Consider the following 72,089-nt stretch of genomic DNA (forward strand, 5'->3'; position numbering starts at 1 on the left):
GAAATTCTTTTTTCCCCATTACAGTGCAAGTTCCTTGAGATTATGAGATTGACTTATTCATGTGTTTATATAGCCTTTTTTATGCTTTATTCTTCAACATGTATTTTTCTACCTAGTGACATTGAACTCCTGAGTGTTCCACAAACAAGTCACTCCAGTTCTTAGTTCTGGGCATTTTCTCTGGCTACCAGCCAACTTGGAACACTCTCTTCCTCCACTCTATGTACTTCTCTGGTTTCATTAAAGTCATAACTAAAATCCCACATTCTATGGGAAGGCTTCCCTAACTCTTCTTAATTCCAATGCATTTCCTCTTTGAATTATTTCTTATTTTCTTATGTGTAGCTTGCTTTGTATAGATTTGTTTGCTGTTGTCTCCCCCCCCCCATTAGACTATTAAATTCCTAGAGCATAAGGATTATCTTTTCTCTCTTTTTATGTTGCCAGCACTTAGCATGGTGCCTGACACGGTATTAAGTGCTTAATAAATGTTTATTAATTGATTGATATACCAAGAGTAGTACAATGCCTAGAATATAACAGGTGATTAATAAACAAATATTGACTGAATAATATAAAAATGTTCTCAAGCAGAAATTATCAAAAAAATTTTTTTCAATAGAAACTAATTTAAATTGGCCTGAAAGGAAAATTACCAGGGGCTGATAATGGGGAAGTAACAGATAGTGAAGTGTGGGGAATGTAAAGCAAGATTATGCTAACCCATGTGCAGCTGGATTAAACTTTTAGAGCAATTGCTTAATGTTGATTATATTGTTGGGAGCTCCTGTTCTTGATAACAGGTGGGTTAATTTTACTCTATGACTGAGTCTTTGCTGGGGTGCACAGTGAGTGGACTTCCAACTTTGGTTGGATAGCTTGCTGAACTATTCCTTTAAGAGTACTTTCAAATGCTTTTCTTGTCTTGCCTGCAGAACACGGGGTCCTTTATCTGTAGGAATCATCCAAGATGGTTTTTCAGGTTGATGGTTGCTAAGCAGCACCACATTTGAGAGCAGTTAGACACTGGAGAAACCCTTACTTGAAAGGAAAAATAACCACGCATTTTTCTTTGGTTTGTGGCAAATAAGGGAGTAAGGAAGAGAGAAGAGAAGAGCTATTTCTCTCTCTATCTTATCTCCCTTAAGATAATGTTAACAAGGCCCACCATGGGCAATTTGGGCTCCCTTTGAAAGCAATGAATCTGTATATTCAACTGCCCACAGGAAGACATTGCATCCCTGGAAACCTGAAAAATCACAATTTCAGTGCCTCACAATATTATTCAAACTTTTCTTATGAAGCTATCCTATGCCCATTTGTAATATGTGTGCTATCTCCTCCACAAGCCCTTTTAAAATTCACCTTATTTGCTATTCAAAATGGATAAGGATTTCTGAAAAAATGAAGTGTATGTATTTCCAAAAGAGTTACTAGAAAAACTAATCTAATTAGAAACATGTCACTGTGTAAATAGAATCCACAGAAAGCTTCTGCTCCTTACACAAGAAAAGCCTTAGCAGCTCTTTGGATTATTTCACATTTGCTACCAAATATAAAGGTTGAAAAGCAGAAAGAATTTGTACCAAGAATGCTAAACAACTTCTGCAGTAACTCCATTCTTACTCAAAATATAACTCGTGTTTACAACACAAGAGTTTCCCAGATGGTCATGCAAATGAATGCTCAGGAATATATTACATGCCATATTATTGTTGTTTAGTATTTATTGGGCCCCCACAATGTGCAAGGTGCTGAGGAAAGCAGCAGAATGTCATCTGCTAGGCGATATGAAACATACTGCATAGGCAACCACATCATCAATGGTTCCCAGCGGGTTAATAACACTAACAATATTTGAAAGGTCTTCAAGACTCAATAGTATTAATATGTATGTTTGGGACTCATGTCCCTTGTTCAATTTCATCTAAGTTTCTTTTTTTTTCCTCCTGGAAATAGTTCCTGATATCAGACTACAATAGTACTGTGCCTACTATTTTTATTTCACATAATCTTCTTTCATACATGAAAATCCCAAGAAAAGAGATTTTGCTGTATACAACCTTATAAATGTGTAAGCAGATTTCTATTGAAGGAGGCCTTCTAGTTGAAGTTTCAAAAGCTAGATTTCACCCAGATATTTCCCTGCCAAAGACAGCATGGCTTACCCTCAGTGTAGTGAAACCAAAGAATGTAACTGTGACAAAATTGGGGTTCTTTTTCAGTCTTACTAGTTTTCTAACACTGTGTATGCATATATATATATATAATATATGTATATATTTGTATATATATATATATATATATATACATATATATATATATATATATTTCTTAATTTAACATGCATCCTATTTTTATTTCTTTCCCCCTACAACAACCAGAAACAGTTATGTAGCAAGTAAGACCCCATTGGAAGAAAGAACAAATCATGATTGATTTAAAGCATTTAAATTTGATTATATAATCATTTGATTATATTTGATTATATAATAAGAGAAGAATTATACACTCTGCCATCCATTGCATACAAAATATTCCTGGATACATTTACTAGAACTATTATTTCTTGGTGTTTGAGGCTATTTTAGATATAATGAAGTATAAGAAAAAGAATATGTAAACAAAACAGCTTTTTTGAGTTGATTACAAGTAGGTGAAGAATTTTAGCAGAGCTAACAAAATTATGAAATAAATGTGGTAAAATGCAAAATCTCCATAAATTCCTATTCTTAATGACTTATTTGACTTATTGTGGTACACAGATGATCCTAAGTTATCAAAGTATATGCTAACAGCTTGTAAGCTTTTGGCATGTTCTATCATGAAGGAATTGCTTGTAGTATGATGCAAGCAATAAACCAAGTTTGTTTACCTAAGACTAAGACTATTTTATTTACATAAAGGCTCATTACAGTAGACTTACACTTGATAATGAATTCTTTGGCTTTAGCAAATCATTGAAACAAAGAAAAATATAAAGTGACCCTCAGCTATAGAGTTTTTAAAAAGTAAGAGAAGGGTGCCAAGAATCACAGTTTTTAGACTATAGCGTTTAAAGGCAATAAGTAAACATAGAATTAGAAGAATTAAATTTTGGAAAACTTGTCTTTCTGCATTTTAAAGTGAAATTATATGAATGAAGGAAATTTCAGTTAAATGGAAGGATGAATTGTATGTGTGCTTTGGAGAAAAAAAAGATTTGGCAGAATTGGATTTATCGTTATGTCCAGATGCTATAGAAAATGTTTTGATGGGATATTTAGCCAACTAATATTTTAAAGTTGAGATTTTTTTTTAAAGAACATCAGGAAAATTGCTGTAGCTTATGTAGTAACAGGACAGCTGGGTGGCATAGTAGGACCTTTAGATACTTATTAGCTGTGTGGTGCTGGGTAAATCATTTAACCCTGTTTGCCCCAGTTTCCTCATCTATAAAATGAGCTAGAGAAAAAAAAATAGCAAACCACTCCAATATTTTTGCCAAGAAAATCTCTAAATGGAGTCCTGAAGAATCAGACATAACTGAAACTACTGAACAACAAAAATGTACCTATACTGTTACTTAAGAAGTATAGGTTAGATACTTGCTTAAGAATTCAATAGGATCCTGCAAGATAAATTAACATACATTTTGGTACTTGATAATTTCAATGCAAATATAAGAATAAATGAGGATGATAGAAGATATATTTAAAAGGCTTGAATCAGAAATAAGGACTAAGAAGGGCCAAAGATTTGTAGTTTAAATGCCTCACATCTCTACCTTATTGGATGCTATCTTTGAAAAAGAACTGTTAAACCCTAGACATAGTGAGCATCAAATAATATTAACTAAAATCTAAATTGCTATTTTTAATACATAGGAAATGACATAATGATATAGCATCTCTGAATCAACAGCTGATATATACAGTAAGACCCATGACTTATTAAAGCAAAAAACAATATTATTGTAAAGTTAGAAGAATAACTAGAGAAAGATATGGCATATAATTGAAACACTTTTATTCTGACTTATTTAAAGAAATTATTGATGATGAAAAAAGAAAATGAAAAGTCAAAATACATAAACTTTTCTTATAATAATGCAATACAGAAGTGTTGTTGTACAGTTATATATTTTGGGTTGATCACAAAATGAAGGATATAGAATTTTAGTGACTAAATCATAAGAAAACTATGGAAAAGTGAAAAATCTTCACAAATTCCTAGATGCTTCATTGTGATGTAATAGTAGCCTTCAGTTTTCAAAGGCCATGCCAAAATAGATACTTCATTGGAAAAGCAATCAACTTGGAAAATAGATTCAAGAGAAACAATCTAAGAATTAGACTACTTGGAAATCATGAACAAAATAGCACCAAGACAAAATCTTTCAAAAAATCATCAAGGAAAACCACCCTGATATCCTAAAACCAGAGGGTAAAGTAGTCTTTGAAAAAATCCACTAATCACTTCCTGAGACTCCAAAAAGAAAATTTGGAGAAATGTTGTTGATAAATTCCAGAATTATCAGATGAAGGAGAAAGTACTGCAAGCAGCTAGAAAGAAATAATTCAGATATTAAGAAGCCACAATGAAGATTGCCCAAGACCTAGCAATTTCCACATTAAAGGATAAAAGGGTGTAGAATATGATATTTGGGAAGGCAAAGGAACTTGGACTACAACTAATAATCAACTATCCAGGAAAATAAAACATTAAATTTCAGGGAAAATACGGACATTGAAGAAAATAGGGAATTTTTAGCCATTTCTTATGAAAAGGCTAGAGTTGAACAGAAAATTTGATCTTCGTAAACTCAAGAGAAGCATAAAAAGGTAAACAAGAAAAAAAAAGGGTTTTTTTGTTTGTTTGTTTGTTTTTTTAAAGCCACAGTGTTACCTCCCTACATGAGAAGATGATATTTGTGACTCCTGAGAATTTTATCTTTGTGTGAGGATGGCTAGAAGGGGTATAAATAGGCAGAAATTGTGGATATAAATTGATTTTAATGTGATAATATAAAGAAATTAAGGTGTGGAAAAAGTATTATACTGGGAGAAGAGGACAGGGAAAGTAAAATGGGATAAATTGTATCACACGAAGAGGCACAAAAGACCTATTATAGTGAAGAGAAAAAAGGGAATGGGATGAGTATTGTTTGAACTTTTATCTCATTGTATTTGGCTCAAAGGGGAAATAACACATATACTTAATTTAGTATGAAATTTGTCTCAGCCCATAGGAGGGGAGGAGAAAATAAGGGGAGAGGCTAATAAAAGGGAGGGCAGAAGTTGACGGAAAAAGGAATAAGAAAGGGAGGAGTGGTAAAAGAGAGGGTAAATTGAGGAAGGTGGGTGTCAGAAGCAAAATCCTAGTAAAGAAAGAAAGTGTGAAAGGAGAGAGAAAAGTATAAATGGGAAAAACTAGAATGGTGGCAAATAAAGATTTAGTAACTTTAACTGTGAATGTGGAAGAAAAGAACTCTTCCCATTAAAAAGAAGTAGATAGCAGAGTGGTTAAAAGTCAGAATCTCTCAATATGTTGTTTATAAGAAACACATTTGAAGCAGAGATTTACATACAGAGTAAAGGTAGAAGATTGGAGCATACTCTATTATGCTTGAGCTAAAATTTAAAAACAAAAAGGAGGAGTAGCTATCCTGGTCTCAGACCAAGCTAACGCAAACGTAGATCTAATTAATAGAGGTAAGGAAGAAAACTACATCTTGCTAAAAGGCATCATAGATAATGAAGTAATATCAAGACTAAACCTATATGCACCAAGTGGTATAGCATCCAAATTCTTGAAGAAGTTAAGTGAGTTGTAAGAAAAATTAGAAAAACTACATTAGTGAAGGATCTCAACCTCCCTTTCTCAGAATAACACAATAAATATAACTACAAAATAAGAAAAAAGTTAAGGCAATAAATAGAATTTAAGAAAAGTTAGCTATGGTAGACGCCTTAAAAAAATTGAATGGGGAGTAAAAAGAATATACCTTTTTTTCTGACCAATACATTGCTCCTGCACAAAAATTAACCATGTATTAGGGCATAAAAACTTCTCAGTGAAATGCAGAAAGATAGAAATATTAAATGTATCCTTTTAAGATTGTGATGCAATAAAAATTATGTGTAATAAAGGACCAGGGAAAATAGACCAAAAAATAATTGGAAATGAAACAGTCTAATTATTACGAATGAGTGGGTCAAACAACAAATCACAGAAACAATCCATAATTTCATCCAAGAGAATGACAATAATGAAACAACATATCAAAACTTATGGGGTGCAGCCAAACCAATTGTTAGGGAAAATTTTATATCTCTAAATGCTTGTATGAATAAAGAGAAAGAGAAGGTCAATGAATTGGTCATGCAACTGAAAAGCTAGGAAAAGTCCAAATCAAAAAACCACTATTAAAATACAGAATTAGAAATTCTGAAAATCAAAGAGAGATGAATAAAATTGAATTAATTAATGAACTAATAAATAAAACTAAGAGCTGATTTTATAAAAAGCCAACAAAATAGATAAATATTTGTATTAATTTGATTAACAAAAGGAAAAAAGAAAGCCAAAATCTCAGTATCAAAAATGAAATAGCATCAATGAAGAGGAAATTAAAGCAATAATTTGGAGCTATTTTACCCAATTGTATGCCAATAAATCTGAAAATCTAAGTGAAATGGATGAGTATTTACAAAAATGTAGATCGCCCAGATTAACAGAAGAGGAAATAAAATACTAAAATAGTCACATTTTAGAAAAAGAAATTGAACAAGCCATCAGTGAATTTTCTAAGAAAAAAAGTTCTAGGGCCAGATGGATTTGCAAGTGAATTTTACCAAATATTTAAAGAATAATTTATTCTAATATGATGTAAACTCTTTGAAAAAAATGTGTAAAAAAGAGTCCTACCAAATTCCTTTTCTATCATAGATAGTGGTGCTGAAAATTAAACCAGGAAGGATCAAAACAGAGAAGGAAAATTATAGACCAATTTCCCTAGTGAATATTGATGCAAAAATCTTCAATAAAATATTATCAAAGAGATTCAGCAATTTATCACTGGGACAATGCATTGTGACCAAATGAGATTTATACCAGGAATGCAGGGCTGGTTCAATATCACAGAAACTATTGCCATAATTGTTATGGATATTGCCATCTATAATAAAACTAACAGAAATTAAATTATCTCAATTGATAAAAAAAAAATTTTTACAAAATGCAACACCCATTCCTAATAAAAACATTAAACAGCATAGCAATAAATAGAGTTTTCATTAAAATGATAAGTAGCATCTATCTAAAACCACCAGCAAGCATCATATATAATGAGAATAATCTAGAGGCATTCCCAATAAAATCAGGGCTGATAATATTTTGTTATCACCACTATTATTCAATGTTGTCTTAGATGTGTTAGCTTTAGCAATAACAAGTAACTGAAGGAATTAGAACAAGTAATGAAACAAACATCACTCTTTGCAGATGATATGATGATATATTTAAAGAATTCTAGAGAATCAACTACTAGAAATAATTAACAAAGTTAGCAAAGTTGCATAATATAAAATAAATACACATAAATTATCAGCATGTCTATATGTTACCAACAAAACCTAGCAAGAGATAGAGAAATCCCACTTAAAATAACTGTAGACAATATAAATGCAGAGATATAGCCAAGAATTATATGAACACAATTATAACATACTTTTCACACAAAGTTACATCTAAACAATTGGAAAAGTATTGCTCATGGGTAGGCTGAGTTAATATAATAAAAGTTACAATTCTACCTAGATTAATTGCTTATTCAGTGTCATAGTAATGAAACTGTCAAAAATACTTTATAGAGCTAGGAAAAAATAATTCATTTGGAAAAAGAAAAGGTCAAATATATCAAAGAAATTAATGAAAAATGCAAATAAAGGTGGCCTAGACATACCAGATTGGAAATTATATTAAAAAGTGGCAGTTATCAAAACAATTTGGTACTAAGAAAATATTATGGCAGAAACTAGGCATTGACCAACATCTAATACTCTATACCAACATAAAGGATGATATTCTAAGCAAATTATGAGAGCAAGGGATAATCTACCGTCAGATCTTTGAAGAAAAGAGGAATTTATGAACAAAAAAAAATAGAAAACATTATAAAATGCAAAATGGATAATTTTGATTACAAATCTTATAATCAATTTGTACAAACAAAACCAAAGTTTTCAAGAATAGAAGGGAAGCAGAAAGCTGGGAAACAGGTTTTAAAGCCAATATTTCTGATAAAGGCCTCACTTCTAAAATCTAGAAAATGACTCATATGTATAAGAATACAAGTCATTTCTCAATTGATAAATGGTCAAAGGATATGAACAATTTTTAGATGAAAAAATTAAACCATTTCCAAGTCATGAAAAAATGCTCTAAATGACTATTTATTAGAAAATTTTAAATTAAGACAACTTTCAGGTACTAACTCAAATTTCTCAGACTATATGAGATGACAGGGAAAGATAATGATAAATGTTGGAGTGGGAATGTGAGGAAATTGGGACACTAATGCATGTTGGTGTTGTGAAATTATGCAACCATCTAGAGAACAATTTGGAACTTTGGCCAAAGTAGTATAAAGCTGTGCATATATTTTGATCTAGCAGTCTCACTATTGGGTCTGTATCCCAAAGAGATTATAAAAGAGGGAAAAGGACCCACAGGTATAAAACTATTTGTAGCAGCCCTTTTTGAAGTGGCAAGGAACTGGAAATTGAGTGGATATCAATTGGGAAATAACTGAATGAGTTGTGGTATGGAATATTTTTGTTCTTTAAGAAATGATAAGCAGATTGATTTCAGAAAAGCCTAGAAAGACTTACATGAACTGATGTTGAGTGAAGTGAGCAGAACCAAGAGAACATTTTACACAGGAACAGAAAGATTATTTGATGGAACAATTGTGATAGGCTTGGCTCTCTTCTCAACCGTGGAGTGATTCAAGGTATTTCAATAGACTCAGAATAGAAAATGTCATCTGCATCCAGAGAGAGAACTATGGAGACTGAATTTGGATTTCAGAGCATAGAATTTTCACCTTTTGTTTGTTATTTTTAAGTGTTTTTTTCCTGTTGGTCTGATTTTTCCTGCACAACATGACAAATATGAAAATATGCTTGAAGATTTGCACCTATTTAACCTATATTCAATTGCTTGCTTCTTGGGGAAGAAGGAGGTTAGAGAGAGGAGGGAAAAATCTGGAACACAGTCCCACAAAAATATCTTTACATATATTTGAAAAATGAAAATGTTTTTGAAAAGAAAGATAGAACTAAGCCATCAGGGAAAAGTACCATAGAAAAGTAAATTTGTTGGATGCATGGTAAGAGAGACGCCTGATGATACAATTGGTCCAACTGTTTTATTGGAATCCTAAATGGCTGCTTGGTCTAGGTTTCATGATATAAACACTCTGAGTGGAATTTATATCTGGGATCATAAAAAAGAGAAAAGGACCCACATGTGCAAACATATTTGTAGCAGACCTTTTTGTAGTGGCAAAGAACTGGAAACTGAGTGGATGCCCATCAGTTAGGGAATGGCTGAATAAAATATGGTATATGAATGTTATAGAATACTAGTGTTCTGTAAAAAAAGGACCAACAAGATGATTTCAGAGAGGTCTGGAGAGACTTACATGAACTGATGCTAAGTGAAGAAAGTAAAACCAAGAAAGAGAATGTTGCACACAGCAACAACAAGATTATGTGATGGTCAACTATGATTGACTGACTCTTTTCAACAACAAAGCAATTCAAGGCAATTCCAATAGACTTGGGATGGAGAGAGTTATCTCTATCCAGAAAAAAGATTGTGGGGTCTAAATGTGGATCACAACATAGAATCTTCACCTTTTTTTGTTGATATTGGCTTGCTTTCTTTTTCTTTTTCTTTTTGATCTGATTTTTCTTGTGCAGCATGATAATGCTATATGTTTAGAAGAATTGCTCATGTTTAACTTATAGTGGATTACTTGCCATCTAGGGGAGGGAGATGGGGAAAGGGAGGGAGAAAAAATTTGGAACACAAAGTTTTGCAAGGGTGAATGTTGAGAATTATTTTTGCATGTATTTTGAAAAAAAAACTATAATTAAATAAAAGAAATTTAAAGGAATTTATATCTGGAACAAGAATAGCACAGAATAGGAAGATGTGAAGGGCTGTAATCTGCATCACTGGAGGAAACTCCTAAATTAATGAGATGGGTAGATCCATATGAATATTTGTGTTGCACAAAGTACAAAAAGCTAATTGAAATATTAATTATTGAGAAGCAGCTTGGTCCATTTGTTGTCTTTTATCTTGAGTCAGGAAGACCAGTGTTCAAATCCAGTTTCAGACACTTCATAGCTCTGTGACTATGTACAAATTATTAAAACTTTCTGAGTCTTCATTATCTCATCTATAAAATTGAGATAATACTATAATGATGATAGTGATTGAGGAGCTGGAAAATCATTATAGGTGGACAGATAGCATGCATATAATGCCTTTAAGGTTTACAAACAACTTCACATATATTATCTCATTTGAAGTTCATAACAACTCTGTGAAATAAATACTATTATTATAGTCATTTTTCAGATAAGGAAACAGAAGCTGTTAAAAATCAAATGGTTTGCCCAGGATCTCATAACGAATAATTATCTGACTGGATTCAAACCTAGGTATTTCTGAGTCCAAGTTCAACGCTCTTTCTACCACCTATCTACCTATCATGTATATATGTATATGTTCATGTTATATATATATATATATGTATGTATATATATATAGTGTATGTATGCATGTATATTTACATATGCATATTTATGTGTATATACATTTTGTGTGTATACATACATATTTATACATATATGTACACACATATTTTGAAAGGCAGCATGATATCCTCAGTCAGTAGCACATGATTCCAAGTCCCAAAACTGCAACTTACCGGCTGTGTGTCTCTGAACAAATTATTTAAATCACTCACTCCCCCATTCAGCTTTCTTAAGATTCTAAGTGGCAGCATAGGTGCCAACCAACATTGGTATAGGGTTTTTCCTTATCAGAAATATTTTATAACAAGAAAATCCCATGTCTGATAAAATAAAGAGGCATTCATTTCACATGAAAAGAGATAATAAGAGGTGCTCTGCAGCTTTAAAATGTTATACAAAAATAAATTATCAGTAATAAATCAACCTAGAATCCATTACAATGCCAAACTAAATACTGAATCACACCTCAGCAAAACTAAGAAAATTGAAATAGACTATCTTAATTATGAAATGTAAGATATGTCATCTCAAACATGATATTATATGGAAAGATCTGTAACACTATAAATACAAATTAGTGTTTGTGCTAATATATCAATTAAATCAAGCAAATAAATTATGTAAGTTGTGAAAGATAAACTATTTTCAAAATTATTCTTGAGGGCAAATATAGTGTAATATTTGAGTCCTTTTCTCTTAATAATCTTAATAGTATGCAAATGAAAACTGAAAATCTGGTCACTCTAAAAATATAGAAATTTATTGTCAATGACTTGATTTAAGCTATATTTAGATTAGCATAATAAGACTATTCATTGTTTTTAAACTATGCCATGTTTTCAATTGACATCAGAAGTGTGTATTGTAGACAGCCATTGTAACGTTATGATTTTTTCATCTAGATTTTATTTTGGTTATTACTGTTAAATATATACATTTTTCCTGATTACCACATCTTCTAAACTATTCATTAGAGATGGTGACATACTGACAAATGGTGATAGTAATAGACAATTTGCAAAAAAAAACTTGCATACAATTTGCTTCTGAGGTTGTAACCTAGATTTATCTGGGATATCTACATAGTCAGGTAAGACAACTCCTTCCATGATCATGAACCAGGACCAAGAAAACATCAGGAGCTTAAACAACAGGAGAATTAAATAGGAAAACTACTTATTCAAGAAGCAAAAATGCTCATCAGATAAGGAGTACAAGAAGGCAAGTTGGCCAGATGGTCTTCAGTATATGAATCACTTACTTCATGATAATCAAGTGGTCTCTCAGAAAGGCACATTGATTCTTTCAGTCATTCTTTCCTATTCATTTAGTACATTAATTATGCATTAAATGCTTTCCTAGTGGCCTGCAAGATATAAGGCACCTCCCTCTGGATCTAATTTGCTACTGAGAATAATGTGGTTTAGTTATAATTTTTTATTCTTTAGGATCCCTCCTGAGTCCAATGCCAATGGAACATTCCTCTGCTGGCCCAGCTGGGCTTGGCCATTGATGCTCTCTAATGAATAGGGTGAGGCATCATTAATTTCAAAGCTTATCATGGAGTCTAGAATTTATTTAAAGTATACTTTGTCTTGGTCTGAACACCTCTGTGATTTTATGTCCAATTTTGAATGCTACATTTTAAGAAAAACATTGATAGCTATGAGAGTTCCTGGAAGATTGCAAGCAGGATGGCATAGGGCTTCAAATTCATGCCATATGAGAACAGGCTAAAAGAATTGAGAATATTTGGCCCAGAGGAAACTTAGAAAAATTCAAGTCTTGTTTTCAAATACTTGGAAGTCTGAAATATGAAAGTGAAGTTTATTATGCCTGACCCCAAAGGACAGAATTAGAAGCAAACTTAGATTTGACATAAGGAAAATCTTTCTACAAATCACAACTATTTGAATGTTAAATGAGCATCTCTGAAAATTTTGAAAATCTTTGAAAATTGTGGGATCCCTCTCACCTGAAATCTTTAAGCAAAGGTTGGATGATCTCCTGAGTCAGGTATGCTCTAGATTAAAACCTGTGCCAGATAAATGTTGAACTAAAAGGAAATCCCTTCTTTTAATTCTGAAATCCTTTTGATTCTATGATTTTTTTTTGCCAGAAAATCAACCCACAGAAGAGAGGAAGAGAGTATTGGATGTGTTAAGATGGTGGTTGATTAGAAATATTCAGCCTTTTGCCAGAAAATCAGGCTCTAACCACTTATGGAAGTCATAAGTGAAAGGTGCAGAGAGTCTTAACTAGTAGCATTCACCAAATAACTAGACAAAAGTCCAGGAGATAAGAACTTGGCAAGACTGGATGGGTTGTGAGGAATTTGCAAATGTCCAAAAGATACTTTGCTCACAGTTCACCATCTCCCACCATCTGCTTTGCAAAACTAGCTCAGGCACAGAGTTCGCCTTATAATTAGCATCAACTGATACTGGCAAATCCTAAATGAAAAGTCAAATTGGTTTACAATGAAGCAACTGAATACAAGAGAGAGGGCATCTGGAACTGTACTCATGTGTGTGTGTGTGTGTGTGTGTGTGTGTGTGTGTGTGTGTGTGTGTGTGTGTATGTGTGTGTGTGTGTAAACTCACATACATTATCTGCCTTTATTGATTAACTATGCATACCTTCCTTGATATATTTGGTGGGAAACTTGAAAAAATTCTTCAGATTGTTTTTATAATGTTTAAAAGTCAGGGAAAAAAACAAAAAACAACAACAAAAATTCCTGTTAAGAAACAACTTATATCAATAGAAACCAAAGCTATAAATTCCTATACTTATAAAAGTATAATCTTAGTAAGCCAAAAATGTTCTTTCATTTGTATTCTCTAACATGTATATATCATCAGTCTAAACTTATCTATTCTTCCTTTGACATTGACATTTTTTTTTTATCCATAATTTCTTATTTCCATTGCCAACTCACTAGAACATCTCATCTGTCAGGTCTGTATTTCTACAACAACCTATTTCATGGCCCTTTTGCTTACTATTTCTTTCCTATCACTCTAATTTGTCATATTTGTAGCTTCCAGAGTCAAACTATTCATTCTTGAGAGCAAAACAAAACCAAAAAACCAAGAAAACCTTTTACAGTATTAAATTTCTGCTCACAATCTACAATGTTCTCCTAAGTCCAAATTTCTCTGCTTGACTTTCAAGGCCCTCTTTAGAATGACCTCATCTTACCAATTTAACCATATTTCCTAATACTCTTTAACTCTTAATTTTTTGTTCCACTTAAACTGGATTCCCCATCACTCCTTGATTTTTCTATGCTCATTCCTGTTTTCATGTTTTATATCTTTTTTCATCTTTTATTTTTCAAGATTTTATTTTATAAGATTTTATTTCCAATTTTTTTTTTCTCTCTTACTCTCTCCCTCTCTCTTCCCAAGATGGAAAGTAATCTGATATAGGTTATACATGTACCATCATATAGTATACATATTTCCACATTTGTCATGCTATGAAATAAGAATCAGAATAAAGGGGAGAACATACAAGGAAAAAAAGTGAAAATAGTGTGCTTTGATCTGCATTCAGACTCCATATTTTTCCCTAGATATGAATAGCATTTTCTATCATGGGTATTTTGAAATTGTTGTAGATCATTGTATTTCTGAGAAAAGTCTTATCAAATAAAAAGATGCATGTAATTGAAATAGCATTGTCATTATTGTACTGTAAGAAATGATCAGTAGGATGATTTCATAAAGGCCTAGAGAGACTTACATGACCTGATGCTAAATGAAGTGAGAAAAACCAAGAGAACATTGTATATAGTGGCAACAAGATTTTGTGGTGATCAACTCGTTTTTTATATATTTTTAATTTTATAATTATAACTTTTTTTGACAGTACATATACATGGGTAATTTTTTACAACATTATCCCTTGTACTCACTTCTGTTCCAATTTTTCTGTTTCTTCCCTCCACCCCTTCCCCTAGATGGCAGGCAGTCTTATACATGTTAGATATATTATAGTATATCCTAGATACAGTATATGTGTGCAGAACCGAATTTCTTGTTGCACAGGAAAAATTGGATTCAGAAGGTAAAAATAACCTGGGAAGGAAAACAAAAATGCAAACAGTTTATACTCATTTCTCAGTGTTCCTTCTCTGGGTGTAGCTGATTCTGTCCATCATTGATCAATTGGAACTGAATTAGATCTTCTCTTTGTCCAAGATATCCACTTCCATCAGAATACATCCTCATACAGTATTGTTGTTGAAGTGTATAATGATCTCCTGGTTCTGCTCATTTCACTCAGCATCAGTTCATGTAAGTCTCTCCAAGTCTCTCTGTATTCATCCTGCTGGCCATTTCTTACAAAACAATAATATTCCATAACATTGATAAATATGGTGATCAACTCTGATGGACCTGGTTCTTTTCAACAATGAGGTGATTCAGGCCAATTCCAATGGACTTGCGATGGAGAGAGCTTTATGCATCCAGACAGAGAACTATAGGACTAAATGTGAATCACAACATAGTAGTGTTACCTTTATTGTTTTTGTTTGCTTCCTTGATTTTTCTTTCTCATTTTTTCCCTTTATGATCTGATTTTTCTTGTGCAGCATGATAGTTGTGGAAATATATATGGAAGAATTGCACATATTTAACATATATTGGATTTCTTTTTTTTTATTATAGTTTTTTTTTATTTACAAGATATATGCATAGGTAATTTTTCAATATTGACAATTGCAAAACCTTTTATTCCAACTTTTCCCCTCCTTCCCCTCACCCCTTCCCCCAGATGTCAGGTTGCCAATACATGTTAAATGCTAAAGTATAAGTTAAATACAATATATGTATACATGTCCAAACAGTTATTTTGCTATACAAAAAGAATCAGACTTTGAAATAGTATACAATTAGCCTATGAAGGAAATAAAAAATGCAAGCGGACAAAAATAGAGGGATTGAGAATTCTATGTAGTGGTTCATAGTCATTTCCCAGAGTTCTTTCTCTGGGTGTAGCTGGTTCAGTTCATGACTGCTCTATTGGAACTTATTTGGTTCATCTCATTGTTGAAGATGGCCATGTTCATCAAAATTGATCACCATATAGTATTGTTATTGAAATATACAACGATCTCCTGGTCCTGCTCATTTCACTCAGCATCAGTTCATGTAAGTCTCTCCAGGCCTTTCTGAAATCATCCTGCTCGTCATTTCTTACAGAACAATAATATTCCATAACCTTCATATACCACAATTTATTCAGCTATTCTCCAATTGATGGACATCCACTCAGTTTCCAGATTCTGGCCACTACAAAGAGGGCTGCCACAACATATGTTGGATTTCTTGCTGTCTAGCAGAGTAAAGGGGAGGGAGAAAAACTTGGAATACAGGGTTTTAAGCAAGGGTGAATGTTGAAAACTATCTTTGCATGTATTTTGAAAATAAAAAAGCTATTATTTAAAAAAAGAAACATCATTAGCTTATAAGAAATAATACATATGAATAATTCAGAAAAACAGGGTAAGATTTATATGAACTAATGCTGAATGAAGAAAGCAGATCAAGGAAAACTATATACAACTGTAATAATGAATATACAATGAACACTGACATGAAATGAGTGTTATATAATTACAAAGACCAATTTTGTGCTTAGAGAAGAAGAAATATATCTAACCCCTCTTCTCCTCTTTTTATGATGACAGGAAAGACTCTAACTTTAGAATACTGAATATAATATATACATTTGCTGTATTAGCTGGTTTTACCTACTTGTTTTCTTGCTTGTTTGTCTTTGTTGTAAGAGCAGGCTTACTATGTATATTGAATATGGCATATTCAGAAAGGATTTTGATATAATAATAAAAATCACAATAAAAGTTATTTTAAATTTAACCCCCCACACAAAAGACCAGCCTTAGAGTTAAAAAAAATTCAGAATCATATTCTGGTTTGATAGTAATTATATGCCTGTAAGAAAATTTAATCTTTCTGAGTTTCAGTTATTTTCTCTGTGAAATGGGAATAAAACACATATGCTTAACTTGGTTATTATGTAAATATAAGTTTTTATTATGATAAAATATAATTTTCCTCATATATTTCATGTACTTGTTTTAGTTTTCTACTTATTGCATAATTCTGTATCCATCACAAGCTCTAATCATAGTTCTGAGCACATGGTAAAGCTTCAACAAATACTTGATTGTTTAAATTTAATTTTTTAATTGAAAAAAGCACCTGCCACAGTCAAAGCATTATATTAGATCTTAGAGGAAAAACAAAATTTCTATAAAAAAAAAGTTTCTGCCTTCATAGAACTATACATTAATTGAGGAGTTTATAGTCTAGTAGACACAAGGAGACTTATACAGGTGAGTAGAATACAAAATAATTCATGACAAGTGAATTAGAAAGGTAGAAAAAAAGATGTTTATTGAGACACAGTTGGAACTATTGATGACAGCTATTTTGGAATTAAAATTGGAACAGTATTTTTTTACTCCAGTATTCCAAAATGTAAAGAACATTGAAAGAATATATGCTTAGTCTTGAACAAAGAAACAATTAAGTAACTAGTTAAGATCAGAATGAAAACAATATAATGTGCTTCCTCTTTTGTCCTGGCTTCATCCAAGGTACACTTCTCTGTGAATTTTGCTCCCTCTCTCTTCCTTTATTAACCATACCTCTCTTCTAACTCTAAAAAAAAAAACAAAAAACAAACAAACAAAACAAAAACTTTTCCAGAAGTAGCTTCCTAGTATCCTGGAAGCCTCTTTCATCTTGTCACAGTGGGTATTATATAGTTTCTCTTAACCCTTATTCAATTACCCTAATTTCTAATTATGCTTTTGACTGTTTTTTTTTTTTATAGCCATAAAAGAGAATTTTCTAAAACTATCTCTGACAAAAAGAATTTAGTGGGGAACATAGGTGATACAAGAATAACATTATCAATAAAATTATTTTAAAATGAGTAGGAATTTATTTATTTCCCTCTATGTCTTGGAGCCAATGGAGCATGGCAACAGGACTAATCACCAAGGCTCTCATGTCTATGTTTCCTTCTCAAAGGAGATATATTGAGTGATAAAGTAATTTTCATGTTATTCTGTAATCAGTATTAGGTCTACTCTCAATCAATCAATAAATGTTTATTAAGTGATCACAATGTGCTAAGCACTTTGCTAAGTACTGGATCAAAGGAACTGGTAAAACTGAAATATATTTGGCCATTCTTCCCTGGCAGGAATGGTAATATACTGTATGATGGAAATAGTGCCAAATTAGGGAGTCCTCAGACCTGATATTTCACTGAGACACTGAACAACTTTTTTTTTTTAACCACATTGAGACTCAGTTTCCTCATTTTTAAAGTGAAAGTATTGGACAAAATGACCACTAAGATTCTTACTGACTCTAGTCTGTGATTATATAATTTCTTTTCATCCAGTAGAAAGCTAGAAGAAAAGAATAGAATCAGGATGTTTTTCTCCTTTGTACAGACAAGCCAGGATACATTTCTAGTGCCTTCCCAAATGCAAAGAGTAAAATCAGACTTTGATTTCCTAAGCATTACTCTAATAGCCAAATCATGGTTCTCTTTCAGAATAACCTGACTTCATGCTTCTTGTAAAGAATATAATTGCAGTGGAGACACATTAAAAAGGGGAAAGAAATAGTTGTCATTTCACTGAAGCTTGTAAAACAGGTGGGAAGACTGTGATAACTATGTAATCCACCTACTAATGTAGTACAAATAGGAACTTTCACTTACTGTTCAAGACTATAAATAGAAGTTAGTGGTCACATTTCTATATGAATAAATGAATTAATCAATCAATGACAAAACATACACTATAATCAAACGATTTTTCATGTTAAGATTAATTTAGTGTAATACAAGCCTAAATATTACATAAGCTCTTTTGACATTGAATTATACTGTTTAAAGACAAAAACTGCATTTTGCAGTTAGAGAAAGGCAGACAGATAGAAACAAATGCTAGTAAATATTCCCCCTATTTTAGGTGACTGCAAATAAAAAAATCATCGATGTTCAGAATTTAGTCTTCAAAAAATAAGGATCACAAATTTAAATCTGGAAGAAATTTTGAATGGCATCCAGTACACACACAAACACACTCTCCCCGCCTACATTTTATAGGTGAAGAACTAAGGCCCAGAGAGTGTCATGGCTTGCCCAATATCACAAAAGTAATAAATGATAGTCAGAAATACACCCTAGATACTAGCACTCCAGATGCATCATTCTTTCCACTAAATTCGCATAACCCCAATAACCTCATTGTGGAAAAAACATACATGGAATGTGGGAATATCTTAGTGGCAAGCAGAGACAGCAGATAGAGAACAAGCCTTGTATTCACAACAGATCTGTGTACTAGTCCTAGATTCTACTTAGTAATTCCATAATTCCAGCAAGTTGTTTTTCCTCTTATTGTTCCCAAACAAGTCTCTTTTAGACCAAAATAAAAGGTAAATTCCTAATTGTGTTGATTGACGGAATTTCCACCCTGAGAATGATCTGTATAAATTAAATTCCAAGTCCATGTTAGGCAGACAAATTTTTAAGGCACCTTATTTCCAAGGCATTACTGCTAATCAAGTAATCTATCTATCAATTTCAATCAATCAACAAATATTTACTGTGTAGCTAACTTTTGGCACAAGCTAGGTGCTAAAATCACAAGTACCAAGAACAAAACAATCTCGATTTCCCAGTATATTGAAAAGCCTTGTGAACTAGATATGATAATGATGGAATCAACTACTAAAAAGGAGTCCACAGATTTAAGCCAGTGTGTTATACCCACTTTTCAGTAGAAATTACCGAACCAGACTCTCCCATTATTCAACATGAAATATTTACAGTCAGGGAAGATTTCAGCACAAGTTGGGATGGTGCTATCCAGGAAAGGACTCTCTAAATTTGCATTTATGTTTAGTATTGATTTCCTTTAAAAAGAGTTGACATGGGCCATTACTAGTACCAGTACAGTTAATGTTCTATCAGACAGGAATGATCACATCATGCCAGTTGAACATTCCTTGGCGCAACTGTTCTTAGGTATTAAAATATCTGTCACTTTCTGACTCTCAGAAGATTTTAAGGAGCTACAACAACAATAATGCAGAAAATGATCATAATAGCTAAAATTTATATCAGGGGTTCTCAAACTATGGCCCGCAGACCAAATGCAGCCACTGAGGACGTTTATACAGACAGCCGGGTTATGGCAAATGGGCTGAGGGGCGGACACAGAGTGCGAGATTTTGTTTTTACTATAGTCCGGCCCTTGAACTGGCCCCCTGTTTAAAAAGTTTGAGGACCACTGATTTATATAGTGGCTAGTATGTTTCAGGCAGTGTGCTAAGTGCTTTACAATTGCCTGATTGGATCCTCATGACAATCCTGGGAGGTAAGTACTATTATCTCCATTTTTACAAATGAGAAAAATGAGACAAATAGAATTTAAGAGATTTGTCAGAAGTTATACAGTTAAGTTCCTAATGCTGGTTTTGAACTTGTCTTCCTGATTCCAGACCCAGTAGTCTATTTACTATAACTAATAACTTTCAAGTAATTTAATTACATACTTTAGTAAGAATGACCTTGCTGTTTTAGACAATTTAACAAATGCTTCCAAATCTATCTTATACTGTGTACAGTTTTATTTCTTTTGATGGTAAAATGTCCTTATAATACTCCTTCACATAAACTCTAGAGTCCTAGATTTGGAAAATGTGACCTGTTCGAGAAGCAAAAAGGACAATCTTTCTTTGAGCTTCATTCCCCATCTGCATGTAGGGCAAAGAACAAGCAACTATTATTATTAAGTCTTTTGTTATTTGTGTGGAACCATATTTCTATACTTATAGTGAATAACAGAAAGCTTTTTCTAAGTTAATATACACAAGTTACCCTTTTAAGACATATTTGTTTACAACCTAACAACAGTTTCCAAGGAAAAATTCAAATAACCACCATTTTCTTTCTACCTGGGAGCTTTTTTAATGGTACCTGGACTGAAATTCTTTATGATCTCTGACACCTTTCAATAAAGATGCTTCCAAATGACCATCAGAATATCAGCATGAAACCATTTCCACTTTTGCAATAGCCTCACCTTGTAAGTACTGTGTAGAATTGCAGAATGCTATTACTAGAAGAGACCTCAAAAATATAAAATCCATTCATGTGATTTTATGGATAAGGATACTGAGGTTCAGAAGGGATGTAGTAACTTGAGCAAAATTGGCAGAAGTTAGTAATAAACCTGAGGTTAAAATACATGCCAATAACAAAATTAGGCATGCCACCTGTAATTATAATATTTATATCAATGGGTAGCAGTATCTATGTTAATGTAAGAGATATACTATAAAACATATATGTGATCCAATTTTCTCTCATTATAACACCCATGGTATTGGATCAAATTCAAGGAACATCAAGATACTTTTATAATGGATTAATATTTATTCCTTATTATATACTTGTATAGGAGCAGCAAGGTGTACTGATGAGACTTAATCAGTTTTCAATATACTTGATGAAATTAAGACTGTCAGACTTTGAGTAGCTTATTTGGATCTTGTAAGACATTACATTTTGAGTAGTCAATTTGATTATGAAAGTGTCAGCAGAGACATTAGTGGAGGAAATGGATTTTCCTCTATTTTTCCAGAGTTCCTTTACACATTCATTTTTCTAGGCAAATGAAAGAGTCTGAGGATTTTATAATGGAAAAAACTAACAGACCAGATGTGTTTGGCTAGTAAAGAAGAGGCCCAGTCTCAACTTTGAGAAAGATCCCAGATCTTGAGAACTTACTTGCAGCTCTCATAGAGCAAGATAGAGATTTGGATTCCTCTCCTACCCTCAATTCCATTAGCAATGGCATCATGCAGCAGAACACATTGCTGTGGGAGATTGTCCTTTACCTAGTCAGTAAGAGGAAAGAGAGCTTGACATCTTCTGTTGGGATACTGAAGCCTGATAGATGACAGGCCTCAGAGACTTTAAGCAAACAGCATTGGAGAAACGTCCTTTTAATCCTAAAGTTCCACCTCTCTGAAGAAACCTAAAAATGTTGAGCCAAAGATTTCAGTTAAACTAGAAACTAGAATCAATAAAGATTCATTCCAATCAAAGGGCTAATTTGCCCTAAAAAGAGCAGGCCTAAGAAGCCTTTCATTTAGGCAAAAAACTTACCCTAGCAAGGACTGACTTCCGGACATTACAAGAGGATATCAGGATTCTGGACCAACAGAGGTGTAATTTGCTTCTCTTTATATGGGTATGCCTTGGCTATATATGTCTTCCTCTTTTCATAATCTCTATATGCATTTGTTCTTCCTGCCAATGTTGGGTGTTATTGTAAAAGAGTAGGTTGCAAGTTTTGAGGAGGGATGTTGTGTTTCTCATTGCCATTCAATAAATGCCTTTGTTGTGATCTAATTGTAACTTCTGGTTGTTTTCTGAAAGATAAACACATTGATAGGGCATCATAAGGTTTTGATTTAGAATGTGGACAACAAAGTAACTTGAGGGATAGTTATCTAGTATGGGAACTAATATGTAAGGGCTAGTTAAGAGGGGGGGGATTGTCCCCAAAGACTTATACCTGTATATTATGCATGTGTGTAGTTGAAGCAATGGACATCTATAACAAAGCCACAGGTAGATGATATAGTTTTGACAAGTCAAGTCCATTTGCTTTGAGTCAAGAGTATACTGACAAGTGATTCTATCTGGATCTCTGGGGAGGAAATATACAGACAAAATAGTTTTTTTAAGTTTCATTTGCATTATTAACATTTTTCCATATTAGTTTTTAAAGTCTAGATCACCAACAAAACAATAAAGCAAGCCCTGATTTGCTAAATGCTCACATGAAATTTTAACAATCGCTCAGGATTAAGAAATAGAGCAAACATATTTTAATAAAAAGGACCAATATGACTTTCCTTCTTTACTTCAAACTTTTCATGATATGCAGAATTTAACATTTTCATTTTCATTTTATTTTGTGTTAATAGATTATTAATAGATAAATAATTTCTGTTCCTGATCAATCTGAGTCTGTCAGGTGAAAAAAAAAACTGATCTTTAAAAATTAGGATAGGATCCCATCTTTCCTTGGGCTTTAGTGTGATGATTGGGCTATTATTATTAGAAAAGATTTTTATATGTGCATGTGCATCTAAATGTGTGTGTGTGTGTATATATATATATATATATATATATATATATATATATATATATATATATATATATATATATATATACATATATAGCTAGTAAGTGATATAAGAATAAAGTGCTGAACTTGGAGTGATGATGACCTTAATTCATATCTTGCATCTAGACACTTACTACTTTTGTTACGATGGACAAGTCACTTAAACTGTCATTCCATTCTGAGTAAAATGGAGATAATAGTAGCACCTGCCTCATACAGTTGTTATGCAATCAAATAGGAAAACATTCTTGAAACTTTTTGCAAATCCTAAAGCTCTATATAAATAGTACATTTACACAAATGTATACATATATTCACATAATATGTATGTATGAATATATTTTTGCATATAAATGTGTGTATATATACAAATACAGATATTTAGAAATTAGAGTTAGGTGCATATATACTGCTATTGAGGAAGTTGAGGAAGTAATAAGAGGAGCTCTAGTTTTAACCTTAATCCTGACCTTTAAAGGGGAACAGGCTACTAAAACTGAATTGCTGGAACCCTGGGAGGAAATGCTGATGACATGTTAAGAGTTCACACTGAATAAATTTGGGGCAAGTAGATTTCAAATAATTCAAGCAAAGAATTGGTAGACTCCCATGATCTAAATCTGAATAGATAATTCAGTCCATGAGGAATGATATGTTTTCAAGAAAGGGAAATGTAGATGGAATAAGCAAATGTTTGAGCTAAAACTGAGAGGAGCATGGCTGCAGTTAGTCATGGAATAGTGATCCAGGCTCCAGAGAGGAGGTATATATAAGTGGACAAGGCTGTTGCTACTGAGGAAGGACATGGAACAGTAAAAAGAGTTGGACTGGGAATAAATATAAGGGTGATGATCTAATAGAGAAGGATATATTTTTCACAAAGTATTACTCTTTTTCCAAATTGAATTTTTAAAGGTATGTATAAAAGATGGAAGTAAAGTCAGATACCTATGAATAAGTTTTTGGTTTTTTTAAAGACTGAATAGTAATTTTGGGATAGTGTCAAAATCTCTAAAGCTCAGAATTCAAAGAAACTATACAAAAATACTTTTGTAGACAGTTCTGGGATCCTTCACATTTCCAAATATCAATAACTATGCTAGACACTGAAAATACCAAGTATGAAATAGCCCTTATTTTCAAGGAGAAAAGTGTTGGGAATTAATTTTGTTCTCCATCCCCTTTCTGTCTCTGGAGCTAGAAATGAAAATGCATATCAATAAACTCTACTGTGGCATCACTCATTACACTCATGATTTTTCAAATGAAAAACGAAAATCCTTCCATGGTCACCACTAACCTATAAATGTTGTCTATCCCCCCCCAGAATGTAATTTCCTTGGAGGCATCCTCATTTTTCATTTCTATCTCTAGACCGTAGTACATTGTTTAGCATGTAGCAAGCACTTAATAAATACTATTTAATGCATTTATTCATTTAATGTCTTCATTGATCTCCTACCAAAGAAATAGCTAATAAGGATCAGAGAGCCCTGTGACGAAACTAGGGGACCTAATGTCCAAACTATGTAACCATAAGAAAAAAAAGAAAAAAAAAAACATGTAAAAAGAAACATCTATCCCTTCCATCCTTTGATCAAAAGGAAGTTGAGGGCAAAGGAAGGCTAGTAAAAAAGTTTTCTGCTTCTTTATTGGGATTCCAGGAGCTTACATATTTTGAGATAGTAGTTCCACATTCTAGAATGTCTATTTTGTTTTTCTATCTTAAATAAAACATGAATCTATGATATAGTAAACTTTTTGAATGAATTAGCAAATTAGAATTAATATACAGAATATCCTAAAAGTCTTGGCACAGTTTTAAGCTACTAAAACTTAAAGTTACTTAATCAATTAAAGCTTTAACCTGTACCAAGACTTTTGGGACATTGTGAATTCTTATGTGCTTTCTCATATGTTATAGGTAAGGGCTATGAGCCTAGAGAGTAAAGAGATTTTCTAAATGTTCACCCTTTATATCACAAATAAATCTCTGATCCAAAGAATATACTTAGGATAATAAAATGTGTTTTTTTAAATAGAATATTTGGCCAAAAAGATTAAAGAAAGGACCATATGGCATAATAAAGTAAAGAAATTAGCTCTAAAACTAAAAGACCTGGGTTAAACACTTAGTATGGCTGTCTTTTTCCTATATCACTTTCAACAGATCATCTTTTCTCTCCAAGTCTCAGCCTTCATAATGAAATTGGACTTCATGGCTGCCAATGGTTCTTCCAGGTCTAAATCCTATGATCCCAGGACTGCTACTCTAGCTATATTGGACAACAACAGTGGAGACAACTACTCATGTTGACTTTGCTTGCATTTATCTCTCAAAGGAAACATTTGTTGATTTGGAAAGCTAGAACAAAGATGTATAATAAGGGAGCTGCTGTCCAAGATAAGCGAGAATGTGGTAAGATAGCAACTCACTGTCATCAATGAAATCAAATTACATGCCAAATGAATTTCTCTCCAGGATATTGAAAGAACTAGTGACTTCAAATGCCAAATTGCTGTGGGTCTAATTGGTGAATATGAATGCATAGTACTTGTCAGTGATATTTGAAAAAAATGTGTAGAGGTCTTCAAGGGCTAGAGATAGACAAATATTCATTTTTTTTTTCACAAAAAAGAAGAGGATGGATTTTTCTAACTATAGGATTTATTATCATCCAATAAAAGCCTAAAATTATAAAATAATGATTCCCAATCATTTTGACAATGGTTTCTTGTTTTAAAAAATGTTGAATGATAATGATGTTTAACATTTTACCAAGTTTTACAGTTTGTTAAGCATTTTGAATGGCATGTCATTTGATCATCACAACCTTACAAGATGATATTATTGTGCCCATTTTATAGCTGAGTAAATTGAAACAGACAGAAATTAAGGAATCTTAATTATTATTATTAATAAATGTATGAGTATGGATTTATGTTATCCTGACTTGAGTCTAACACTAATTCCATATAATAATAGTTATGCAATGATTAAAAAGATATGACAAAAAACATATTTCAATAACACCTAACTAAAGTTGTACTTTATTAATCATAGCAATACCTACATACATTTGAAAAATAGTTGTATGTTTATCTGTAGATAGTTTTCCAAAAGTCTTAAGGATTTAGGGGAGGAGGCGTACTCTGTAGCTCAAGATATAAGTCTATAGGAAAGTTTTACTTCTTTACTGCCTGGAATCACACTTAATATGGTATTGGAGTGAAATAAAGATAAAAATAGCAATTTTTGGCTCACATGCCGATTCAAGGGCTCATTCAATAACTGCTTGGTACTCCCATGCAGCCCAAAAGTTTGGATTACTGTTATGGAATATATAATTGAACTAAGGTAGTTCATTCATTAAGATAATTAGCTGTGTAGATAGAAGATGCCTTAGAGATCATTTGATTCAATTCCCTCATTTGTAAAACTGTGGAACTGAAGCCTGTAGAGATGAGATGATTTCTCCAATGCCACACAGGTAATAAGTGACAGAGCCATAATTCTATGACTCCACATTCATCATTTTTCCCACTATACAATATTGAGTCACCTTTTATTCAGTAAAAACAGGTCATGCAAGAATCTTTTCTTCCTTCTTTCCTTTCTTCCTTTCTTCTTCTCTCCCTCCCTCCTTCCCTCCCTCCCTCCCTCCCTGCCGCCTTCTTCTTCTTCTTCTTCTTCTTCTTCTTCTTCTTCTTCTTCTTCTTCTTCTTCTTCTTCTTCTTCTTCTTCTTCTTCTTCTTCTTCTCCTTCTCCTTCTCCTTCTCCTTCTCCTTCTCCTTCTCCTTCTCCTTCTCCTTCTCCTTCTCCTTCTCCTTCTCCTTCTCCTTCTCCTTCTCCTTCTCCTTCTCCTTCTCCTTCTCCTTCTCCTTCTCCTTCTCCTTCTCCTTCTCCTTCTCCTTCTCCTTCTCCTTCTCCTTCTCCTTCTCCTTCTCCTTCTCCTTCTCCTTCTCCTTCTCCTTCTCCTTCTCCTTCTCCTTCTCCTTCTCCTTCTCCTTCTCCTTCTCCTTCTCCTTCTCCTTCTTCTTCTTCTTCTTCTTCTTCTTCTTCTTCTTCTTCTTCTTCTTCTTCTTCTTCTTCTTCTTCTTCTTCTTCTTCTTCTTCTTCTTCTTCTTCTTCTTCTTCTTCTTCTTCTTCTTCTTCTCTCTCTCTCTCTCTCTCTCTCTCTCTCTCTCTCTCTCTCTCTCTCTTTCAAAAAGTAGGGGGATCATTGTTCCTACACTGTTGGTCAAGGGAATGCTTTAATTGGAGTAAACCCAGATGTTAGCAAAGAACAGAGGAATTTCTCATGTTTTGATAGAAAAATAGAAAGCAAATGTTCTACTTCTCAGTAGAATAAGGATTTGGAGCCTATTGAATGACAGAATCTAAAGAGTAATGACTAACAACATCAGTGACAACTTTGAAGGAGATCATAAGTGTAGTATTAGAAGCATTTATTTTTTATTCTATTCTGTACCCTATTTTTATCAATGACTTAGAGGAAGACTTGTGTTGCTTAAATATGTTGCTTACCAGATCTAAGCAGGATAACTAACATTTGAAATAAATGAGAGTCAGGATGCTGAAGGTTTCAATAAATTGCCATGTGATTAGAACAAAATTATTAATATATATTTTATGTATCTGGGTTCAAAATGTTAATTGCACAAGTCCAATACAGAGAACACACAACCAAATAACAGTTCTTGGGAGGAGAGAACAGGAAGGGAAGGAGAGGTTTTAGTTGACTAAAAGAGTAATATGAATTAATAGTAGGATGTGATAAACAAACAAACAAATGGTACTATGATCTTTCACTAAATGAACAGGGACACAACATCCAGAATGAGAGACATTCCCCATCTTTTAACTATTGTTTTCAGTTGCAGGTGCTGCATTTTAAGGATATAAATAAATTAGAGCATGTTAATAAGAGCTCAACCAAGATGTTCAGGGGACAGGAAGAATAGGAGATGAGGTGGAGTGGGGGGACAAGGGAATATGATAGTAGTCTTTGAGCATTGAAGAAATTAACTTTTTCTGCTTGACCTCAGAGAACAGAACTAAGCTATATAGGCAGAAGCTACCAAAAGTGAAACTTCAGTTCGGCATAAGGAAAAAAGAACTTTCAGATAATTTTTAAAGTTGTCCAGAAATGGAAAGGTCTGCTTTAGGAGATAATTTTAGAGGTGGTGTGAAGCTGAAATAAAATATAAATATAAAGTACTTTGGAACTCTTAAAGTACTAATTAACATTATTTTGGTTATGACAAATCATTACTACTTGTTAGGCCTCTAGTCACCAGACCTTTAGCCTGCTGAAGACCACTCTGAGCTATCTATTGCTCTTCTACAGAACTCAAGCAATGTTTTTAGAGCAACACAGGAATGGTAATCAAATGTTTATTTATTGGACAGTAGCATGGAGAAAGAGAATGAATGTATACATACTTTTAAGTTTGATCTGTATTGTTAACACTTTTTAAGTCTGAACAGTACACAAAACAGTAATTCAAACATGGTTTGCAGTGACTTCAGATTTCTAAGGTGTAAATACTGAAAATAGTTCTGGCAAGTGGGCTAGACCTGGCTCTGAAACATTTCTGATTTCTCATCATTAGAGGTCTCCAAGTAATATCTGGATAATCATTCCTCATGGTTTTTATAAAGGATATGCCTATCAAAACTAGTTTTCTACAGCCACAGATGTCCTTTTGAATGCTTAAGTTTCTGTCCTTCTGAGGCACATAGATGATAATAGATTTGCCTTGTGTCCCACAATAATAGCAACCAGGACAAGAATCTGCATATTTTGGGACCCTTATTTTCAGGCCAGCATTGTTTTTTGTTTGTTTTGTTTTGCTTTGTTTTCTAAACACATTTCCATATTTGTGATATTTTGCAAAAAAATCAAACCAAAAGAAAAAAAAAAAAACATGACAAAGTAAGCAAACAACAACAACAAAAAATAAAAGTACTTTCCTTCTATCTACATTCAGTCTCCAAAGTTCTCCTTCTGAATATAGATGTCATTTTCCATTCTCAGTCTATTGGAATTGTTTTGTATCATTGTATTGCTGAAAAGAGGTGAGTCTTTAGTTGATCATCACATAATCTTGTCATTACTGTATACAATGTTCTCCTGATTTCCACTCACTTCATTCAGCATTGGTTCATGTAAGTCTTTCCAGGCTTTTCAGAAATCAGCCTACTCATCATTTCTTAGAGAATGATATTATTCTATTACATTTATCTACCATAATGTATTCAGCCATTCCTCAATTTATGGGCAATTCCTTGGTGCATGATTTTTATTTGCAGATGATTGTGTACTCAATGAAGCCTCCAAAATTGAGTTGCAACAAAGTATGAATTGATTCTGTGGTGCTTGTGAGAATTTTAGTCAATTTAGCATTTTTTCCATTTCACCTTTGGGTTCCAGCATTTTTCATTCTATTTATTTATATTTAACGGTTCCATTGGAAACTCATGATTATTTTGCAAAGTACCACAATATCTGTTAAAGGACAGCAACAAAACTTCTCTTGAATAAATATGCTGAACTCTGGACTTACAGCTTACATGCACTTTCTTATTTTATTTGTTTCCCGTTTTTAGCTTTTGACCTCCAATGTTTGACAGACCATCTATTTTATATTATAAATTCTGCACTCATGATCAAGACCCTAAGATGTCAGTGTTATTAATAATCATTCTGCAGTCATGATCAAGACCCTAAGATGTCAGTATTATTAATAGTCATACTGGAAACATTTTTCTTGGTCCAACAACCATCTCGTCAGTCTATAACATGGAATATGTTTAACACTAAATATATCCCATGTGTCCAGTTTGGGACTAAGGAAAAAAACACTCATTTACTTGGGAGCCCCCAGGTTGTTGAAATTTAAAAGATTGTGGTAAAACCAGTGACAGACAGAATTGAGAGGAAGTATTGCATAGTGGCTAGCATTCAAGGAAAACTGAAATAAAATTCTTTTACTAATCAGGGTTTCTTAATTGTTTTTTGTATAATGAACTCCTACTGAAGTAGGTAGAACCTCTGGATCCCTTCTTAGAGTAGTTTTCTAAATGTATAAAATAAAATACATACTAATTAAACCAATGACATTAAAGTATAATTTAAAAAAATATATTTTTAGAACTTCATGGACTCCAGGTCAAGAATCCCTTCATCAATTACTTATGATTGGCAGAAATAGGGTTATTGAAGTAATCACTTAAATGATGTTGGTTAAAGATAATAATGAATGATTGATGCAACTTTTATGATTGTTTTAATAGTTAAATATAAAAGATTAAAAGAAATTAAGTATGTCTTGTAGTAAAGTCAAAACTTTAATCACCATTATAGCATATTCTCTCTTGGTTCCTTCCTTTTCAAGGTCTGAGGCACTCCAAGAAACAAATTATGTGGAAATTTTGAATTGAGACTGAAAAAAGCAATGGATAACTGATAGTGCTGGGACAGAATTGCCAGAATGTAATGAAAGAACTAATGTAGCCTCTAATCTTCAGTTTGTACTGTAGGGAGCAGTGGTAAGCTTCTTGAGACCCTTTCACTAGGCTGAACTTTTGCTTTACTTCAGATCAATGATATTGCAATAATGTCAGGCCATGAAGTGTTGTTTCATTATCCCATCCATCCAAAAGGGCAGAGGGTGGGCTACTACTGTACAATTCAGAAGATTCTGGCACCCTTTCATTATTCTTCCTTTTATTTTACCAGGTTTAATGAGAGAATCCAGAATGGGTGAGACAGTAGAAAAATTCAGAGTCTCTTACATGTGTAGGGCTAGAATGAGGACAAGAGAACAGGTTAAAAAATGAGGTTTTCTTAGAAATAGGACTATTTTGTGCAAAAATGTTTGTGGCAGCCCTTTTTGTATTGGCAAGAAACTGGAGACTAAGTGGATGCCCATCAATGGGAGAATGGCTGAATAAGTTATGGTATATGAATGCTATGGAATATTATTGTTTTATAACAAATGACCAGTAGGATGATTTCAGAGAGGCCTGGAGAGAATTACATGAACAGATGTTGAGTGAAATGAGCAGAACCAGAAGATCATTACACATGGCAACAACAAGACTATATGATGATCAATTCTGATGGATATGACTATCCTCAACAATGAAATGATTCAAACTAGTTCTACTTATTCAATGATGAAGAGAGCCATCTATACTTAGAGAGAGAACCATGGGAACTGAGTGTTGAATACAACATAGCATTCTCACTCTCTGTTGTTGTCTGCTTGTATTTTGTTTTCTTCACAGTTTTTTCTTCCTTCTTGATTTGATTTTTCTTGTACAGCAAAATAACTCTATAAATATGTATGTATGCATATATATATATATAATATATATATATTGGATTTAACATATATTTACCATATTTAATATGCATTGGACTACCTGCCATCTAGGAGAGGGAATGGGGGAAATAAGGGGAAAATTTGGAACCAAAGGCTTTGCAAGGGTCAATGCTGAAAAATTAATGCATATATTTGGTAAATAAAAAGCTTTAATAAAAATAATTTAAAAAGAAAGAAGGCTATTTCTGATAAAATAGTGAGTAAAGTTCCCCACTTGGTTTCCAATTACAGTAAGTTCTCTATCTCACCTGAGAGTGAGCTTCATGGTAACTCATGTTACCTGAGGAATGTGAACCAACAGGACAAAAAAGTAAATACACCTGAGAGAATTCAGTGTAAATGTGATAGAAGGGTATATATTTCTACTACTAAATAGACTGCTTAATTTCCATAGCAGCACTACTATCACACCGAGCAAATACCATCTAAAGCTTGTTTCTTAATCTTAAACTACCAGAGTTATCATGGTGTAGTGACAGAGTACTAATCCTTAAGCAGGAAAATTTCATTTCAAATTCTACCTCTGATACTTACTAGTTTAGTGACTGTGGACAAGTCACTTGATCTCTTTAAGAATTAATAACTAAGTTTTAGCTAGAGCTGTGAGTAGTGATCATCATAGATCCATCTATAGTAAAGAAAGAGTGTTGTCATTTCAATTAGTCATAACTCATTACACCCCGTGAAAGGGATGTTGATGTTAGTTCATCTATTTAGAAACCTAGATTAATTGACTTGAGTAAATTAAAGGCAAAAGAAGAAAAAAAAGAAAAGAAAAGAAAACATTTGATTTCACTAGCGACTGGTCAGCTTTTAGAGTCACTATGTTTTAATCACAGGAAATGATTTAAAGTGATCAAACAATGGATGAGGTAGCCAGTAGCCTTTAGGGAATGATTCCAGCTCACTCCTTTTTTTTTTTTTTTTTTTTTCCCTTTCTTCTGACCCATTACATATCTCCCTAGGTATAAACCCCCCAACCTGGATTGACTTGCCTGAACTATACATAACTTACTCTGTGTGTGTGTGTGTGTGTGTGTGTGTGTGTGTGTGTGTGTGTGTGTGTGTGTAAACTTCAGTTTCCTTAAAGAGTCCTGAGTTTTGTTTATTTTGTTGACATCATAAAAGGGATTAGATTACAACTGGAAATTTTATCTTTTGTCTAGAAAAAGTTCTTTTTTGGGAGAGGGACAATTGGAGCAAGCAATAGTTTGTAAACATAGGGAAAGATGTCTTTGAGATTTGTTCTTTGTTTTCAGAAAAAGTGGATACCCATCCTCCTAGATTGCCAAGAAAAGTGACCCCCACCCCAAACTTCAAACTCTCTTCCTCCCTCCCCCTCTCTTCCTCCATCTCTGTCTCTATTTGTCTCTCCCCCTTTTACTCTCCTCCTTTTCACACACACACACACACACACACACACACACACACTTCATCTTCTAGATTTTGCCAAGTGATCAGCAATTTAGCAGTTTTCCCTCTTAACATTTAGGGACGTCGGAGAACTGAAAGTCGGGTCTCATTCTATTACCCAATTGAGAACCTGCAGGGATAGGAAAGCCTGGACCCTGTGAAGAGCAAGTTGATATTTTGTACAGTTGTTTTATATTAGTCATCTTCTCATCTCCTCTAGTGAGTGGTTAAACTCCTCTGTTTGAGGCTCTCAGGGACTTCAAAAGGAGCTCTGTGTGCAAGGCTGCCACACAGAAGGGGATGACTATGTGGTCATTTATTTATATGATTGGGACACAATAGAAGTGACTCTTGGGTCTGAATATATTCCAATATGACTCACAGTATTTTTTTCCTATGTTATTTGACCTTCATTCCTTCTACCATTCTCCCACCCTGATGGATCTGCTTCCTAACCACAGCAACGCCACAGCTGTATTTGTTGACTGAGACTGGAAGAATGAAAGTAACTGTATTCACCAGGAATCTTCAAAGGGTTTAAAATTAGTTCCTTCTTGTCAACATAGGATCAGATATTAAAGGATTTAGGAAATGAAAGTTGTCATTTCTTGTTTGGAAAACATTTTCTCATGATAAAAAATAGGAAAGTTATAGAGTAATCACTGTGCTCGGCTGTATTGTGTGATGCTTACTTATTACATTATCACATTACAAATGAGACGCACACACAAATCACAATGAATACATGATAGAAAGGAATAACAGCTAAAATGTATTTAATCATTTTAAGAGACAAATATAATTATCAGAATATCAAATATTAAATGTCTAGCTCAACAAAAAATATCTGGGGTTAACAAAGAAAGACATTGATTTATGGAAGTTATGCAAAGTGTTCAAGACCTCCAGAGGGTGCTATTGCATTTATACAGAAATGAATTAAAATATGTACATATTCTTCTGAAAAAGCAAAATTAGAATTTTGAATGCCTTTAAATCTTGCCTGTAAAACACAAGGAAAAACATATGAGAACCAACAACTATCACACTTTTTTATGCTAAGTGAATAACTTAAGCACATCTTGCTTTATAGAATAGTTACCTATAGGCCACTTATATAATGAAGGAATGGGGGGGAAGGAGTTCATATATCCTTTGAGATAAAAATCATATTTCATTAAGTAATAAATGTATTGCTCAATTAAGGCTAATTTATTTTTGTTCTTCTCAAATTCATAAATTTAAGTAATCAAAACACAAGTTTCAAATTCTTTCTTGAGGACCATATAGAAACCAAACCAATCACAACATAAAAGCAATTGTTAGGGAAATAGTGTACAGTTTCAAAAGTAATTTCAACTATTTACTTAGCTGAAATTAATTTTTATCATAATCATCCCCCATCTCAGCAGTTTTCTTATAGTCCTTACAATGCCACTATGGTGGTGGGAGGGGTGGGTGCAGAAATGAAGTGAAAGTAGTATGATTATAAGCTTTCTAACTAGTGTGTCCAAGACGCTAGGCTTGTGTATATATTCCATGATTTTGCAAGTCTGGGTAAATATCAGTAGTTATGAGTAGTTTCCTTATCTGTTATCCATAGGTATCTCTTTCAAGGTATATTTTTCTTTAAAAACATGAATGAAAACACATCTAAAGCAGTTCTTTATGTAATTCATGGGTGTATTTGTACTGTTTTGAGTTGTGTCAGCTACTCCAAATGCCTGCCATCTTCACAATGCTATTTGTCAATACCACCATGCTGGTATTTTTAAATATTGAGCTGTTGGGAGGCAATTTGGGAATATAGTGGGGGTAGAAATAGGAACTACTCAATATTTTTCAACATTATATTCAGGCTTTGCTTAGCTTTTGAGAGTAGATTGACATTGTTTTACTAATGATTAATCACATTCGTTCTAAGGGGGGGAAAAGACCAGAGCACTAATTTTAGACCCTTGGGTAATGCTGTTGATTGGTGTCATTTAATGCTATTGAAGATAGCATTGAATATATTGAAGATAGAAAAGGAAAGCCCTAAGAAAGCTTATCAAGCTCACAGAATCTCATCATATTAAGTATAAAAAATGTAGGCAGAGTATTCCAAATAAATTGGTGAATGACACCTAAATTGAAATGACCAATATTGTATTCTGGTTAGGAAATTATGCAACATGTTCATCTAAAGGTGAGAATGTTGCCAGGGAATTCATGGAGTGCATGTAAATAACCACCCAACAACAAATGCCATTTATATAGCATCTTTCTCTTTGGAGCTCAAACTGTTTTACAAGCATCTAATTAATCCTCTCACCATCTCTGTCAAGGAGGTAAGGTAGTATAGGCATCCCCAATGCCTATAGCAGGACAAAATGAACAGAAGTCACCAATTCTTGAACACATGTTTGTGGACAGGTGTCAAAGTTATCAGGAGATAATAGAAGGCCAGTTTGAAATGTTTTGTTTGAGTTGGTCTGATCTTCAGTAATTCAGTAAGAAGGGAAGGTTTTTAATCAAAGTGTCTCATTAAATTTTTTTTTTTTATAAGGAAGGCATTGACTTGGACTACTTACCAAACTGTGATGATCTTTAGGGATCTAGTTTCTCAAAATAGCCAATAAGTCCTTTGAATATAACCATGATATTTTGAAGGTCAGGCAGTACAACGGCACTACAAATGCTAGAATATTTGTTGGGCATCATTGGTTATACATACAGGAAAGCATAGTAAGACAAGTTGTTTGCATCAAGTTATGCTATCCCTAAGTGAAGTCTATTGTGAAAATCTACCTGCAAAAGCTCTACAATACTTGACCCTACATGCTCTTATACTCGTCTGGTACAATAATAATACTGTAACATATTAACTTATATTAACTTTATTTGGGGAAGAGATCTTTCATAATTGTTACAATTAAATTGATCTTCACATAAACCTGATTTTGGCAGTCTGGTATCATTAACTATTATAATTTGACAGAAACACAAATCATTAAGTAACTTGTCTAAAACTACTATGCAAGTTAGGACTAATGTTGGAATAGGAGAACCAGGGACCTGTATCTTAGAACTGGAAAAGACCTTAATAATCATGAAGATAAATCTCTTCTTATGCTAGATGAAAAAAAAAACAGACGTTTGTAACAATTCTAACTAGCATTTTCTAAGTGCTTTAAGATTTGTAAAGTGATTTCTATGGCTTATCCCATTCGATTTTCACAGTAACCCTGTGAGGTGAATATTGATATTATCTCTATGGTACAGATGATGAAATTGGCTGAGAATGGTTAAATGACTTATCCAGAGTCACACTATTTGTAAGTATCTAAGTAAAAATTTGAATTTAATGGATCTATTTCTAGTCTTCGAGCCACAGACATGTAATTACCTCATTTAAAAAGATGAAACGTCTTGCTCGGGAGGAACATATAGACAATCCATGTCAAGAGATATTACTCTGGTACATCCAGCTCTGAATTCCAGACTGATTCCCCCCCTCTCCACCTTTTGCATCAGTCAAATTCCTTTACTCATGTGTAGACATGGTCTATGAAAAAATAAAGAAGCAGACAGTGAAACTCTATTTGAATTGATGTACACATGAGATAATCCACAGCCTTGTTCATCAGAATAATGTAGGAGGGCCAATTAGGAAGGATGCATTAATATATACCAAAGCGTCAGGAGGGACTTAGATAGGATATGTGTAAATCATTGAAACAATATATGACATAGTAGAAAGAGCATTGGATCATTAAACAGGAGACAGGAGTTCTACTTTCTGCTCTCACACTTTATAGCTTTGTAACTGTGAGCAAATCATTTAGCTTCTGTGAGATTTAACATCTTCATCTGTAAAATGGGAATAACCGATCTACTATCTAATTGTCTCATGGGATTATTATGAGAATTAAATGAGATAATGTATGTGAAGTTTTTTGTGATTATAAACCTATGTTTAAATGCAAGTTGGGCATAAATGTAATTATTCATTTATATGTTAATTAAAGCCATATTTTCATGCCTCAACTTAGAATGGGAATGGCCACATGTTCTTAACAAATCAACAAGCATTTAGTAAGTGCTTACTGTGTTCAGGTACTGATTTAAGTGTCAGGAGGACTTGGCAAATGTCCCAGAGAATGGCAAAAACAAAGATTATACCTAAAGATCACCAAGGTGGAAAGGCTTTGAGCACAGCCTATGGTCAGTAGATTGTGTATGTGCTGACTGCATGAATCTGCTTTGCTAAATGCAAAGAAGTTTGTCATCAGAAAGTTGACCACCAAGTGAGACATTTTTTTAAAAGACATAGCAATTATTCATAAAAGGTGTCTTCTGAAATGTGTAAGGTTTACAGCCTCTGCTGGTGAAAATAGAATCTATAGTGATGAAATTAGAGAATTTTTAAAATTTGATCATTTTAATTAGGTGTAGGACTTCAATCAAGTCATTTCAACTCTTGGCCTCAGGTTTCTCATATGAAAAGGAAGTCAGAATAGATGATTTCTAAGATCACGCTAATGCCATGCAATTTTTAGATTTTACAGTAAAAGTATTAAAGGGGGAGCAAGAAAGCCACTGTATTCTTGAAGAATCCCTTTAAGATGCTATTTTATTTAAACTGGAAAAGAATAGAGAGAATGTTGACAAAAACAGGAAAGAAAAAACCCTCAGCTACAGAGAGAGATAGAATATATTTCAACAAGATTCTGAAATGACAACTCTCCTTCAGTTTTTGAATATTGGTGTTAGGTATGGATATGTTTATATTTATAACCCTCATTCTTTTTTGTACCATTTATTGAAATAAGTATACAATTCTAGGGAAAAACATATATTTGAGTTCAGTGATTGACATATGCATATTATGTAAGGAGATGATTCTGTAAGTATTAATATGCTAAACTTCTCTAATCAGCCTCCTATAGACTATTGCCTTCCAGACTGTATAAGTAGTGTGCTGGCCATCATTGTCTCACTTATTCACATGTCTTGCTGTGCACAAATTTAAATAAGTAAAGCATTTTTAATATTGAGTCAGTAATTTAATGGCTTGGCTTTATATTTTATTATAACTAAACCCTACATTTCAGCATGCTGCCTTAAGTGAGCAAGATATATACTAAACAGTGATTTAAAATGCACATAAAAAATTGCTAGATGAAAAGGTCCATATCTTTTTCTGTTATGTGTGTCACTGTCTATAATTCTGCATCTACATCTATACATAGATTTATGCAGTTGGATAAAAAAAAATATCACAATCATATCTTAAATCCTAGCCATTTGCAAGGATTAGCCTGTTCTACTAATTCACTGAGGTGGGATTTTTAGTTATTCAGCTAGTCCTTTACTCAAGACTGTATCCTGAGGGAAATCATGCAGCATCTCATCAGCTTGTAAACATTAGCAGTCAGCCCACATCACCCTGATTTATTCTTCAGGCAGGTGATCACATTTCTAAGAAAGTTTGTGGCTTGCTTCTGCCAGCAGATGTGGTATGCCTGTCCTAGTTGGAACATGAAATTCTCAGTTTCCTCATCTATAAAATGGGAATAATAATAATACTACCTCACATGGTTATTATGAGCATCAAATAATTCAAAATGTATAATGTGCTTTGAAAATGCTATCTATTATCATACTTCTTTTTGGCATCTCAGAGCACATCTCTTTATAATATATATATTTGTTTCATATATTTTTCTTTTTTGAAATATATAACCTACTATTCTTTCTAAAGTATCTTCTCCTCAACCTGAAAAATGATTATTTATATCTCTGATTGCTAAGAAGAATGGGAGAGAAGCCAATGGACAAAAAAAATAAAAAGGAGACTGGAGAAAAGTTAGTAATTATCATAATTTTTTTCTTACTGCTTTTTGATATAACCTGTTTTTACTTCTAAAATTGACATTTTAATCAGTGTGCTCTGACTACTCCTTTATTAATCTCATTTTCCTGGAACCTATGTTTCAATTTGGTCATTAAATCACCCATGGAGACAATCATTTCACTAAGTTATCAGCAGTTTATAAAAAACTATTCGTGCTTGGGGATGTGATGGTAAAACATTCATGTTACCAACAGGTCAGATCAAATTGCCTCATTTAAAAAAAAAATGTATTTCTTCTCCCTTCCTCCTGAAAATATAAATGGTGGTAAAAAAAGATATTACATAGAAAAGATGTTATCAATTTTCAGTCAATAAGTTTTGCAACAGTTTTGCATTTGCAAACCTGTATTTCTAGTAGTTGTCTGAAATGAATAGAATGAACTAAGTTCAACTATGTGGAGACATTCTTGAAGTTTGCCTATTGAGAAAGATTGATCAGAGTCATTGCGAGGGATGATAATTCAGTAGTGCATCTAAGGACAAGTTAAAGGTGGCAGAAAAGTTAAGTAGATACCCATCACATTATTATGGGATAAAATAAGGAATCTGAGCTAAGAGAAGAGATGGGATAAGCAATAGCTTTCCTCATTAGGATAGTGTCATAGGCAATAGGTTTATGTCTGAATGGTGGGAGCACTAAGACAATGAAAATTACAATGTAGCAGCAAAAGGAACTTTTTATAAAAATAGTAGCAAAAAAAAAAAAAAAAAAAAAAAGATTAAATGAGGGAGAAAATTCATGCCACTAGCAGAGGAGAAATTCTAGCAGAGTATCTTGCAAAGTATTCACCTGTTGGAGTAGCTTCTGACACTACTATCCCAGTATTGCAAAGGCATCACTAAGCCAACTAGGGTTGTTCTTTGATTTAAAATGATCTTTGGTTTGCAACCTAGAAAGCCTAAAGATCTCATCAACAATTATTACTCATTGGTTATTGAACAATTAGAGTTGCCCAACTTCATTTAGCATCTTGAGTATTAAAAATAAAGCAATTTAAAAGTGACTAGAAGCAACATATAAGGAATTTTGTCTACAGGATTCAGGAAATAATCCCTATCCAACAGTAGAACTATAACTGGCTGTGTTCAAACAGAAGTTGTTACTATGGCTAAAAGTGGAAAAGACTTTGTTTACCCTTAGAAGCACCTAGGCGCAACAGTAGATAGAAGATAGGACCTAAAGTCAGGAAGACCTGAGTTTAAATACCGACTCAGATAACCCTTTCTTAGCAAGTATTTTCTCACTACCTCTACTCTCCTCACCCTGGTTTTCAGTATAAGGTGGTCTAAAAAGTGAAAAATCGCATCATATCAGAGTTACAGAAAATGAAAGCTCAAAAGAACCTTGGAAATAACCAAGTCAAACATACCCATAACCGAAAATCCTTTCTTGAAAATGCCCATCAAATAGTCATATAGTTTCTCCCTCCAGTGAAGAAAGATCCACTTTTTCCTAGTCATATATTTATTATGCTTTAATAGCCTAGAATTTTTCCCTAACATTAAGCATGTCTACTCCTCTTCAATTTCCCCCAATGTTCTTAGTTCTTTCTTTGAGTCTAGTCATTCTGCACATCTCTGCCCTTCAGGTACTTGAAAAAAACAAAACAAAGCTATTTCATCTCATTTAAGTTTTGTTTTGTTGTTGTTGTTGTTTTTGTTTTGTTTTGTTTTGTTTTGTTTTGTTTGCTTTTCTTTGCTAAATACCCTCAGTTTTTTCAATGGATAAAACATGATCTTGGAATGTTTCCATTGCTGGTCACCCTTCTCTGGAAGCTCCTACCTCCTTAATGATCCTCCCAAAGTGGAGTTCCCAGAACTAAGCACAATTCTTCCATTGCTGTCTGACTCCCTTTTTCTAGGCTCTTTGTGGCTATGTACAGTCTACATTCATTGTTTCTTCTTCCCTTCCTCCTCTTTGCTTGTCAGTACTTTGTTTCTGACCTCATCACTAAGTTGAAATTACTCTTTCAAAAGTGACCAATGAAAATGTAATTATAAATTCAAATGTCCTTTTTCAATTTTCATCCTTCTTGACATCTGTGCAATATTTTATACTGTTGACCACCTCATAGAAACTCCCTCTTTGGATTTTTGTGACTGTACTGTCTTGGTTTTCCTCCTACCTGTCTGACTACTTCTCAAGCCCCTCTGTTACTGATATCAATCATATCCTTGTTTCTAACTGGGAGTACTCCAAGACTATTTCTCATCCTCTCTTCTTTTTTTATTTGTTTTTCTCTATCTCTAACTTTCTCTGTGTGTGCATGTGTGTGTGTGCATGCGTGTGTGTGACTCTGTCTCTCTCTAATTACATCTTTGGGAATTAATGAGATTAACAAATGAGAACGTGTATGTGTTTGTAGATGGAGAGACCAATAGGCATACACAGACATAACCATATATTATCATAAGATATAGTAAACATTCTTTCATTTGATCCTCACATCATCCTCTGTAGGAAAGGAACTTCTCCATCCAGCATTGTAGGACAAACAGAGACTCTCTCTGTTAGAGCCATGCCTCTGTATTTTTCTTAGTCATCTCCCTTTTCCCTGAAATGCCCTTGATCAGGGATTTAAAAGCACTGACTATGGAGTTTAAACTTGGCATCAGCAAAGCTGAATTGTACTCCTCACTGTGTTTAACCCTAGTAAGCCATTTTCCTCTCTGTAATAATTATATTATTATAGAAAAGGTCCCTCTAGCTTGAGATCTGTGATCCCATGATCCTGTGATATCTGTGTATCTCACACAAGCCACTGGGAAATTACCCCCTGGATTCACACATTACTATTTATTAAACTCTCTGTGTGAGGCCCATGAGTCTCTAGCCCCAATGTTATATCTGCAAAAAACATCATCAAATCTTTGAAGCAACATATATATATATATATATATATATATATATATATATATATATATATATATATATATACCTATTACACCACACACACACAGAGAGACACACAAACATCCACACACACATCCACACATACACACTAGAAATTTAGTTCCAAGTTATTGTTCAACAATTAGTGACTAATTTAGAGATCCAGGTGGATAATTAAATTATCTCTCTTATATCTATATCTTTGCTACTGATATCCCAATAATTCTAAGTATTTCCCTAAAGGGAAGGATGACATCCAGTAAAGGATGGGTCTCCGTTTTTTTTTTTCCCCCCAGTGGTCAAGATCCATTCATCTTGAATGCATTGCTTATAGAACAATTGTCAGCTAGAAAGAATAAACTATACTCTGAAGCCATACTTCTAATGTTAAACTAACCAATATTGAAAAAAAAAATTGGGTCCATTGCTCTCACTTTATCATCTGTACCTTTTGCCATTCACTCCACAGAAAACACATAATTCTGTGTTCTGTATGAATTGTGCTTCTAACATATCCCAGCTCCCTGAACTACATACATCTATCTTAAATGTAGACAAATAGTTGAGGGAACTCAAAATAGCATAGATCAGTTGAAAGAGATCTTAAAAAATTGAAAATGTATTTAAGGGCCAATTCAATTAGTGTCATCTTCTAGTAGCAAAGGGGCTTGAAGAGCCTCTAGAAATCAATGATGTATAACTATTTGCCTGCTACCATTATTAACTCTCTAAAACCTTCCCAAATATTACAACCACTTCTTGGACTTTTTCTAATCACCAAGATCTTTCAACTCCAATTTTCAATTTCATTCACAGAATGGAATATTTGAGGGTTTAAAGCAGAATAAAGGGAGAGTGTGCAGGTGGCACTGTTTACAAAATTTAGAATATTCCTCTTAGATGACTCCTGCCATGCTACAACTCTAAAAAACATTTTAAACAAGTGGAAGCTGATTTATGGGATTTCTATTTCTACTGAGAGCTAGAATGGTAGGAAAGAAACTGGTGAATCTTGGATTAAATTATTCTATAGATAGTGAAAAGAAAAATCATGGAATTATAAGGGGTGTGTATTTAAGTAAAGAGAAAAGAAAACTCTGATTACATCTGGGAAATTGTATTTAGAAAGCTTTTTATAGTTTTATATTTTGGAGATTATAGGTATTTGTTAAAATAGCATATAAATTTTATTCTTATGTTTTTATGAATCAATTTTTGGTTTGTGTGGTTGTGGGCAACAATTTTGTCTTTGATACTATTGTTCCAAAGCAGTTTGTTAAATCCTGAAGGAAGTTTTGAGGTCTTTTATTTTAATATGAATTTGTTGTTAATTTATGGTAGATGATGAGCTTCTGCTGTATAATTCTGAGCACCAGGACATATCCTGTTAGGAATCTGGTAGGGACTATATTTTTGCCACCTACAGTGAGATATAATAGCCTTGACTGTTTTATTGAACAATTTATACTAAAAATAATTATGGGCCTTTTAAAGATACCCTTTTGATAATTTTGATGACAATGATATGGTCACAAATTGCTATCATCTCCTCTATGTTTTGTTTGTTTTTTTTACATGCATATTTCTCAAGCATTTATTTGGATATTCCGTATATTTGATCCGCTGTACTGTTTCAAAAGTGAATATTAATATTGATATAGTATGGACATTAATTGTTCTAAGTGTGTTCTTTCCATAAATAACTAATAATAATATAAAGATGATGATGATGATGATGATAATGATGATGATGATGAATCTGTCCTACATACTTAACCAAAATACCCTCTAAGAATTCAAAGTATGAGCCATTCTATATTCTAGGCACTGATAGACAAACTCTCATAATGTTGATAAGAATATTGGAATTGGATTGGTTGTCCATTTCTGTAGTTCCTGATATTCTCTATCAATTTCCTGTTTAGCAAAGATCCAGTCATACTTAGCACTTAGTAAGAACCTAACAGTATCTGAAGATAGTTTTCACATAGAATCACTGTGTTATATATGCACTTATCAAAGCACTAAGCCAAGAAATATATTGATAATGAGAAACTCAGATTCATTGTGAGATCACAATGCAGGAATCCACCAAAGTATGTGTTTATCACCAAATCTTCCCCTTATCTTTCAACTTATAATACTCTTTTGGGAAGAAAGTCAAAGACACTGTTATAACATATGATTAAACTACTGTATATCATCTAAATTTTTCAAAATCATTGGCATTAGGTAACCAAACACCTTTTAAAATAACTATTGTGGTAACTGCTTAAATACATCTCCCCTTGTATGATCATAATTTAATATGGTGATCATGCTTATGTTTGCTTTCCATCAAATGGGAAAGGAGGTGGGGGAAGCTGACCAAAGATGTTAATACACATACATAGGAAATCTAACAAACAACTCAGATTTTTAAAAATGCAACAGTATTTAGGGACTTAGGCCCTTTCACAAAAGAGTTTAAATCTGACCAGAAGGATAGAAGCAATGGCAGGCAATAGAGAATAAAGGGAACTCAGAAAAATATTGAATGTTAAAGCCTAGAAACACCAGAGGCTCTCAGTAAATACTAAGGACTCTGAGATGCTGAGTTTGAGGTCAAGAAGACCTGAGTTCAAATCTTGTATCAGATACTAACTTAATACTAGATCTTTGGCAATTAAGTTTTCTCAGCCTCAGTTTTCCTATCAGTAAAATTAATTGCAATCAATGGACCCTGTGACAGGAACAGCAATTTTTGGTATAACTTCTTTTGACTGCAATTTCTCTAACACAACTTTCTTCTCCTATGCATTCTGATTGGATTTAGTTTCCCAAACATAGCTTCCTGGTCTAGGGTCATTAAAAAAAAACCCTAATCATGAAAATTCTATTTCTCTCAGACTTCGTGGGGGCCTGACATTAAGAGTCACCATATTTGAATGTCTTACTGAGAAACTTTATTTCCAGATTGAGATGGACTAAGGTCCAGTAAAATCAATTGGTAATAAACCTGTGTTAAGTGCCTACTGTGTGCCCAGCATTGTGTTAAACACTAAGTCCAGTGCTACTGTATCTTTTTTGTATAGTCTTACTATTTTAGGAAAAAGTAAATCTATTTTATTAAATATTTGGTGATCTGTGAGTGCCTCATTTAATCCTAATATTTAATCTGAAGTAGAATGATGGTAATAGAACCATCCATACAATAGTTTCTAAACTCTCTTTTAGCTCTAAATCTGTAATCTATTTTGGGCTATACTAGGGAAAGAGATGATTTTTTAAAAGGTGGGGGAAGGGAAGGATGGGATAATGAAAAAAATAGACAACAGTGAGCAGCTTCAACTCTTAAACATTTTGTTTCTGTTTTCTCTTTCAAAGATAATGATCTTTGCACTGGGAATGATATAGCAGAAATGCTTAGAAAGCAGTTTGTTGAAACCCAAGATAAGTGAGGAGATGGTAAGATAGCACCTAGCTATCTTTGATGAGGTCAAGTTGCCATGACTCTTGTATGGATCACATCCTGAATAAATTGGAAGATGTGATTGCTGGGTTGTCACTGATGATCTTTGAAGGGCTGTAGCAAATACAAGAAATAGAATAGGACTGAAGGACAAATCTCCTCACTTCTGTAAAAGGGAAGATGGTGACATGTACAAATTGTGGAACAGTGAGCTTGACTTTGATACCTGGCAAAATTCTAGGGTACTTTATAAAAAGGATGGTTTGGGAGCATTTAGAATGAGAATTAGTTTGCTAAGGCCATCATGTCTTTATCAAGAAGAATATCAGACTAGCTTTATTTCTCTTTTTAACAGCATAACTATATTAATAAATCAAAGGAATATTATAGATTCAGTATACAATGTACTTAAATCTTTTGTTTTTAATACAACACAGTACATTTTATTGTTCTTTCCATTTTATATTGTTATAGTCATATATTTATTTTCCTGATTCTGCTTACTTCACTTTGCATCAGTTTTTGCTTATTCCATGTTCCTCTGAATTCTTCATATTCCTATACATTCCTATGCTACAATTTGTTTAGCTATTTTAAATTTTGAGAAGATTTACTATGTTTTCAGTTACTTGCCACTACAAAAAATATTGCTATGAATACTTTGTTAGATAAGAAATTTCTTTCCATCTTTGACCAAAGTTTAAGGCTATATTCATCTCCATATTCCTAGACACTATGCTTCTTTTAATGAAGTTTAAGTTAACATGAGCTTTCTTGGCAGTCATATCACACAGATGACTCATTTTTCTTGAAATTGACTAAAAGCTTCAGATCTTTCTCTGACAAATAGCTGCATAGCCACATATCCACCACTGTGTCCTTGGGAATTAATTTACGGAATCCAAGTATACTGATTTTACATTTATCTCTATTAAATTTCATCTTATAAGATATGGCCCAATGTTCTAGCCTGTCAAAATTTTTATGGATACTGATTGTTATCCAGTGTGTTAATTATCTGTCCCATTTTTGTGTTATCTATAAATCTTCTAATCAAGCCATTGTATGCCTTTGACTAAATCATTAGTATTAATAAGCATAGATCCCTGGAATACTTTCCCCTTCCAAGTTAATGTGGAACCTTAAAGCTCTACTCATACTCTAGCGCAAGAATCTACATTTTCCCTATAGCATGAGAGATTTATCAATTATTTTGGTTAAATCTCAACAAATGATATCTTTACAGCATTAATATTATCAGGGCTAGGAATTTTTTTTTCTTTTAGAGATCAGTTTGACATACCCTGTTCTTAATGAATCCATGATTATTCTTTATTATCATAGTTTCTCTTTTGAGATCTTTACTATCTCTTTAACAACACATTCTAGAATTGTGCCAGGAATTAAATTCAAGTGTATTGGCCTAAAATGTTCAGACTGTTCTCTTCTTAGTTGTTGTTGTTGTTGTTGTTTTAATGAGGACATGTTGGTAGTACCTTCCCATCTTGAGAGTACCCCTACTAAATGCCATTGACAGTAACTTAGCTATCATTTCTTCCAAAGTATAATTCATTTGGGCTACATGATGATATTCTGCCCTTTTCAAGAAAATTATCATTATCTTTGGAAGAGAAAAATAAAAGTAAAAAGTTGAAAAGTTTTGCTTTTACTCTTGTTTTTCTGTCTATTGTTGTTTTAACCACCATAAATAGGGGTTCTATCCCTTTAAGCCTTTCTTTTCCCCAAAAAAACCAATAGAGTTATCATTCTTAGCTTCTCTCATTTACCTCATTCACATTTTGAGCTTTAATACTTCAGATACTATTTTAACATTACCATATAGCCTTTCCATTTCCTGCCCTTTCTATCATATTACATACAAATTTTTTTAAAAAGATTTTTAAAAGTTGTTCATTGCACATAGCAACAATAATATTGTAAGGATGATCAATTGTGAAAAACTTGGGTATTTTGCTTAAGACAGTGACCCAAGATAATTCCAAAGGACTCATGATAAAAAATACTATCCCACTTTAGAGAGAGACCTGATGAACTCTGAATTCACATTAACATATTATTTTTACTCTATTTTTTATTATTTTGTTTGTGTTTTCTTTTGTAGCATGAGTAATATGGAAATTCCTTGTATGATTTAACATGCATAATTGATATCACATTGTTTACCTTCTAAAGAAAGTAAAAGAGGGAGAGAGAATTTGGGACTCAATTAAAAAAAATAATCATTAAATATTGTTTCTCTGTAATTGGGAAATATCTAATAAAATAAATAAAAATAATTAAAAATATAAATTGTTTATATGTTTTTGCATTCATCTACCACTTTTTTCTCCTCATCAGAATTGCTCCTCTTTGTGTCTTCAGAGCTTCACATTCATCTTTGACTTACTTCCCTTATAGATTTTTTGTCAATGGAATATTAGCCATCTTCTGAGCCCTTTAAAATTTGTTCTTCTCAAAATTTAAGATTTATATAACTCTTTTCTGAGCTTTCATCTCTTCTATTACAAGTTCTAAGATTAGTTGGTCATATCCCCCCAAGTTTCCCATTTTCCTTTCCCTGACCCCCCAATTCCTGATTATTCAATATAAAATCAGAATAGAATTTCCTTTTATGTATATTATATATATATATATATGTATATATATTTTGAAAGATGAAATTGTCATCATGAGTCAAGAAATTGACTTGTATTTGTAGCTCTACTTTGAATAGAGAGAAAGGTCCAGAAGAATTGAAGGACCCCATCATGACTCTTTCATACCTTGGGTTCCAGTCTTGTGATCAATTTCCAAAATTCCTCTCTCCCCTTCTCTTTTTGTTGGGGGGGGGGTCTTATGGCATGTTTTACTATGTACCCTAGATTTTTTTGTTCATCTCCACTTTATAATATTCTGGGTTTTTTCTTATTATATATAAAGATAGTTTTCAGCATTTACTTTCATAAGATTTGAATTCCAAATTTTTCACCTTTTCTTCTTCCCCTGCCCTTCCCAAAGATAGCAATTTAACTGATCTGTACATATATTTCCAAATTGGTCATATTATGAAAGAAAACAACAGAACAAAAGGGGAAAACCATGAGAAAAAACCCCAAAAGTGAAAATAATATGCCTTAATCTGCATTCAGACTCCATGGTTCTTTCTCTGAATGTAGAGATCATTTTCCACCATGAGTTTTTTGGAATTATCTTGGATCATTGAATTGCTGAGAAGAGCTAAGTCTATCATAATGTTGCTGTTACTGTGTACAATGTTCTCACTTCATTCAGCATCTATTCATGTAAATCTTTACAGGTTTTTCTGAAACTTGCTTGCTCATCATTTCTTATAACACAATAGTATTTCATTTTATTCATATATCACAACTTACGCAGCTATTTCCCAACTGAGGGGCATCCCCTCACTTTTCAATTTGTTTTCCTACTACAAAAATAGCTGCTATAAATATCTTTGGTTTTTTATGGATGGGTTCACTTCTCTTTTTTATGATCTCTTTGTGATATACACCTAGTAACGTTGTAATGGTATTTCTGGATCAAAAAATATGCACAAGTTTATATGCCTTTTGAGTATAATTCCAAATTGCTCTCCAGAATGGTTGTATTATAGAAAACCTCTTCTATTTCCTCTTTTTTTTCTGGGTTACCTATAATATATTCCATTGGTGCTATAAATCCTATTTTTCATTCCATTGATCTTTATCTAAATGATATCACCTTCCTAATTTCTGGATTTTTGTATCTTAATATATGATGTCATTCTTTACATTTTATCTGCTCGTTTACATTTGAAAAAATATATGCCCTTCCAGAGATATGTTCCAGCCAATAGTCTCATCCCACCAAATCTCAGTGATAATTATGAAGGGAAATTGGTGATGCAATGGAAAGAATCCTGGATTTAGAATGAAGGAGCAAGATTCAAATACTAAGTCCAGCACTAACCACATGTCTGACTTAAGCAAACTATTTAACTTTTATTGACTCAGTTTCTTCATTTATAAAATAGAGATTTGGACTACATGACGTCTAAGACCTCTGACACCTATGGATCACTAATTTATATTGCTTTTTAGTCATACTTTATAAATTTGTGTGTAGATCTCTCAAACTATGATATTTTTAACTGTACCCTCTCTTTGGTTCCTACAGATTTCTTAGTTTTTCTACTACTATTCTCTTTCTAGAATGTAACTACTATCTATAGTATCTAGCTTGATGTTTATACATAGATAGTTTCCACCTCTCCCTTCATTTTCAGGTGTTATTCCCCTTTCCCTTCCTCCCATAAAACCCTACTCCAGTGCCTCATTGTGGCCTCTTGAGGAAACCTTCACTTGACCCTGCCAACCCTTCAAGCTGCTGTCCTATATCTTTCCTCTCCATTCACTGAAAACTTCTTTGAAAAAAAAAATGCTATCCTAAATTACTGCTTCCACTTCCTCATTTCTCAGGCAATTCCTGACCTTCTGCAATCTGGCTTGTGACCCCACTTCTTAATGAAAACTTGCTTTTCCAAGGTTCCTCTCTCCTGGTAAAATGTTTAGATTGTATTCTTTGAAGCCACTGCAGCTCTCCCCACCCCCCACCCCCTCAACCTCAAGTGAAAGAATTCTTAATTACATTTCTATATGGGTGCTAAGTATATTTCACTGTTATTTCTCCTAGAAAACAACTAAAAAGATGCCTTTGGATACAATGCCTTAACCCCAGAAATTGACTTAAAATGGAACCCCATTTCAATTTTTGTATATCTAGGATAACACATTCTAATGTGCTTCAAATTTTCTATTGGGGAAAGGAGATGATCTCAGTAGCAATATATCTAGATAGAAGTAGTTTTGAGGTCCGATTTGTAGTATGTTAAAATTAAGATCATTGTTCAATGTCATGCAATAATACCGTATAGAATATTTTCTCCACCTTCAGTCAATGTATGCAGATATATGACAAATGAAAAGAGAAAGATTTGGGATATTTGAATCCTTTTTTTTTTTTTTTTTTTTTTTTAATGTTTTGAAGATTGCAAGTAGGTAGAAAATAGATGTCAAAGCCAAGCCTCCTGGAAGAAGGTCTAGCTTCATTTGCAGAAATCATATCATTATGGAAAGTTTAGGCTCCAGAGCTGAGAGGTGCATTGTCCCTGGCCCCCCAGGAAAGGTGAAAACCCTCAATCACAAACTGGGAATGCTCTGAGCTAGCAAATGCAAGAGGTTCTCGCCTTGAGGAAAATCTTTAAAAGTTGCAAGGCTTCCCAGAAGCTGAGGTTGGGAAGCATGCATTGTGTCATGCACATTAATTCAGTTGGCACATTACAATGTTAAACTAAATGACATTATTACAAAGCTCTGCTAAGAAGTGTTGACAGGTCCATATGGTAATTTTACAATGTATAATGAACACACAGACTCCTTTCTTGCAGAAATTTATAGTTCAAATCTATACCCAGGATATCCAGTTTTATTTCCAGAAACTTAAATTGACTTATTACGATGTAGTGAATGTATAAATTAGTTCCAGTAGTTAAACTGAAACATTTCCCTACAGACTCAATTAGATTCATTAATCTGCTGTGTAGACCTGTAAACGGTCCATTGTTCTTTCCCCCCCAAAATGTCAAAAACTATTTCTCTAACTATAAAATATTTCCTACAAAAACTGTTTTAAATGGTCAGAATTATTGGATATTAGAAACCCAGAACCACAAATTATCTTATCGTCCTTCTTTTTCTGAAGAAAAATATGGTCCAGCCCTTGCCAGGTAATTTAGTAGGGTTGGTGGCTGGATTCTGTGTTCTATCAAACTGAAAATGTCCTGGAACAAAAAAAAAAAAATTAAAAGGTTCTTTTTTTTCCCTTGTCCCAGTGGATAAATCAGCTGACTCAGGGACTGTTACATGTATTTTTAACCCCACCTCACATTTTATTTTACAATTTTGTTTACATTTCGTCCCTTGGGCAGTAGTAGGGCTGTCTACCAGTCCCATGTGATGCTCTTGGTAGGCAAAACAAAACATGCAAGCCTTTAATGAATTCTGAAGCTGATCATTTCCAAACGGTCTTACCTGTGTCTTACCTTTCTCCAAATGCCACTGTTCATGTGGAAGGAAGCCAGAGGGGAAGGTGAGCTATAGAGCTATTACATAGTTTAAAATAAAAGGCTTTAAAAAATAAAAAAGCTAGTGTTGCAGTTTTTTAAAGCATTATTTTATTGATTGATGAAGGTGGCTGCCGTTATTTACTGATTTTTTTATATCCTGTTTAAAAAAGCATTGCAAGTACTTTGACAGAATTTTTTTTTCCAATGGGTTAGCTCTAATAATCACATCTATGGAATATTTTCTGAAGACTGTTTTCAGTATGAAATCTGTTGTTTTTAGTTCTGGGTAAGGGAGATGAAAATACAGGGTTTAGAAAAACCTTTAGGGTCATTGTCATCTAGGCTGAGATCCAAAATATCTCTTCTCCCCAAATGCCTACCATAAGCACAACAAAGGTAGGTCTTCAGTAGTACTGTAGTTCCTTTACTTTTAAGTCTCTTTTGCAAACAACAATCAGTCATAAATAAACCACCTTCTATAATCACAATCATTAGAAAAAATTATGGAAGCCATATTGGAATCAGAAGCCCAGGGTCCAAATCTTGGCTTTTATGCCTTCTGCCAATATGACTTTGGGTAAGCTCTTTGGGCCCTACTCTTTTCATTTGTAAAATGGAGGAGTTCCAAAGCAGGTAAGTGGCACAGTGGATAAGGCACCAGTACTGGAGTCAGGAGGACCTGAGTTCAAACATGATCTCAGATTCTTATTAGTTGTATGACCCTGGGCAAGTAACTTAACCCCAACTGCCTTAAAAAAATGCAAAGAAAGAGAAATAAAATAAAGGGGTTGGGCTAAAAGGGAAATTAGAGCCAATTTAGTACAATATTCATTTTACAAATTGAGGAAACTATGGCACAGAGAGTTCAAGTGATTTCCTCAGAATTAGATAGATAGAGGGTATCCAAAATTGTATTTGAACTGTATTTTTCCTAATTCCAAAATCAGTACTATTTACAGTCCCTTCTCACTCCAAATCTCTGGTCATAAATGGAATATTTGTATTTGTTCTAGAAGCTTTTATGTCTTAGCCTAGTCATTGAACATCAAATGGGCTAGTCACTAGTAGGAAAGCAGTTCTTTAGTAGAACCTATCCTAAATGTTTACATATGTGCATTATCTGGGACTTTTGTTCCTTTTCCCATATTTGCTTTTCAATTACTATACCTGATTGTTCATAAATAATACTAATAATAAATGAGTGAGATAAAAATATCACATTGCCAATTTCATTCATTCATTTGATCAATCAAAAAATATTTGCTAACCAAATTATTATTTGTCAAGGTATTGCATAAGGTGCTAGGGAAATAAATGCATGAAATAAAACAATCCATACTCTCAAGGACCTTATGTTGTTTTTCAAGTTTTATTTATGTACTTTTTTCTCCTGAGACAATTGAGGTTAAGTGACTTGCCCAGGGTCACACAGCCAAGAAGTGTTAAGTTTCTGAGACCAGGTGTGAACTCAGATCTTCCTGACTTCAGGGCTGATGCTTTATCTACTGGGCCACCTAACTGCCACTTAATTTGTGTACTTTGAATATTTCTTAGTGTATCTATCCCAGTTCCATAGAATTAGCTTTAAAAGGAAAGAAAGTAGTAACCAAAATTAAGTGATACTGTAACTACAATGAGTAGTATATGTGGTTTTCTATAAGTATTGTGGCAAAAGGAAATGTATTTTATTATGTGTTCTCTAGAACTGCTAAGGTCTGTCAAAGGATAGAGCATCAGTCCTGTAGTCAAATATGATCTCTGATACTAGCTCTGTGACTTTGGGCAAGATATTCAATCTCTGTCTGCCTCCATTTCCTCAACTACAAATTGAGGATAATCATAGTACCTACCTCCCAGGCTTGTTGTGAAGATCAAATGAAATAATATTTATAAGTTCTTAGCATAGTGCCTGGAACATAGTATATGCTCAAAAATGCCCTTTCTTTCTCCTCCTCTCTTCAGTAAGGATTGGTTATTATATCTAATTAAGTTCAGGCTTTTAAATGTTGCTTTCAATATACTATTGTAGATATATACATGGATCTCCTAATTGTGCTTATTCACTCTGAATCAATTCATATAATCACTTAATCAGTAAATACTATCTGTTATTATCTGCTAAGCACTATGCTAGTATTGCAGGTACAAAAAAAGAAACTATTTTCAATAATTTCTCATTCTAATAATAGACAATATATATATATATATGTGTGTGTGTGTGTGTGTGTGTATAACATGTCCAACATAAATATAAAGTTAATAAATATATTCCTTTATACATACACAAAATAGCTAACTGTAAGATCATTTAGAAAAAAAAAGGTTATTAGCAACTAGGAAAGATTTCATTCATGCAGCAGAAGATGAGTGAGCAGCATCATTAAGGAAAAGAGGAATCCTTAGAATCAGAGTTAAGTATGGAGACACTCCAGCCATGAGGAATAGCCCATGCAAAGACCTCAAGAGAGGCAATTGAGTATTATAAGAGAAGAATAGAGAGAAGCAAATTTATCTACAAACACATAATGGGACAGGGCAAATAATGCCCAATGATGTATGACAGGGGAGGGGCAAGGCAGGTTATTTAGGACTTCAAAATTTAAACAGGAGAATTTGCATTTTATTTTTCCTACAGTCAATAGGAAACTTTTGGAGTTTGAATAGGAGAATCATGTAATTATATTTGTACTTGAGAAAAAGTTTTTGGCAATAGTAAGTAAGAAGTCCTGGAATGCTAATCTGTGTAGGGAGAAGTGAGGACTTGAAGATAATGCTGAAATTATAATCCTGAGACCCTGGAAGATTTCTCATGTCTTCAGAAGAAATAGGGAAGTTTGGGAGAAGATGAATTTTAGGGCAGGATATAATAATTTCAGTTTTTGATATGTTGAATTTAAGATGTAGCCAGGATATCTTTAGAATTCTCATAAGTAATTGTTGATCTCATTATCTTTCCCTTCAAGAACTCCCATCTATCTAATTTTCCAGTTACTATCCTAGATACTACCATCCTCTTAACTGCCCAACCTCACTACCAATATGTAACCCCTTACTCCTCTTTTCTCACTCCACAATTCTAATTAGTTACCGAGACCTGTCCATTCAACCTTCCACTTTTTAAATACACCACTACAGCCCATATTGGATTGTTTACTGTGTTGAGGAGGGGGAGGGAAAAAAGGGAGAGAAAAAATTTGAAAGCCAAAATCTCATAAAATGAATGTTGAAAACTATATTTACATGTAATTGGAGGAAAATAAATACTATTAAGTGGGAAAAAAAAGAAAGAAAATAATAGAAGGGATAAGGTGCACATATAGAGGGATTGGTCTTCAAAAATAGAAGGGACATGTCTTTACAAGAGACTGGAGAAAAGAAGGAGAGAGTAGGTGATGATGGTTTTTTTTTTGTTTTTAAGATGAAGAGAGTGGATAGAGGTAGATCATGAGAAATGGCTTCAATTTTTTCACTCCAAGTTAGAATTAACTATTTTCATCCTCATCTGAAAGAGAGGGAGGGTATGTGGGCCTCCAAAAAATAAAGATTTGGCATAATTTCTCTGGAGATTCAGATAGGGAATGAATTAGAGAGGAAGAAAATAAATGATTTGCCATAGTGTGGGCCCAGGTGAGGTTTGATTACATGAATTTATATTGAACCCAGTCAATATTGTTGTGGGATTTCCTTCATTCAGCAGCTTGTGAATTAGAATACAGGAGGCACATGATGGAAGTAGGTTTGAGAGATTTGGCATGAGCACAACAGCAAAAGAACAAGGCTAAGAGTGCTAGAATTCAAGAATTGGGGCAGTTTAGAGTTGAATTTGTTAACTACTGGGCTGAGGTTGAGAAGAGCAGGGAGTGAAGTCAAAGTCTGAGAAAAAAACTGAAGGGTAAAGACAATGTAGTTCCCAAATAGGGTGAAAAACAGGTAGATAAAAGGCGAAGTACTTGAACAAGGTCATTATCCAGTAGGAGAGTATCAGAGTTTTTTTAATTATGGAAGTGGAATCCATATGGGCAATGACAAGATTTATGTGTGACCATTCTGATATGTAGTTACAGTAGAGTCTAAACTAGGTCTTAGTATGTTGGAAGGTTTAGTAAATGATAGGTTAGAGAATTAAACGATCATCTACATGAATATTTTAGTATAAGGGCAGGAGTTGAGAAGAAGAGAAAGATGGTGAACTCTGTGTTGAATGATGAGAAAGGAGGGACATGAGAAATAAGAAAGGGAGTTTTTTCACGTTTCTCTGAATTACTCATATCTGTTGTTTCTTATCATTTAATAGTATTTCATTAATTTTATAGAATTTGAATAAGCAGTTCTCTATTTGATGGGCATCTACTTTGTTTATAAGTTTTGCTACCCCCAAAATACTACTTAACATATTTTTGTATAGAAAGAACATTTTATTTCTATCCTAGGAAAACTCCTTGCTTATCTCTGCAATGAATGGATGTTGGTTGTTTTTTTTTTTTTTTTTTTTTAATTGAGTACATACACTTTTAAAATCTTTCGCTAGCTGCATGTCAAAATAATTGATCTAGTTGACTAGATCACTTCAAACATGATTGCAAGAAAGGATTTCTATGATTCACTAGACTTCCTAGTGGTCAGTAATCAACTCATTTTCTGTGATGAAATGCATCTGAATAAAACCGAAACAAGCACATCCTATACTTAGAGTGAAGAATAGTGAATGGATAACATGGGTATTACTCTGGGACCAATAGAAATCTAAAATCAAACTAATAAATAGAGAAAGTTCTCTTGAACATTTGGTAAATCCTCACTGAAAGACCTAGGGAAATATATGGAAAATAAGAAATCAGGATGAGAAGGCACTGTAATTTACATGGGTAGATAGAGTTTCTATAGTGCGGATACCATACATGTGTATTCGACTGTATCCTATTCCAGAGGTATTTTAAGCATAATCTTTGAAACAAACTTTTCTTTTTTAAAGAGTATCTATAATCAAGAGATATAAGAAAAGAAAGATATTCTATAGGATGAGAGGCTCTTCTTCAGAAACCATGTCATGTAGGCTAGAACATATTTCACTTATACATATGATGAGCTATATGAAAATATATGTGATCTGTGAAGAAGAATTAAATTAATCAAAACTAATCAATCAAGACATTGTAATCTGAAGTTGTTAATTTCATATTTCTCTGTCTTACTTCAAGAGAGAGAGAGACACCTAGATAGATAGACAGAAAAATATCAAAGTGTGCTGGTGGGAAATTGAAATAAGTAATATTTATTGCTTTGTCACATTCAGGATATCATATCCTCAAATGAATCAAAGTTGAGACTTCGTATATAGAAAAAGATACTGACTAGAAATTTGGATGATTGCATACTATTATGAAAAAAGTAGCTGGGGAAGATGAGCAGAGCTAATAGAATAAGCTCAACTCTCACACTGAAATTCCATTCTCTTTACTCTTCTGAAAACACTAAAAGGCCTACTGATAGATTACAACCCAGGTGGAGACCCACTACTTTTTAAAGAAAAAAATTATAGGCAAATTATTATTGGCCTTCAAGCTTAAAAAGCTATTTTAAGAAGAGTGATGATCAGCTCTTTTCCATCTGAGCAGAGTAGAACCACAGAAAATAGGATTTGATTGCAATTAAGAGAAATTCAGGTTACACTGAACTCTCTGTAAGTAAGTCTGATTAAGTGGTTCAATTAAGAACCAATAGATCTCATGAAGTGCCATCTTAATAGATCTTTAAGAACCATATCGACAGTGATCTTTCTTGAAGAGAGAATCTGAAATCAATAATTTCTTGGTCTGGTCTATCAATGTGAAGATTTTATAATTCTATTCCACACAAAATTTAAAGCAAATTTCCTGTTTCATTTTTACCAATATTAATTTGTTTTTATGATTTCATTCTCCACTTTTCTTCTTCAAATGATTTGGATACACAACATAAATAATTATTAGATATCAAATCATGGGATATGGAGAATGAGTAATCTTTGAACTCTGCCTTCCAAATGAGAACAAGAGCTGGGAAAACTAGATTATAAACTAACTGGATTTTGTAAACTCTTTTAGTCACAACTTGTTTTTTCCCTCCTCAAAAACTTTTATTGCCTAACATAATACTTTGAAAGTAACCAGTGGGCAATTCATATTTTTTGATTGGTCTAGTAAAGAAAAATATTTTACAATAAGATATCACAATGTTTTAAGAAAAATGTATGCTTATGTTCAAAAAGGTAGGAAAGTATAAAGCTAATGAACTTGGAAAATCATTTGCAAACTACTTAGATTAAATTAAATTGGCCTTCATTTTTAAAAAAATAAAACTATGATACTTTGGGATAAAAAGTACTGAGTCTAATTAGTTATCAATTAACTTTATAACTTTAGTTTTTAGTTTTTTTTCTTTTTTTTTTTTTTAAATTTTGAATAACTCTGACCCTTACAGGTGAAGATGGTCAAATTGTCAAACTCTATTTTAATTTAATGGTAATTTAATTTGCTAAGGACAACTTGACAGCAAGAAATAATCTGCCCCTGTTCTGGACTGCCATCACACTTTGGATTTTTTTTTAACTCTATCATATTTTGTCAAATTTCATTGTTGTTTACTACCATGTTTTAATCTTTTTTACAAGGCTACTATAAACTCCTCTTATATAGGGATTCTTTTGTTACCTCATTTATTAATCCTTTCCCTCATCCTCCCACACCTCATCTTATAGACATTAAATGTTTAATAAAATTTAAATTGAATGAAATTAATTGACTATAATTGACCATTAACACTATATACCATGATATATGGCATTTTTTGTCAAAAATAAATATCAATGACACATTTTTTAAAAATATGAATTTTCCAGGTATAAAAAGTAATCAATTTTGACATCATTTTAATGAATCATTAGATTTGCACTATATGTTTTTTTTCTAGATGTTCTTTAGGAAATAAAGAAAGAACAAAATATAGTAATACATACAAAAGTGTGGTTTAAATACATTTTTAAATAATCATTTTTGGAAGCATAAAAAACATTTGCATAACCAAGCTAACATCCCAACAGTGCTGTGTATTTTGTGAATGATCAACTCTTTAATTAGCCAATTATCATTGCAAATGGTGAAAGGGACAAAAATCACAAACTGTTAGTAGTTTAAAATAGAATCCCACATCTATACATATGAAAGGAGAGTTTTAAGTAGGATAAGAATCTGGTAATCAGAATGAAATTGTTTTTAAACCTTTACTGAGATAAAAATAATATTTTACAATATGGTAATGCTGCTCTTCCCTGTTTGAATAATGACAGTAATTTTTGGACATCTGCATGACTATTAAAAAGCAATGTGTGTTCCATTTATAAAATAATATAGTCAGAGTAGATAGAGAATAACAAGAGTCAGAAAACCAGGAAGTACACAAATTATCCTGAATAAGACTGTTTTAGTTATTCCATGTGTGAAGTCAGGAAGAGATTCTAAACCTGAAAATTTTGACAAATAATATAGTCATAGTAGATATGCAATAACAAGAGTTAAAAATTACCCTCCAAAAGACTATATATATATATATATACTGAAGCATTATTTTTATCTGAATTAATAGTATCCTCCCTCCCAGTCCAAGATGGAATTTTTTGGTATTAGTAGTGCTATGTGTTGATTGGTTGTATCATGATTTGAAAGGACTTAAAAAAAAAAAAAAAAGTATCCATTTTCCTGCTTTCTTACTCTGACATTGATTATGCTGTGAGTTCCACAAGTTGAAAGCTAAAAGAAAAAAAAAAAAAAATTCCTGCATTCAACATATAACTCAACTTTGCAATGTAACTTGCTGACCAGAACTATATCTAGAAATTTTGTGACTAAGGTAAATATCACAGAGTTGCTTCAGTTAGATGGGAAGAAGAAAGTAAAAGAATCTCTTATGAGAGAAGTCCAGAAATGTGAGACATGAGAGTCACGGCTAGGACAGAGTTCCCCCACATTTCTCCAAAGTAGTGGCTTCTTATTTTAATTATTTGTGCTTATTCTGTTAAGCTATTTCTATGCTACCAGAGGGCTGCAAGTACACCCCAGCCCCTGCTAAATGTGGTGCCTTCTAACTTCAGTGCCCTGAAGAATTGTCTCATTTATCCTGCCTTAGTTACAATTCAGTCTTCAGTACACCCTTCTGTGAACTGTGCTCCTTCTGTTGGCATTCCTCTCACACATTTAGGTGAAGAAGCATAGGGAGAAAGGGCTTACCAATTAGAAACGGAGGTTCTGATTTTTATGGAAATCAAATTCTTAATCAATATAATTTTTAGTTCATCAAAGAAAAAAGCATTATGGCATAGCAGAAGGTGGAAGGAGAGAGAGAGCAAAAGAAAAAAAATCAAAGGATAGAATATAAGAGAAAAAAAAGAAAAAGGAGGAGGAGGAAGAGAAAAGAGAGAGAGAGAGAGAGAGACAGAGAGAGAGACAGAGAGAGACAGAGAGATAGAGAGACAGAGACAGAGACAGAGACAGAGACAGAGACAGAGAGAGACAGAAATAGAGAGACAGAGAGAGCACACAAGGCTCAGTCCTATTCAGGTTCCACCTATAACACATACTGGGACAATTTAACTTCTCTGTGCCCTGGACAACTGACTGTGACTCTAAAATGTTCAGAAGGTTCTAAAGTGCATTAGTAGTGGAAATTAATCTCCAGAAATTCCCTGTCTAGGGGGAAATCCCAGGCTCATTACCTATGTCCCAATGAAATAGAAGACCAATAGAAACCCTTTTTACTGAACCTCCTAGAAGAGGAGAACCTGGGAAGTGATTCTCCCTTGTCCTATCACATTTCCTCTGCCTACTTGGACCCCAGATCAGTTTGAATGAAAGCATTTTTTTTTGAATCATCTAGTCATCAGAGCACCTAGAAAATAAATTTCACAAAATAAAACCATATTTTTACTCAAGGAAGCAGCAGTACCATGGACTAGAAGGGACATTATTAGCTAAAGAACAATTATGTGAACGCAGAATAAATTTGTAACTATTACTTAAAGTATATAGGAAACTCATAATTTAGTACAAACTTATACAACTATCAAAAATAATTCCTATGTAATTATCATAGAATTCTTAACATTATCCTGAAAAAAACAAAACACACAATTATTCCTGGAAAGAAGATAACAATGAAACCAATCCTAGGTCTAGCATGGTTTGTTTGAATACTTATGAATTTACCAATTCCTAACACATAAAGAATTTTTTTTAAATGGAAAGAAAGGAAAAGCTTATTAGTCACTTCTCCATCTTGCAGAAGAAGTTCATTCTATCCATCTCTGCCTAAAGCAAAGTCCAATGCTTCCCACAGCTCCTTCCTTTAAAAGGGCAGAAAGCCAAAGCTGAAAACAATTTTGGAAAGTGTCAAGAAGCTGTCCTTTGCCAGTGTGATAAATACAGAGCTGAATTTGGCATGAAGAAGGCATTGGTTTAATTCCAGCCTCTGATATGTTTTTTAAATTGTGTGACCATAGGTTAAGTTGTTGATTTCTTTTTTCCTCATTAATAGTCATTTATTTATATTATTCATATTATTTATAATCATTTATAAATCAAAGATGACAACACCTTTGGTACTTGCCTCATAAAGTTGTGAGGCTCCACTGATATAATGTCTATAGAGAACTTTGTATATTTCAAAATATTTTAGAAATATGGCTTGTCACCATTGATAGTTGACCAGAAGAGAAGAAAGGGAGAGGAGTCAAAAAACCATGTCTATTCCTGAGTCTGGCCAGAAGGTCAAGTATAAAGATCTTACAAGACCTTCCTGAAACTAAACCTGTTGATACGAGTCAAATCAGATTGTATTCTTGCCAGCAACCAAGTTGTTCCTCATCATTTGACCCAAAGATGAGAGCCTCACTCATTATCTTTACAAGTTTTTTTTTTTTTTTTTTCCAGAAATAGATATAGAATTGATTCAATGAGGGTCAGGTTTGTATTAATTACAGAAGATCTCATAATCATAATCTCATAATCTACCATGATTATTGGGAACCATAATTACAAATGAAAGGAGACCTACCCTATTCATAAAAGAAAGTTGCTCCTTAAATGAATGACCTACTGAGGACCATCCGCACAAGTTGAGTGGAGGAAAAACAGGTTCTTCCATGTTCCTTACCCCATTCCAACAGCTGAAAGGTGTTCATTCTTATCTATGATCTTGTCAAGTATTTTGGAGCTGTGTAGACTTTATTACATGTCATTAAGTTATGATGTTAATATATGGGAACAGACCTTTTCACAACATACTTTACCAGGTAATTGATGCTGCTATTTACCTTCTATGAATATCTCAACGGACTTTTTTTCTCCTTGTTGTTTGCTCTCAGTAAGAGATACAAAAATATGCAGGGTGTTTCTATTTTACCTTCTGGACAATTTTTGAATTGAAATAATTACAAGTTAATTAAATTCTCGTGGAATATATAATTAGAAAAAGGCTTTAGATGCCCCCTAGTTCAAATTCTATCTCAGTAGGAATCTCCTCTATAGCATCCACAAAAATGTTCATCCAGCCTCCAAAATTTTCCTCTTTCTTCTTCTTGGAAAAGAGGTCTCTCTCATTTTGATCAGTGTTATTCCTGTATTTAAAACCATTCAGGAGAGGTCAGAGTTAAGATGGCAGAGAAGAAGGATGCCTATTTTCCTAGCTCACCCAAGATACTTCCTTCCTATCTACTTAGAAAATGTGACAGAATTCAATTCTAATTGAGAAATATTAAAAAAAAAAACAAAAAAACAAAAAAAAAAACATTCAGTCATCTTTTTTTGGATCAGAAAATTTAAAGCTGAAAGGGACATTATAGATCATGTAGCCAGATATTTTCATTTTACAGATAAGGAAGCTGAGGTCTAGAAGTATTAAATAAAATTGCTCAAGCCTACATAGCTTGATATGCCTTAAATAGTGGAACTAGGATTTCAAGCTCAGGTCTACTCACCAGTCTTTTGAAACCAGATCAGCACTCCTGCTGTTATCAGCTGCTTTTAAATCTCTCTTCAAAAATAATTCTTCATTACTAACTCTAAATACTTGCAAATAGCATTATATGTTGAAAAAATTACATTGGTTTTTTCCCAAAAGGAGAATGAGTCCATCAGAAAACTAGTGTAAATGGTGAGTTTATTTAATTGCATTAATTAGGAAAGCAGGATCAAAGGTAATATAAAATTTCAATAATTTTATGAAAGTTTCACTTCTATGTTCTGCTCCTCTCTTAAAGGATAAAAAATAAATTTTTCATGAAGGACTTTCATAACTTGTATTCTTTACTGGTTTATTTGCCAATTTCTAGTCTTGCTCTGGAAACAGAGAGCAAGGTCCATCTATTTAAGTTGGTGTATTCTAGTGGGCAATATATAGCAATGCCTATTTCTATGACATATTTCATGGTGGTGTGGCTTTTATTATGAACAAAAAAGCAGTTGGTCCAATTCAATACTATTTGAAACCAGGAAAGAATAAAATGTTGTTTTGGTTTTTTTTTCCCCTCCCATTTTGTTGCAATAGATTTTGGCTACCCTTTTAATGGAATGTTTTTTTCTGTCTCACTTGGAGACTATGTGGGAAATTTCCATAAAGAGAAGCTGTCAGTGTGTTATAATAGCAAAAGCATTGCTCTGAAGTTAGAGGACCTTAGTTCAAACTGGGCTCTGCCAGTTATATACTTTGTAACCTTGGGCAAAATATTTTACCTATGTGGGTTTCAGGTTCCTCACTATATAAAATATCTGCACTTGCATGAAAGTACAATATGATATAGTGCTTTGCATTTATATAAGCAATGGAGGACTGTCTTATAAATTCTTAAGTTGAAATAGCTGTAAAAATTATAAAAGTTCTGCAGAGTTTGCTGAATGCAATATGGCAGGATAAACACATAGCATACCATTATTTCTTTCATTTACACCCAAAATGATTACAATGGGGGAAAAAACTTGAACACAGTCACAGAAACTTGAGTCATTGCACAGTTTTGTTGTGTGTTTTTTTCATGCCTTTTTCTGCCTACTTAATTCCTGAAGAAAGTGAGCATTCACAAGCTAAGGCCTTCTGCCTTGCCGAGTCTGCTTAAAAGTGACAAAGGGAAGATTGTGGAAGAAGAATTTGTACCAAATAATCTGGAAAATATGTGAGATAAATCATGATTTAGTCAGACTCTATTCTCTCCTTCCCACCCCCTAACCCCCATGCTGGAGTACAGGAGCAATAGATTCATGTCAAGATATCCTGGGAAAATATAGTCTTCCTGAAAAGATACAAAACTTTTATGGGATGGGCCCAAAGTCCCTTGTACAATCTAAATATCCAGCCTAGAAAAAAAAAAAAAAAATTGGACTAACAAATGAGAGATTAAATAGGGCAGTTTTATTGCAGCATAATTGCCACATTAGGATTATGTGGTGTTTTTTTTTTTTTTTCAGACAAAAGTAAGAATATTCTATTCAATATTGATTATTACATTAACCAATTTTATGAAAAGAGGAAGTGTTTTTATGTGGTAAGAGCACTGTTCAATGGCAGTAAGATTAGGGGTTCAATCTAGAGTTGAATCTGGTGGTTTTTCTCTGTTCATAGGCCATAGAATACACTCCTAATCACAAATATTTGTTTTTACCAATGTGGATCAGTTGACCCTGTAAAAGGGGTTAGAGAACATGATTAACATAGAACAAGTGGTGATGTTAATGTCATCAAATTAACTTCAGAATGTAGCATATTTAATGAGTGAGTCATTATTTCTTCCTGGTCAGCAGGTCACTTGGGACTTCATTCCTTAATGGGCTCTGTTTGTACACAAAATCTATCATTCTCTCCTGCTCCTGGACTTATCATGTCTCTCTCAACTTTTCAGTGCTCACAATGTTACATATAGTCTCGTCTGATACTCCTTTCCTTAAGAGCACAAAAAAAGAAACACAAAGACAAAGAAACAGATGACCATATCCATAAATACATTCGGACTCAGGAGATTCCTTTCTTCTAATCTAAAGGTTTATAACATAAGTCCCTTTGGTCACAGAGAGAAAAGAGGAATAAATCGTATATGTAATATGAGTCTTGTATGCATTTCCTGTTCTAGCTCAGAAACCTATAAAAATGATCCTTTCCTCATACTATAAGCAGGAAATAATACTTGCACATGCCTTAAAAATCCCTGTAAAGACATCAGCAGAATATAATATGCATGCACATAAAGACTGATCTCATTAACCAAATATTCCCTTTACTCCCTTGCCATTAGAAATAACTAAGAAACCAAGAAGAGCAGGATCTGTTCAAAGAGGAGAGTTAGACAAAATACTATGAGCAAGAAGGAAAAACTTTTAAATAAGGGGAGAGAAGTATTAGGAAAATCTTCATAAAAACATAGCACCTGAGCAGTGTATTGTAAAGAATAGAGCATTTCAATTTAAGAAGGTAGAAAAGAACTGGGATAATATAACCAAACACCTAGAATTGGAATAGGACAGAATGAGAGTGGAGGATCAAATCAGTCCAGTTTATATACTTCAGAATATACTACAGTATGAAGCACTCCCTGATGCTCAATGTGTATGTTAAACCACTGGCCAAAAATATGATCCTCGAATTGAAGGAATCAGGATCTACTGGAAAAGATAACAAGAAAATATATAATGGAAAGTGATCTCAGAGGAAAATCATTGATAGAGGAAATAGTGAAAGGGAAAGGAGGAAAGCAGATAATGGGATCTGAACTAACTTAAAGAAATTCAATTAAGCCAGAAGGTGGAGGTGAACAAAAAGGTATGGAGTTAAGAAACAGGATGGTGTATGAGGAACATCAAGTAAGACTATACAACTGTGGAGGAGAATAGTGTGAGATAAAAATGGAAATGGAGAAAGTATAAAGACCTTTAAATGTCAAAGAAAAGATTTTTCCATTTGGTCTCCTAATAGACAGCCAGTGGAGATTATTAAGCAGGAGGTCAGTGACATAGTTAAACTTATATTTTACCCCCCCCCCAAAAAAAAAATCACTTTGGCTGCTAAATGAAGGATGGATTGGAGTGGGAAAAGTGTTGAAATAGGGAAACCAGTCAGAAGGCTGTTGCATTTGTTAAAACATGAAGTAATAAAGGTATCAGGGTGGCAGCCATGTGAAAGTTATAATGGAATGTATCTATGCAATCTTAGCATAAAAGAAAAGGCTTAACAGTATATGAGATGTAGAAAGTGATGGTAACACTAAAGCCTGGATGAAAGGTAATTCCCTTGACAGTAATAGAAAAGCTGAGAAGGAACGTTTAAAGAGAAATAAAATGATAGATAAAAGGTAGCTAGTGATACCAAACTATAACTCAGAATAGATACTAGGGCTGGATATATAAATCTGGGAATCATCTACATAGATGATAATCTAATCCTTGAGAGACGATGAGATTGTTAAGCAATATTAGAAGGCCAAAGATAGACAAATGGGTGATAATAATGGTTAGTAGGCAACCTGGGTGAAGTTCCAGAAAAGGAGATTGCTTAGGGGTGGGTGGACAGGAAAAGCAGGAAAGAGCAATGTCACAAAAACTAAAAAAGAGATTATATCCAAGAAAAGAGCCTCAGAGATATTGAGAACAATGAGGACTGAAAAAAGATCATTACATTGATCAATTAAGAGATAATTGATAACTAGAGAGATCAATTTCATTGGAATATAGAGTCAGAAGGAGGAAGACAGGAGATAGAACCCTTATGAATGGCCTGTATGGAGTATGAGGTTAGTTTCTCAGTTGAGAAAGTTGGGGGGAGATGGTAGCCAGGTAATTTTGAGGAAATATGAAAAGGCTGGGAATAGCCATTGTGGTGATTAGGATAATAAATTGATTAGGAAAGTGTAAAAAAAGAATCTTCCTACTACAGGTGAGGCCCATTAGAGATTATGTAAAAGAACTTTGGAGTGGTCCCAAATTTTGTGGTTTTTCTCAAGATTTTGATGAAAGGAATAATCCTGGTTTCAGATTTAGAAAGGTATGATCAGTGAACAAAGAAGGCAAGGAATCTTAAAGTAGAATAGAATATAGTATAGAATATAACTGATTCAACAAGATAGAAAAGAGAGGATGTAGCCAGGACAGGAAATGATTGCATACTCTGTTAGAACTGCACCATTAGAATTAGTGGCCATTAAATACATACAGCCATCAAATCCCATCTTAGACCATTCTTTCCATAAAGATAAGACCTATAGGGCACTGGAAAATGGCATGTATAAACTGATCTCCTATCTTTGTAGTTTTCTCATTTAAGCAATATATTTGATGAGATCCTAAGCAACAAGTTTGATTAACACAGAAAATAGTGATATGATTACTCCCTGAGACAAGTAGGAAAGGGCACTGATAAGGATCAATTTAACCTTATTGTCCCACCCTCTGTGGAAGCTGTGAGTAGCTCCATCTTGCTGTGTCCAACAGAAATTCAAGTTATGTCAAACCCCCAAAGTTAAATTTTCCCTATAAATCTGTCCATGGCTCCTGCCATCTTTGCTGACTCATTTTTGGGCTAAGCCTGCCATGGTGGTTCTGCTTCTTGACCTTTCTTCTCAACCTTCCTCCATGCCTCTTGGTGTCTTTCCTCTCATCCCCCAACCATGCTTCATGATATTTCTCCTTCCTATAGCTAGCTAACTCTATGGATTTAGCCTGCCAGTTAAGGGCATATTCCAACATCATGGTATATTCCCTTTCTCCTGATTAATTATGAGTTCCACTAGAGAAATTGTCTTTTCCATTGTTAAACTGTTAAGATCCCTTTCCTTGCTAACTATATTGTCTCTCAGTTCTATTTCACTTTTACCATTCCTGCTGTCTATTTTATCTCTTCATTTTGTCTATAACTCTTTTCCTAATTAAATGTCCTTTTTGCAAAGAGAATGGTCATTTTGAATTATTTACACGACTAATCCTCAAAATGTGGTGCCATTCACTTTCTTCAATTTCATCATTTGATGTACCCCAAACATATATCACATAATACTGTTCCCCACATCTATGCCACTGAGTTCAGTAGCAATGGCAGAACTCTTTGTGTCTGTCTGTCTCTCTATGTGCCCCAGTGTCTCTATGTCCCTGTCTGTGTTTCTCTTTTCTTCTCTCTCTCTCCTCTTCTTTCCTCCCTAGATTCCAGTGCTAACCAAGAACAAAGGGATTTAAATGAGGAATTAGAGTGTGATGACTTTGATTCTCTTGAAGAAGCTTCAACCCCGCCTAGAGAGCAGATTATTGACAGGCCCACATCAACTCCACCTTCTGAGGTGGAGGAAGGAGGAGAGGAAGAGGGAGAAACACAAACAGAATTGTGGGTGAAGCAGACTAAGCCTATGACAAGATTAGAAAAATCATTGATTAAAGCTAAGAGAGAACGACCCATTAGACTTAAGCTTGGTTTCTGACTAAACTGGAGTGAAGTATGTCCTAATCAAATTAGTTGAGAAAAATTCAATCTAGTTGACTGATGACAAAATTAGTCAAAATAGTAAAACTTTACTATGTTATAGCAAATGGCTGCAGTGGACCTGTGGATGTGATCATATAAATTTAAAAAAATCAATGAGAAAGAAAAATTCATTTTCACTTTTTGAACTAAGACAGGATTTGCATGTTTCTAATTTTCCATCTTAATTTTCAATCTTACCCTCCAAATATTCCACCTATCTTTACTTCCATTTTTGAATTTAACCTCCCCCTCTTGAATACAAACTACAAAAGAGCTAAAAAAAAATCCATAATATAAAACATTAGGAATTTAGACCTAAGTGCCCCTTAAAATATAACATAAGGACTTTCTGCTTTTTTAAAAATTTTGTTTTGTTTGTTTTTTCAAACATATTTTAATTTCATTTGTATAGTGAACTGTAATTGGAAAACTCTCACCAATGAATCAGTCTCTGATCTGCCCCTTATAGTCTTAGATAGTTAGCTGAAAGTCCTGAGAAGTTAAATAATTTGCTTGAGTTACAAAGGTAGATGACACTTGAACCCAGGTCTTTCTGATGACAAAACTAGACCTTTTGCCATTTTAAATGATGCCATTTATTGTAACCTTCAAATCATAATAACTTTCCCCAATCCTAATTGATTTCAACTCCCTTTTTTGTGTTACCTTCCCTCATTTGAATGTAAATGAAGACAGGCACTATCTTTTTACTCGCATTTTTATTTCTGAAACCTAGCAGTGCCTGGTACATACTCAAAATAGGATTTTTACCTACCTCCCTAATCACACACACACACACACACACACACACACACACACACACACACACACATACACAAGATTTTATGAACCATACATCACATTTCTTAGTATACTCTTAAGATTCTATTAGCTCTTTTGGCTTTTCATATCACATTATTGACTCATATTGAGTATGCAATCCATTAAAACCCCCAGATCTTTTTCAAATGAACTCTTTCTAGCTATATCTGTCTCTCTTACTAATCCTGAAGTTGATTTTTTTAATTCAAGCATATATTTTACCACTATTGAATTTATCTAATATCCTATCCTGTCTTTACAAAGCCTATCCCTTTACAAAGTTTTCCTTTCCAGTTTTGGGTCTTCTGCAAATTGCCTATGCAAGTCTTTAGTATTCTGATTTAAATCACTCACAAAAATGTTAAATAGAAGGGCCAATTTCAGATTCTCAAGAGATTTTACTTGAGACCTACTTTCACCTAATATCCTAAGATCATACTAACGTGGTCTATGATGTGGGATTTGTCACAAAATGATGGCAGGCACCAAAAGTTGGGTAATTTAGTGAGAGTAACTTGAAGTAAATTGCAGAGTGCCTTCCTTTCTCCCATTCATCTAATCTTCCTTCTTTTTATGATAGAAAGTTTCTTACTTTAATTTAAATTCAGGACAATTAATGAACTAAACTTTAAGAATAAGATTGACATTTCTGTATATAAACATATATGCTCTATGAGCATATTCTTAATTTCTTAATCTTTAAAATTAATGTAAAAATGTATTACCTCATAGGATAGTTATGAGGATCACATAAGATATGTAAAATTGTTTGATGACCTTAAAGAGTTTTATAAATGCCAACAATTATCATCATGATTATATTACCTCCTTCAGATGATTTTAGGAAGGAAGTACTTTATAAGCCTCTAAGCTCTTCATAAATGCTGTTGTTCTTTGTTACCATATATTATGGGTTCCAGTATATATACAATGAACTGGATACAGAAATGATAGAAAAATATACTAGACTGCATTTAGGAAATTGTAAAGTACTTTTGGTGCTCATATGTAGCTCCCTGTTTCAAAGTCCACCAATTAACATTAATAGTCTCCTGCTGGTGCAATATAACTGTGAATCATGAAACCCTGATTTCAAATGGATCACAATTGCAGGTTACCCCCAAAGGCATGAGTGGCATGCTAAAATTCCCTATGATCTCTTACCAATAACCGGTTGAACATGAAAAGCTAATGAAAGAAATCATCAGTGATATATATTATTGGAAAAGGAGGGGAAGTAGAGAAAGTAAGGGAATGACAAATTAAAGAGTTCAAATATTGTTTGTCCCATAGGATTTGAAAAGATCTAAAAGAAGGCTTCCAATTACTTGGGGGAAGTTTTCTTTAGAGGTTTTACAGAATGACATGGATATGAATTGTTCAGAATGAGAAAGTATGGGAGGGGAAAAGGGAACTTCCATTCCAATAATTAATTATGGTTAATGTATTAATATTCTCATTTCACAAATACTTTTCAAAATCAGTATCTTAAATTCCTCTAAGCACAAGCTAACTGTCCAGGCCCTTTATTAGAACCCATTACTAACCTTCTGGGGCTCAACATAGTTTTTTCTTGCCAATCTTCCACTTCTTTTTATAAAAATAACCCCCTCAAAATGGCTTATGAGAGTCCTCAGGATAGTTTTTGCTTAGGAAATCACTCTCACTAAATCACACTTGGGTTACAATATTTTGTGTGAAATAGCTCACAAATAAACTGATGACAGCTCCCTTAAGCTCTATACTGGCTCAAATCATTTCAGATAACATTCCAGGGAAGATATATTTAGGTTTGTATAATACCTGGCATGTTCAAAATGACTGGGAGGATGTGTCTAAGCTTGGTAGCCTAATCTAGTTTAGAGATTGAGAGTTCCCAAATTCATCTCAATAATGTAATGCTGGAGAAATTGAGGCAAGATAGAGATTAGATAGTTTTTAATAATTTTATTTGAAATGGGGGAGATTGTGCTGGGGGCATGCTGCCCCCAGGACTGATGTCCAAAGCATCCAGTAACTAAAGTGTGCTTCATGAAGTATATATATATACACATACACACACACAAGTGCCTCAGCTACAGGGATTAGACTGAGACAGGGGTGGAGTCAGAGCACTGAGAGCTGGACCAGACTATCAATCCGGTTCTGACTGGGTAGGGGATGGGACCATAAATTCTTGATGATTTAGGAGGAGTTAGGAGCCAGGAAGTCTGAACTCCCCCTTATCTTGAGTTTACACATTTACAATTTATAACCTTAGAGTAAGTAACCCTGAGTTATATAAATCTTAATGAACTGAGGTGGGGGAAAGGGAGAGGATTGCAACTAAGGGGATTAAGGCAGAACAATTGAGAAACTGAGGCAGGACAATTAGGGAAACTGAGTCAGGACACTAAAAGGAACTGTGGCATAACAATAGAATGAGTGCAGAGGGGCAGGGCTGAAAATTTCTGGATAATTACCTCAAAGATTCACTTCATTGAACCTCTTGTAGATACAAACATATCAAATTATTCTTTGGTGATACTTGGGGTCCATAAAGGAATTCCATCAGGTAATCTAGAGAATCACTCCTAGTTCTTTTAAGATCACAAGCTCAGGGTCCCCAAGAGAAGGAATTGCCTTAGTAATACTGTATCACACAAATGAAAATAATCCCAATGTGGAAAACATCAAAGGAAAGAAGAAATAAAGTATATAAGTGGTGATATTTCCCAAGATCATTGGATCATATATTTGGGACTGGAAGGGACATTTAAGCTCATCTAATCTAACTTCCTTATTGTACAAGTAAGAAAACTCAGGAACAGAAAGGTAAAGCCATTTACTTAAGATTATACATAGCTAGTCAAGAGACAAGATTTGATCCCAAATCCTACGACCCCAAATTCAGCACCTTTTCCCAGGGTCCAGGAAAAGCCAACAAACTATTCAAAGTTGCTTCTGAAGAAATATCTCTCATCACTGATTATAACAGAATGGTGGGCTCAGAATTTTAGTACTAAAAAAGACCTCCAAGGTCCAACCTCCTCATGAGGAATATATGTTCTTAACTAACTTTAAAGATGATTTTCTTGGGGAAAACACCTTTCAATTTAAATTCCATACTTGCAATATTGACAGAAGGCAACTCTGACTTGGTATTGAATTTCCTCTGTTTGAGGTAAACTTGTACCACCTTTAGAGTGCAATGTTGCCTAATTCATCTTCAAGTGATTAAGATTATGGGCAGTTTGAGTAATGACAGCACCTGCAGGCTAATCACCTGAAACCTGAGGCTATTGCTTTATTATGTTATCCCAGGAGGCATGATCTAGGGTGTGATGGTGCTGCCTCCTGCTATCAGAGCTGTAAATGCTGATAATGTTCCTTTAAGTGTGGAAGAGGGAGACACTACATCTGAAATGAGATGTTAAGAAGGCTAGGACTGGGGGAACCTGCCCATCTTTTCAAGTAAGAAGCCTTCCTTAGCTATCCCATTCTTTACTGATTTCCC

This window comes from Sminthopsis crassicaudata, chromosome 3, assembly GCF_048593235.1.
Source record: "Sminthopsis crassicaudata isolate SCR6 chromosome 3, ASM4859323v1, whole genome shotgun sequence".
NCBI lineage: Eukaryota > Metazoa > Chordata > Mammalia > Dasyuromorphia > Dasyuridae > Sminthopsis > Sminthopsis crassicaudata.